The sequence below is a fragment of the Chrysemys picta genome, chromosome 3 (genome assembly GCF_011386835.1).
Source record: "Chrysemys picta bellii isolate R12L10 chromosome 3, ASM1138683v2, whole genome shotgun sequence".
Taxonomy (NCBI): Eukaryota; Metazoa; Chordata; order Testudines; family Emydidae; genus Chrysemys; species Chrysemys picta.
Window position 1 is genome coordinate 6,982,857 of NC_088793.1, and position 72,089 is coordinate 7,054,945.

Here is a 72,089-nt window from a genome sequence, read left to right on the forward strand (position 1 = left end):
CGCCCCGAGAGCAGATTTGACCAATCGGGGGTGTTCTAGGGTGGGGTGACGCGCCCAGAAGAGGGTCATGTGACCCCTCTAAAAACTCCTCCCAGTGCCCTCTGCCAATCAGAGTGCAGCACCATCACCCCACAAGTCCCAGTGCTTGGGCAGAAGAGGCCATCTTTTACCAGGAACGCGTGCTTTAGAAATCGTGGAAACATGGACTCCTTCACCACCCCCGTGAGAACTTCGGACTTTGTTTTAGCCCCGAGGCCCTTTGACCATCCGTGGAGAAAGCACTACATCAGCGACAGTTCCAAGGAGGAGGAGGGAGCGACCGAGGAGGGCCCTTTGGCCCAGACCTTGATGGATACGCCGGAACCCGAAACCCAACTGTTTGTGAGACACCCCGATGAGCGTGGTGGCCTCTTGTCGTCCACCCCCCTGTAGGAGGAAGGCAAACACAGCTCTGGGGAGTCACCGGAGGACAAGATGAATGGAAAAGATGTCGCTCAGGTAAATGAATTATTAAGAAGTGATGGTTGATGATGGGGTATAATGGGGTTAGGAACCGGGGTGGGGGTGGGGGGTTTGTGTAAATTTAAAAACAAGCAGTGGGAATTTACACTGTTTCTTTTCTGAAAATCTCTCGACAGCTCGACGATGCCTTTCTAGAGGAGCAGGAGGCCCTGGACAGCGTTGCATCAAGCAGCGAAGATGAACTGGGCCCACCTTGGTTCTGCTCAACGCCGATACAAATTGTTGAAGAGGACTCCGAGGATGACGGCTATGAGGAGTTTAGGAGGAGGCTTGGCATGGAACTAACTGGGCCAGTGCCACGTCGTGAGCGTAAAAAAAGTCCTGCGGACTATTGTACGCGTTGCTGTTTATGCTGTCCTTAATCACTGCCTTAGGGAAAAGCTTTTTGAAGATTGTGAGGGCTGTGTCATAGATGCGCCAGCCCAACGGCACCATGACTGTGTGACTTGGACTTCAGTGAATATAAACTGCAAGCTCCGGGGCCTGTGTGCTGAGCTGTGTTTGGAAATCCTATTAAACACTGTTATTGCCATAGGTTATGCTATGCAATGTCTGTGCCTAACCCAAGAACATTTGGCGCCGCGGGGACCTTGATAAAAAACAAGTCCCAAGACATTCACTGAGATCTGCAAAGGGCCCCCACTTGGAATGGGCACTGTAAGAGGCCCTACAGAAAAATATATTTGAACTAAAGGAAAAGAAAAGCAGCCCAGTTGTGCAGACAACTTATTCCCCCAGCCCAGACCACAAAAGGGAATGCTAGGGAGGGGTGAGCCAATCAACCTGCTGACTATTTTGAAACAAAGAGTTAGGATGGTATAAAAACCTCACGGAGCTTGGAGCCTGTCTCTTCCAACAGAAACACTCTTGAATTGCTGCTGGACTGCAAGAGGAGGTATGCGCCCTGTTTTGAACTCTGAAAATAGACATTCTATAATGCCATTCAGGAACTTTAAGCTGCATTTCACCACCAGGCCAAGGTAAAAACCATTTTAACTATAGATGTGCTTAATACTGTTAAATTAAAAAAAAAAAACCTTCAGGTATTGCACAGGTTGTATAGGGATTTGGAGGTAATCCTAACTTAACGTGTTTGCTTGTTCTTTAACCTGAAGGCCCAAACACACATGGCAGGGGTGGGGGCGGGGTGGTGGTGGACAGAACAACCATGTGCCTTTTAAATGCATGTGGGTTTATTGAAAAGTATTTTCAATGGATTTTAAAAGCAGTTTGGTTTTTATTTTGCAAAATGAGATGTCTTTTTAAAAAATGTTTGTGGGTTTGTTTTTTTAAAGTGGTAGAAATAAACTCAAAACCTGTGTTTGTTGTACAGCCTGAAGTGGATGATTTTGTTTTAAAGCTGTGACTTTTCAAATAGAAAAACACCCTAACGAATATTTTATATTTTTAAGTTTACAAGACAGTTTCATGTGTTTTATTATAATGTTGTTTGCTTCACAGTACGGTCAAAACACGAGAGGGCAAACAAGCTCAGAAGAAAAAGGAAAGAGACAGCTGAAAAGGAAAATTCACCAGCATCAATGACTGATGGATGGACGAAGCCCAGTAAATATATTTTGCTTATTTGTTTGGTTGTTTCATGAGGTTTTGTATTTTAAGTAAATCCATAGGTGTGGGTGAGAAAGATGGTAAAGTTCAGTTTAGTAAAATGTCTTTTCTCCCCCCTCATAGGCACGGGCAGCTTTCCTGACAATGCTGAAGTCGAAGCTACGGGGACACGTCCACCAGAAGTGCCAAAAAACCAGGAATCTGCTTTGAGACCTTTAACAACGCTAACACAAAACAGCACAAGCAGGAGCGCCGCCAGCTTTTCTGCCGCCCTAGACGGCGGAAGGTCCCGCCCCGAAATGTCCCCCCCCCACAGAGGCGGCGGAAGGTCCCGCCGCTGAAATACCGCCGCGGTCGCCGGCCCCCAAATTGTAGCTCCCTAAGCGACCACCTAGGTCGCCTAATGGATTGCGCCGGCCCTGAGCACAAGGGTGCAGATGAAGCATCAGGGCAGCCCAAACCTCATATACGTCAAACCCAAGGACAAAACAAAAGACTCTGGTAAAGACCAACCACACAAACACAACTCCAGTTCCTCAGCGGCCACCACCACACCAAGCCCTGAGAAAACTGAGCAAAAACACACACATTCACAAACCCGGAATACGCGCTCTAGGGGTTGTGAATAAAAAGCCAAGGACTGACAAACCATTCTCCCAACACCATAAGCTCATCCCAGCTCCCCCATATTCTAGTATTTGGGAAAAGTATGATGCTTCATTCAGAAAACTGATGAAGATTTGGGGAAAATATGAGGCTCTGTTCAGAATACTGGTGGTTGCTATATCCTCAGGGGTCTAAAAGAAAGGAGGGCTGGAAACCACGTCAAAAATGCAAAAGCTCTGGTGGGTGACTTTTTGAAAAATGCTTCAATTTTTCCAAAAGGGGGCTCTGAGCAGGCGTGACTAGCCGTGGAAAGGGGCCTGGGTAAAAAAGGGCACACTCAAGGGTACACGTCAGCTCAGGTGTAAACAAAAGGTGGGACAGCTCTTGGTGGACAAACAAATGGCGGCCAAAAAGTTCCAGGCCAGGGTCTCAGTAAAAATTTTTAAAAAGGCTAAAGAGGTAATGAGGAAAAAAAACAAAAAGAGATGCCCCCTACTGGAGGCTCTCAAACTGGCTTGTCTGAAAATGGGGAGGTGGAACCCGACTCTCAGGCAGAGTCTGGTTTAGAAAATTCCCCAGAGGGCTCTCTAGAAGGTCCCCGTCTGCTCCTGATGACCCTCACGGAGGCCCCTCGGAGTCTGACTCTCAAATAGCATCTGATGTAGAAGATGCCGCTGACGGTCCCATAGAGGAACCCCCAAGTAACCCTGAAAATGCAGAGGTGTATATGGAGAGAGTGAGACGTTGGCAACGTGAATTACCTAGATTTGGGGGGGTCGGTGTATTGTGAGGAACTTCGTTTTGTCAATCCTGAGTGAATAAATTCTGCTGAGGATTTCTTAACTCAGGCCTCAAAGCTGCTATAAAGCAATAGAGAGTTTCATCTCGATGGGACGTTGCGCCTCGTTGTGACAGTTGTAAAAAATGGATGGGGGCGCTCGTAGAGTTTTAAATTCTATCCGCGGTAGTCAAATCCTCCATAAAAAGAGACAATGCTTAGTAGACCTGATTTACACCGGTACCAATCTGTGTTTTGTGGGTGGGCTCTTGGCCGTTATGTCCGACCGTAAACCTACGGATGCGGAATTGTTAGCGGGGGCGAGAAAGTTGCAGGAGAAACTGGGGTGGTCAGATCAAAAAAAGGTTCTGCTCAGTGACGTAGCAACGTTTGAACAGCATTTAGGAGTCAATATACGGGTGGTGCTGTATGCGGCGAAAGGTGGATGGGGCTTTTTTAAAACGGGGGGCCCAGTGTACCCCAAGACTTTTTTCATCCTGTTGCACGATGAGCATTACTATGGGGTTCTGGATGTGAAAAAGTTGTTTGCTGTGAAAAATTATTGTGAGTTTTGCCACATGGCGTACAGTCACGACCACTCTTGCAGGTATCGTTGCCGCCTCTGTTTGAGCGTAACATGCTTGGACAGCATGGGCGTGCAGCTGAGGTGTCCTAGCTGTAGACTGTATTGTCGAGCCAAAGAGTGTTTAGACGGACACGTCGACTGTGCATCGAAAAAACAAGTCGAATACCTGTCTAAAACTTTGTGTGATAAGTGTCAGTCTTATGTGGACAAGCGGCACAGGTGTAAAGGGAGGCGCTGTAAGCAGTGTCAGGGTTTGATGGCTGGTGATGTAGACAGTCACCTGTGTTTTATGGACAGCCTTAGAATGCCCGAATCATCAGAAAAGTACCTTTTTTTATGATTTTGAATGCACGCAGGAGACTGGGTTGCACATGCCCAATTACATTTTTGTTATGTCCCTAAAGCAGGGAAAATCCTGGGAATTTTAGGGCGACGAGTGTCTTTCTATGTTTGTTGAGACCTTTACTGGCAAAGAGTTCCGGGACTACACGTTCCTAGCGCACAGTTCCAAAGGCTACGATGCGTACTTCATCGTTAGACAGTTACTGAAGGAAAAGATGTGCCTAGAACTGATCACTCAGGGTACCTCTCGGGGCCAGATTCACCAAAGGGCTTAAGTGCCTAACTGATGGTTTAGGCACCTAACTGCCAGAATCAGGCCCCACTGGGATTCCCAACCCCCCGCCCAGCTGCTGCTCACCACTGCAGGGTCCTAAACTCACTTGAAAGTCGTTTACAACAAGAGGGTCCTAGAAGAAGGGTTTAAAACCCTGCCCTACGGCTTTTAAAAATGGATACGAGGTGGAAACACCCCTTTTCTGCAATTCTCGCGGGGCCTAGCAACTGCGGGAAAAGTTACTTTATAAAAAATGTGTTGGATAATGCCAAACAACCACTGTCTGTTATGCTTGAGAATGTTGTGTGGTGTTACAGTAGTTGGCAACCTCTGTATAAAGAACTGCTCTGTAAATATCCCTTTATCAATTTTGTGGAGGGGCTGCCTGATGCTTTTGACGATGACCGTTTGTTTCCTACCAGTCAAGTAAATATGATTATCAGAGACGATCTGATGAACTCTGCTTGTGAAATCGAGAAAGCTTTTACCAAGTATGTGCATCACAGAAACCTGAGCATTATGTTTATAGTTCAAAACGTATTTTGTCAGGGGGAAAAGAGTCACACGATTAACCTAAACGCAAAAACCCCAGGGATAAATTACAAATCGCTACGCTCGCTCGGCAAATGTACCCCTGCAAAGCTGAATTCTTTCCAGAAGCTTTTGAGGATGCTACCAAAAGACCTTATGGCCACCTGGTGGTGGATTTAAATGCTTCCACACCAGAAGCTTATAGACTAAGAACTGGTGTTTTCCCTCCAGACTGGCTGGTGGTTTATACTTTGAAAAGAACAACAGCCGGGTATAAAAAGAGATGAACTATTGGCAGGCCTCTTTGTAACAGCTGGGGTTGCTGACCGAAAACATGTCTAGCTGTGTAAAGAGAAACCTGGTCCTTTTAAAATTACTTAGCAAATCGTCCCCGCAGCAAAGGAGGGCTAGACTATGTTCGGCCTCTGACGATTTAGTAGCGGCCATCTCAGAAATAGCGCTCAAGCTCCCAACTTCCCTGGGGGTGTAATAGATTTTCTTTAACAGAGCTGCCTAGACATGACTTTTACTGGTACCGTCTTTTACTAACACAAATATGAAAGGGGACACATTCATATTGACACATTTAAATAAATACGTTTTATTAATCGCCTGGTTTAACACGACCTTTTACAGCCGCCTGTAAAAATGGACTCCATAAGGAAGTCTGAGCGGGTTCATTCTTCCATTTTGTCCTTTTCCAGATTTTCGTCTTGATATCTGTGTCTCATATCGTGCATCAGCTGTTTTTGTTTATGTCTGTTTACTCCCACGGGGCTACCGATGTGTAAGTTCTCAAAGGCCTCTAGAAAGGCATCGTCGAGCTGTTGAGAGATTTTCAGAAAAGAAAGTAAGCACCCCACTGCTTGTTTTTAGATTTACACAACCCGCTGGTTCCTAACCCCATTACACCCCATCATCAACTGTCACTTCTTAATCATTCATTTACCTGAGCGACGTCTTTTCCATTCACCTTGTCCTCCGGTGACTCCCCCGAGCTGTGTTCGCCTTCCTCCTCCATGGGGGTGGACGACAAGAGGCCACCACGCTCATCGGGGTATCTCACAAGCAGTTGGGTTTCGGGTTCCGGCGTATCCATCAACGGCTGGGCCAAAGGGCCCTCCTCGGACGCTCCCTCCTCCTCCTCGGAACTATCGCTGATGTAGCGCTTTCTCCGCGGATGGTCAAAGGCCCTCGGGGCTAAAACAAAGTCCGAAGTTCTCACGAGGGTGGTGAAGGACTCCATGTTTCCACGATTTCTAAAGCACGCGTTCTTGGTAAAAGATGGCCTCTTCTGCCCCGGCGCTGGGACTTATGGGGTGATGGTGCTGCACTCTGATTGGCAGAGGGCGCTGGGAGGAGTTTTTAAAGGGGTCACACGACCCTCTTTTGGGCGGGTCACCCCGCCCTGGAACACCCCCGATTGGTCAAATCTGCTCTCGGGGCGGTCCTATGCGACCGAAGCCCATCACGATTGGTAGAGGGTGGTGGGAGGAGTTCTTAGAGAGGTCACATTATCCACTTCCGGATGGGTCACCCCGCCCCGGGACACCCCCGATTGGTCAAATCTGCTCTCGGGGCAGTCCTATGTGGCTGAAACCCCTCCTGATTGGTAGAGGGAAGTGGGAGGAGTTCTTAGAGGGGTCACATGACACAATTTGCTTCCGGTCATGTGTCCGCCATGAACCCAGAAGTAATACCCCCCCATAGGTGGGACTTCAGGTGACAGTTGGTCGCGGCTTAAGGGGTCAAGGGATGGGGTTTAAGGGGCCAAGGGGAGGTGTTACGGTTTGATTGACGGTAGGGTCCTTATACTACTTCCGTTTTCCATACTACTGAATCCCACCCTGCCAGCATGCCCACTAACAGAAGGGGCCCACAAATTCCACCATCTCCCTAGCATCCAGCGGGCACCATCAACACAGCTCTGTGTCAAGGCATCACCCATCCTCCGTGGCCTGGCACGCCCCTGCTAGTCCAGTCCAAACAATGCACCTGGAGGGTGATGGGCTTGAACACACAATTCTCAATTCTGACGTGCAACTGCCCTCTGCTCTGCCCCTCTCCGCTGAGCTCTGCTGCTGCATCCCGCTCTGCTCTGCTCTGCAGCACCCTTGGCGACTCTAGACCTGCGCAGGGGACAGATCATCTTGCCGAACTGCCTGGTATTTTTTATGATGAGAACAAACCTCAGGACCGTTGCCCTCAAACCCAAGTCACACATACGCCTGCTCAGGCTATAATCAATCCAGTCTCAGTTCCACCCGCGTCATTCGCCTTTCTCTCTTGAGTGGAAGAGTTTGTTCCTGTAATTGAAGATTTGTGGTCCACGGATTAACTATGGAGTTAAATTAACTGCAGATAATTTAAATCACCCACTTACATTTTCTCGTCCTCTGAATATCCCGACAGAAACCCGGAGCGGATAGGAATGGCTTTTGCTCCATTTCATCCCAGGGTTTATCAGTTTTATTGGTTTTAGACTGTTTGGCATTTTCCTGCCATTAATCAAGTTCCTCTCGAACCCACTGCTCTGCAGATCCATTCATAATGCTCCATGGATGGATACACAGGCGGCATCACACTCGTTAGCCACCCACTTACCTGTGGCAGTTGGAAATGGGGCCCATGACCCTGAGCTCCAGAAATGCAGCCCTGGAGGAGGGAAAGGAGCAACTCCTCCGCTATTCAGAGGAAAACAATAGAATCTAATAGATACTTAATCTGGTCTGATGTGCTTTGTTCAACAGAGGACAGCAGTGCATGTCCATACACAGTCCCCTGGAGATGTAGGGCTGGGGATCATTGCTTGACATGGCTGACTATGAATGGATTGCAATTAGGACTTGCTGGATTGGGTCTTGTTACCAGATTTGCCCATTACTTTGGGGTATGCTCATTTATTCGGGTTACTCTTCTGGGGAAGGGGATTCTGTAATTCTATCAGTGTACTGTTTGTGTCATTTGTGTTTTTATATGGAGCTCTACTTCTCCCTTCTGCAAGTCCCCTCCCAATGGAGCTATCCTGCAGGACCTAGGTTCCCCAGGGCTGGGTTTCTCCAGCCCCAGAACCGGATGAACACACCCACACCCCACATACATTAACAAAGCAAGTCTGAGCCGACGGGTCAATCAGCACTGTCAAGCTGACCCCTTATATGTCTCTGGACTCACTGGGATGGAGGAAGCAGCACTTTCAAGCTGTCCCCACTTATATGCCCCTGGGCTCCATGGACTGGGTCAAGCAGCACTTTCCAGCTGTTACCCTTATGTGTCCCAGATTCAGCACGTCCCTATCCCCAATCTCACAACACAATTGCACTGGCAGTAACCTACTTGATGAGCAAACCCCACAGTATTTTGGGCGTTGCAGGGTGTGACGGGTTGGATCACAGAAACCCCCTTGGGAGCTGCCACCTAATATACCAAGACTACCCCTGCTCCTGTTTTCCCTGCCAGCTCAGGACTCCAGCACCCAGTCTTGCTGAGCCAGACACTCCCGTCTGCTCCAACACAGACCCAGGGTCTGAATCACTTGTCCCAGAGCTGCAAGTTTACCTGAAAACAGCTCACAGAAGTGTGCTTGTCTTTAGCACTCAGATGCCCAACTCCCAATGGGGTCTAAACCCAGATAAATCCCTTTTACCCTGCATAAGGCTTATGCAGGGCAAACTCATAAATTGTTCGCCCTCTATAACACTGATAGAGAGATCTGCACAGTTGTTTGCTCCCCCAGGTATTAATGTATACTCTGAGTTAATTACTAAATAAAAAGTGATTTTATTAAATACAGACAGTAGGATTTAAGTGGTTCAAAGTAGTAACAGACAGAACAAAGTAAGTCACCAAGCAAAATAAAATAAAATGTGCAAATCTATGTCTAATCAAACTGAAAACAGATAATCTCACCCTCAGAGATGCTTCAGTAAGCTTTTTCTCAGACTGGACTTCTTCCAGGCCTGGGCACAATTCTTTCTCCTGGTACAGCTCTTGTTGCAGCTCAGGTGATAGCTAGGGGATTCTTCATGATGGCTCCTCTCCCCTCTGTTCTCTTCCACCCCTTTATATATCTTTTGCATAAGGCGGGAACCCTTTGTCCCTCTGGGTTTCCACCCCCCCTCACTGGAAAAGCACCAGGTTAAAGATGGATTCCAGTTCAGGTGACATGATCACATGTCACTGCAAGACTTCATTGCCCACTTGCCAGCACACACATATATACAGGAAGACTAACAGGTAAACACAGCCATTTGCAGACAATGGACCTTGTTAATGGGAGTCCTCAAGATTCCAAACTATCCTTAATGGCCCATACTTTACATAATTACAATAGGCCCTCAGAGTTACGTTTTATATTTCTAGTTTTAGATACAAGAGTGGTACATTTCTACAAATAGGATGATCACACTCAGTAGATTATGAACTTTGTAATGATACCTTACAAGAGACCTTTTGCACGAAGCATATCCCAGTTACATTATATTCACTTATTATCATGTTTTTATAAAACCATATAGACTGCACAACGTCACACAGGGATCTTTAGATTAGGTAAAAGAAGCATTGCTGTACAGTGAATGAGGGAAGCTAAAAACACAAAAGAGTAAAGTTCAGCAAGAGAGAGGGAAGCAACCAACTTAACCATAAAAGTTATTTATTGAATAATAGTGATAACTACACAAGGAGAGCTAAACCAACATAACATACATGATTAAAGGTTAATGCCTAAGGTAGAAAGGAAAACCGAGAGAGAGAAAGAGCGGGGATCTCACCCACTCCATGAGGCTTGAACTGGTCAGGGTTCCCAGATGATGGTGGTAGCTGAGGGTCCTGAATGCTGCAGGCAGGCAGAGCCCCCAGCACGATCAGTCAGGAGAAGATGGAGTTCCAGTGGAACTGATGCATAGTTTGGATCTAAGCATCAGAACCCTGACTGGAGGGTGAGTAGGGATTTTTGTAGAGAAAATACAATTGTTCAAGGGAGAACACTAGATTTGTTTATAGGTAAGCTGATGACTCAAGGGTTTTGTTTAGGCTAGACAATAGGAGCTGATGACTCTTGGCTATGGGTGGTGTTTTCTTCCAGGGAGCTCACAATGCAACTAGGCTGCTTCAGTATTTGGATATCAATTAAGGATTCATTACTAGAATTGGTCTGATAATTGCTGAGCTGGGTGTGTGCAGACATAGGTTCATTAGCATCTGGAGCAGAGATTCCCAGGATGCAGTGCTTCCCTGCTTTTTCTGCTCCCAGAATTCAGTGTGGTTCTCTGTTCTCCATTCTGTACGTAAACTGAGATGTCTTCCTGTCCCATCTTCCATGCAGATGAGGCTAGGGGCGTTGTCTCTGGTCTCCATTCTGTATGCAATGGAGATGTCTTCATCTTGTCACCCTTGTCAGGAGGGGTCTAGGTGTGTCTCCCAACGCCCTTCACTGCTCTCTGCAAGTTTTGTCATCTGATGGGTTTTGGTTTATGCAGAGGATGGGTCGGGGAGGGGAGACGGGGGGTGTCTTTCATGAGTCAGGCTGGATACTGCACCCTGGTTCCCCAAGAACACAGAGATGTCTGGTATCAGTCTAGGACTGTGGTGGGCAACCTGCAGCCCGCGGGCCGCACACAGCTCGTCAGGGTAATCCAGTGGTGGGTCGCGAGACAATTTTACATTGACCGTTCACAGGCACGGCCGCCCGCAGCGCCCAGTGGTCATGGTTCACCATTCCTGGCCAATGGGAGCTGCGGGAAGTGGCGGCCAGCACATCCCTGCGGCCTGCGCTGCTTCCCGCGGCTCCCATTGGCCGGAAATGCAGAACTGAAGCCACTGGAAGCTGCGGGTGGCTGTGCCTGTGGATGGTCAATGCCAACACTGTCTCGCGGCCTGCCAGCGGGTTACCCTGATGGGCCACAGGTTGCCCACCATTGGTCTAGGAGAAGGACATGCCTGTGGTTAGTGCCCTGGGTAGGGACTCAGGAGATCTAGGGTCAGTTCACAAATCTGCTCCAAACCCGCTGCGTGACCTTGAGCAGCTCATATTGTCTTTCTGTGCTTCCATTCCCCAACTGTAAAATGGGGATAATGATCCTTCCTTTATGTCCCATTTAGACTGTAAACTCTTCAGACCTGGGATTGTCTCTTGCTATGTGTTTGTACAGCTCCTTGCATGGTGGGGCCCAATCTCTGTCACGGCCTCTAGGTGCTACTGTAATATTAATAATAGGCAGCCACCCCAAACTTTACTGAAGGGTTAAAATCCATGTGCATGTTATATAACAACCTGGTATATATGGATTGTGCCAGCTCTTTTTCAGACCCGAAGTCCAGAGTTTGGTCTGGAGACCAGAGGCCTAACTAATAGTGATCAGCTAAGAGAAAGCTGGGGTAAACAAAATAACATTGCCTTTACTAAGATCTGCTTGGTCAGTAGAAATGCCAGATGTTGAAGCAATAACTGAATAATTATGTTTCATCCAATGTTTCAAATTGAACAAAGGATCCCTGTTCCTATTGTGTTTCTCCTGAAGGGAAAACAGTCTTCCCACAGATCCAACCTTGAGTTTATGAAATATTGGCACATGTCACTATAATGATATGGCACCCTTCCACCTCCCTTCCAAGGGACCAATGCCCTGCCTTAAGACATAAAGGAGACAATCTCTATTTTCATATGCTTTCACTGTTTCTTTGCTTTATCCCCTAGACATGTACCTGTCGGACAATCAAAGGAGTTACTCCATTCCTATGGACCCCAAATCAGAATTCAACATATATATTTTATACTAATAACATTTTATCAAAGTATTAATCAAATGTTAATTTGCTAACTTGAGACCATGGGCGGAGACATTGTGTAACCTTTTAACCATTGGCTATTGTGCTATCTTGTCTTGCTGCAAAACCTATCCCGGGGTGTGGAACTGCCTACCCCGTCACTTTCCCCCGCCCATGGAAAATCTATATATTTCATTGTAATCAATTAATTGACAGTGTCTCTGAGCCTAATAAGCCAGGTGACACTCCGCCAGCGCTGTGTGTAATAAACCCCTATGCTTTGACCTCTACACGGTGTGGATTTATGTCCTTCAGTTTGGGGGCTCGTCCGGGATACAAGTTTGTGAACTGGCTGAGGATCTGAGACTGAAATCCAAAAGAGGTGAGTATGTTTACTTTACCACCTCATTAGGCCAGGGATAGAAGTCTCTCATCCCCTTTCAGACACATCTTGTTTCCTTTTTAATTTGTGTGAAGGACCTTAGACACATGTGGTCAAAGCAGTGGGGTTAAATAAGGGTACCACTTGGGAGGGAAGACTTGTGCAAGAGGGTCATGTACTGTTTGAACAACTAAGGGGTGTGTTACGGAGGACTTGAATAACCCGCCAGCAAGCGATTGGCCGTGAGTTAAGCCCAGGATTGGCTGGGTACGCAAGCGGTAGGCAGTGCAAACTGGTGGTCCATTTCCTCATTGCACGTAACATTGCAAGTCCTAGGGGAGTGCCCCCCCCAAGGCATATGACGTACATGCTTTCGAATAGCACAAAGTCTCCAACCAATAAGTCCGGCATGTGTGTGTAATTGAAGACACGCTTGGTATTAAGGGTGGGGAGACGTCCTCATGAAATTCAAGGCTGTGGGGAGTTGGAACCATAGCATAAAAAGGGGGAAAAGTAACTCCTCATAAAGGCTGACAAGCATTTAGGGGGGGAAGACGCAAGTTCCCTTCAAGGTCAGCAGCCAGGGTGACGAAAAACCCATGGCGTCAAAAGGAGAGGCAATAATTAGTCCTCGAGAGTACTTGGAATATAAACATGTTAAAACTCGGCAGGCAGCAGCTAAAAAAGCAAACTACTCTGCAGCCGGACCAGAGGCAGATCTAGTTACTTGGTGGAACCATCAGAGAAGTGACAAAACAGACAAAGCAGTAATAGTTTTATTGGATATTCTTAACATAAAGGAGAAAGAAATTGCAACGTTAAGATCTCAAAACCAGGCTCTGAGAGATAAGAGCCTATGTTCTAAAATATGTAACTGTCTGGAAATTGGAAAAGATCCCGGAGAAAAAGAATCATCATGTCTGGGACACACCTCCAGATTGGGAGGGGGAGAGCAAACTCCTGGCATATGCCAGCCCACCGCTCCGCCGATTAACTATCTGTGGGAAAACTCAGCAGCACAAAGCAGAGGGGAGGAATCAGAACCCCCTCCATACATTTCTTCAAATGACAGGCCAAATTTAAGCACCCACAGAGATAATAAAGGAGCACCACAAGCATTAATTGCCCCAGGGGAGCAAGTACAGCATATGGCTCCAATCAAAACACAGTTAAGGAGGTTCAGAAACGTTAACGCGGAGGGTGAGCCAGTAAGGGGACTTAGAACAGAAACAACTGAAATTTACCGTCCCTTCACCCCCCAGGAAAAACAGGCATTACTGTCTGATTTACCTGAACTCAAGCGTAATAACAAGAATACTGAGTTCTGGGACAAGCTGGATGGCCTCACAGAAATACATGGCCTCCATAGGAAGGATGTTCACATCCTGGTCAAGTGCAAGTGCCCCAGGGATGTGTGGGAGAATCTAGATAATAAATGGAAGACAGGGCGCTGGGCTGAAGATCGTAACCCCAACCCAGCAGGAGGGGATCAGGCTGAAGAACCAGCAGGAATCCCAAACCCAGACGCAGGCACTGTAACAGAATTTAGGAATGCACTATCTGTTGTTCTAGGAGCCCAGACCACTAACTGGGGGGCTCTGCAGTCTGTGGTTCAGCAGAAGGGGGAGTCTGCCATGTCCTATGCTGAAAAGAAATGGAATGCATTCCGAGCTTATTCAGGTCTGGAAAATATAACATCCCGAGACCATGATGTATTCCTTCAAATCCTAAAGGAGGGGCTGTCTGCAGATCACCAAGCAGTCCTGGCATTAGGCATCTCAGTGGGAGAAACATACTCAGCAGTAATGAAATGGGCCACAGAAGTAGAAAACAGAAAAAAGAGGAAGGTAGCAGCAACCGCCCCCTCTGAAGAAGTGGTAGCTGTGCATGCAGTCAAAACCACTACCTGCTTCACGTGCAATAAGCCTGGACATCTGGCACGTGACTGTAAAAGTAAAAATAAAATCAAAACATGCAATAATTGTAAAAGGAGCGGCCACTTACAGGACAACTGCTTCTACCCCGGAGGGGGTAAGGAAGGGCAGTGGCCATACAAGCAAAATAAAACTGATACAATTAGTACCCAAGAACAAGATAAGGATAAACAAATCCAGGAGTTGCTCAAACTCCTGGCTAGCAAATAGGTATCAGCGGCCTCTGTGGCTGGAACCGAAGGCGACCCCAGGATGTTTCTTAACACACGAGTGGGGGGCCGACCGTGCAGTATGTTAATAGACACAGGAGCCTCGGTATCGATAACCAGCCAAGATCTCCCCCTCACCCGTAGAACAATATGGATTGAAGGGGTGGGAGGGGGAAGATTAAAAGCAACCCTTAGCCAGCCAGTAGAAATAGAATTCGAGGATATGGTCACAGTCAGTCAAATCTGGGTTTGCCCCGAGCAAGGAGACACAATTTGCGGCATAGATCTCCTTAAGGAGCTCGGGGGAGTAATCAACCCCAGAGCTAGCTGCATTGAATGGGCCAAAGGGTCCAAACAGGAAAGATCATCTCAAAATATAGCCATAATTGCCAGTAATAAAGTAATAATACCAGAGTGGGGGGAGAGCCCAGTAGAAACCCTGTGTTCCCTTCACCCTGAAGTGTGGGCAACAGATAAACAAGATTGTGGGCTAGTAAACATGAAGCCTATATCTGTAGAAGGACCAACTCACAAAGCCCACAGGCAGTACCCAATTAAACCGGAAGCCTTAGAGGCAGTTAAAGGTATAGTCACTAATTTGGAATCCAGAGGGGTGATTAGAAAAACCACCTCCACAACTAATTCCCCAATTTGGCCCGTCAGGAAGCCAGACGGGACCTGGAGGTTAACTATAGACTACACCCACCTTAACCGGGTGACTCCAAAGGCACATCCTATTGTGGCAAGCCCTGCCACGATTCTTAATTTGCTAACACCAGGACATTTAATATTCTCAGTCCTGGACGTAGCTAATGGATTTTGGAGTATTCCCCTTGCAAAGGAAAGTCAGGAGAAATTTGCATTTACAGTAGGAGACCAGCAGTACACTTGGACCCGAGTACCTCAGGGGTTCCATAATTCTCCCTCCATATTCCACAGGACAATGGCAGAAGTAATAGCACAAGTGCCTTTGGAAGGGGATACTGTGATACTGCAGTATGTGGATGATTTGCTAATTGCCAGTTCAAATGAAAAGGACCATTTAAAAACCCTAAACAGACTGTTCATGTATCTTCGCGAGGCAGGATTTAAATTAAGCCCAAAGAAAGCCCAATTGCAACAGCAGCAAGTTTTATATCTAGGGCATAACATATCACAGGAAGAAAAGGCACTCACAATAGACAGAAAGCAAGCAATTCGAGGGTTAAAAGAACCACGGACAGTTAAGGAAGTCCGAAAAGTCCTGGGACTCCTTAATTTCTGTAGAACCTATATACCGGAGTACTCAGAGATGGTGGAACCAATTCAAAACCTCACTAGGGGGGGAAAGCCTGCAAATGAGTTAGTAATATGGGGCACAGAGCAAGAGGAGGCATTTATAAAAATAAAACAGGCTTTAGCCTCCGCCCCCAGCCTGGGCTTACCCGATATGGGAAAGCCGTTCCACCTTTACTGTAGCCATAGCGGGACCCAGTATTCTGCAGTACTAACTCAGCTTCACGGAGATAGACAGCGTCCGGTAGCATACCTATCTACCATAAGACCCCTGTATCCCAGGGATTACCGGAGTGCGTAGCAGCTCTAGATTGTGCTACGTGGGCTGTGAAAGCTTGTGAATCATACACTCTCACAGGGAAATTAGTGCTTCATACACCCCATACACTTATCGATCTCCTCAACACCGGGCGACTAAGATCTGTAACAGATGCCCGCAGGAGTCAGTGGGAATCAACATTGTGCTTGCAAAACCCTAACTTCTCCATAGTAAGAGACAAGGGAATGAATGTAGCCAAATGTCTGAACATAGAGGGAGAGGTACACGAATGTCTTATAGATAGAGAAGAGGAAGTGTTAGGAAGAATTAAAGAAGAGCCATTAGAGAATCCAGATATAGTTTTGTATGTAGATGGATCAAGAAAGTATGAAAATGGAGTGCCACACACCGGATGGGCAGTGGTACTCAGCAATGGGACGGTGATAGCGTCAGGTCAGATGGAAGGATCAAAGTCAGCACAAGAAGCGGAGCTAACAGCCCTCACAGAAGCTTTAAAAGTGGGGGAAAGCAAGAAGCTCACTGTATATACAGACAGCAGATATGCATTTGGAGTCGTGCATGACTACATGGACGTGTGGTCACGCAGAGGTTTTATAACAACAACTGGCAAGCCGATTAATAATATGGAAGCAGTTCAAAGACTAACAAAAGCTGCCAAACTACCATCAGAACTAGCAGTAGTAAAGATAAAAGCCCACAGTAATATCTCAAGTGAGGAACAAAAAGGAAATTATTGGGCAAATAAACGTGCCAAAGAAATTGCACAAGCAAGTCCTATTAAGATTTGTGCAGCTAGAGTGCCAGAAGAGGAAGTGAATTTAAGAAAACTATATGCAACCATAAGCCCAGAAGAAAAAAGTAAATTGAAAAAACAAGGCTGTGTATATAAAAATCACCTCTGGTATGGGCCGGGGGGAAGGAGCTGGTAGCCCCGGAGTGCATACGGGCTCTACTGCTCCATGCCATTCATTCTCCAGCTCATCTGGGGTGGAGACAAATGAGGGCCGCCTTGGAATACTAGTGGTGGCCAGCCATGAAAAAAGATGCTTTGCAATTTCTCAAAAGATGTGTAACATGTGCACAAGTGAATGTGGGTGGAAGGAAAAAGGTGCCTCTAAATCACCAACCACGACCAGAGGGACCATGGCAAAATTTGCAAATTGATTTTACTGGACCCTTGCCACAAAGCAGAGGGTACACTTACATTTTGGTAATTATTGACACTTTTACCCGATGGATAGAGGCATTCCCAACCAAGAATTGTACTGCTACAACAGTAGCTCGAATCCTAGCAGAAGAAATAATACCCAGATGGGGTTTACCACTGTCAATAGACTCTGACCAAGGAACTCACTTTACAGGGCGAGTAATGAAGGAGGCATGCAAGGCACTGGGAATAAAGCAAAGATTCCATATACCATACCACCCTGAAAGCTCGGGAATGGTGGAAAGAATGAATAGAACAATGAAAACAGCCTTAACAAAAGCAGTACTGGATACAGGAGAAGGGTGGGCTCGTATGCTTCCTGCTGTATTGTACCGAATTAGAGGCAGCCCAAATAGGCTGACTCAATTGACACCCTTTGAGCTAATGACAGGAAGAGCAATGAGAATGCCTAGCACTGTGATCCTCCCTGCGGGGGAGTCAGGGCTTTTTGCAGACAGGCTGCAAAACTACATCAAGGCATTGGACAGAGAGTTGAAGGATTTATACAATCAGGTGAAGGAAAATCAAACCCAGCTGGATGATAATAGCAGTCTGGACAAACCTGCATTTAAAGTTGGGGATTTGGTAATGTGTCGCATTTACCCAGAGGTTAAAGGAATTTTAAAGCCAAGATGGCAAGGCCCTATGAGGGTCCTTCTGACTACTAATACATGTGCAAAGATTGGGGGAAAATTGGGAACATTTTGGCGTCACCAAAATCAGTTAAAATTGTTTGAATCAGTATCTGTCAATACTAACGACATTTCCACAGGTGTCTCTACAGGAAAACAACAAGAGGAAGGACTGAAGGGTGACCAGGACAACCAGAACGACCATGGGGAGGCTTCTGCTGTGGCTCCTGCTGTCCATGTGGTGCATGAGGAAGGACGCAAGTAGTATGCCATGTGAAAAGGAGGACTGGGAATGGGTCACTAACCCCCCTCCTCCGGGTTTGCTTCGTTTTAATTGCCGCACTAAGGAAACACTTAGCTTTTGCAAGACACGTGCAGTGGCCAATAAACAAGTTTGGCCAGAAGTAAAGGTGGCACTGTGGTTAGGACATGAGCACACAGTAGAACGCAAGAAGGTCCAAATAAAATCATACACTGATGCTCATAACAACAGGGAGGCTAGTAACATTACAATTTTGATAACAGCTGACTGCCCTGTTATCCGCTGGTGTCAAGTACCAGAGATTATGGAGTTTCATGGAGGCATTTGGAAGGAATCATGGAAGTGTATGAGCTACCCCTTTGAACAGGGTGACGCTCTTAGACGATGTTGTGGCCCTCTTAGAGGGACAGTGTCTATACTTAATGCAACCAGTGTCCGAGTTACCTTTAAAGGGGGACAGCTGCGTACTACTAGTGAAGGTGACTACAAAGTCTTGGGCTATCCCTCATTTGAACACAATTACATGGCATATTGCCACGATGGTTTGGGAGGAAACACACAGACCTCGATACTGGAATTTGTGTGGGATTTTGTGGGAAAGAAACCAAACACTCATGAACAATTATGTGCCAATTGTACTGACATGGTACCAGTGAAGGTTGGGCCTGTTGAATCAGGATGGGGCTTACCACTTAAAGCCCGAACGGAGGTAACCCCAAAGGCATGGCATACATTTGTTAAACGATGGCCCAAATTAGAATGTCCACGACTGGTAACAATTAACCGGGTTATCAGAGACAGAGTGGAACCACCCAATTGTGTGTCATGCCCTGAACAAATCCCTGTTCCAAAACCAGGACTGATAATGATAGGACCAGCTCTACCGGTCCTCACCTCGGTGGTATTCCACACTTACAGGGTCGAGGTGCGTATTCCTTTAGAGGAAGTGAACAGACAATGTGCAAAGGTCAGGCCTCGAATGAGTAGAAACATTACTAGCCTAACAAACCAAATTGGTGAGCGCTTAACTAGACAGAAGAGGGGATTACTAGATACCCTTGCAGGATGGTTTGGTGCAGGTAATTCTGTTGGCAACTCCTATACCATAGCACGCCAAGCTGAGAGGAGGGACCGGCTGGAATCAAGGTTGGCTGACGCTGTAATTTCTAATGCCCGGGGAGGACTGGATACTACTAAGGCCAGTCGATTGATCCTAGATAGCTTAAAGGATCTGTCAAACTCTGTATCCACCTCATTAGATATAACAAAATACCTGGGTCAAGAAGTCACCAGCCTGCTAATAAATGGGACTAAAATAAAGGCACTGAAGGAAAGTTGTTGGAGAGCAGGACAAACTTTGGCTATCACCACACAAGGAATTGTAACCGATCTCCTTGATGGCCGGGTCCATCCAGCCCTTATGGAAGTGGTGGGACCCTATCTCCCCAGTACCCCTCCGTGGGCATGGGGAAACAGAGAATCAATGAGAGTCCAAAGACCAGTTTGGACAGGTAACAGTATACTCTTTAGCCTTCTGGTACCTTTAGGCATCCCTCATTTACAACAAGCTAGGATGGTGACCTCCCTGCCAGTATGGAGAAGGGGTCATGTTATTAAAATAGAAGGCGTTGCATACGCTGAGGTCGCAGGGAGAGCATTGTATCCTAGTGAATGTTGCACCCATTCTGATAAGGAAATTCTGTGTACATGCCCATATAATGTTCTAACGAATCTGTCTAGGTTCGAAGTGGCCATTACTGAGAAACTGGCGCACACGGAGCTGGTCCAGATGAACGGTACCTACTGGTGTGTGACTGCCCAGAACCACTCCATCGAGCTAAATGGAAAGCCCTGCCCCTCGAAACATCCATCCGTGTGCATGACGGTCCCCCGAAGGTCAACCCTGACTGTTGACGGGACGCGGCTCCACCGTACTCCGCCAATGATGGGTAACCTAACATGGGATCCGGAATGGCACTACGGCAGTAAGTATCTAGAGGAGGGTCTACAGGCCCTGCAGGCGAAGATCGAGGAGTTGGTGGCCGAGGCCCAGAGGCATATTGGGGAAGGCCGTCTGAGGTACACTCAGATAGGAGAAACCGTGGACCAGGCCGATGTAAAGTACTCAAAGGCAAGGAACCAGGCAGTGGAGGTTAAAGCAATGATTATGGGCGATGCCATCTCAGGTGACAAGGTCCCCTGGGGATGGATCTGGGTGTTATTTTGTCAAGTTATGTGGGGATTGTCTATCCTAACATTCCTGATGGTACTGGTGCTTTATCGGCGACTCCGCAGTAGGCTGAGTACATTAAAATTGGTATATTTGACCTGGCGGGTTAGGGAACCCTAGGGTCAAGAGGAGGGACTGAAGGGTTAAAATCCATGTGCATGTTATATAACAACCTGGTATATATGGATTGTGCCAGCTCTTTTTCAGACCCGAAGTCCAGAGTTTGGTCTGGAGACCAGAGGCCTAACTAATAGTGATCAGCTAAGAGAAAGCTGGGGTAAACAAAATAACATTGCCTTTACTAAGATCTGCTTGGTCAGTAGAAATGCCAGATGTTGAAGCAATAACTGAATAATTATGTTTCATCCAATGTTTCAAATTGAACAAAGGATCCCTGTTCCTATTGTGTTTCTCCTGAAGGGAAAACAGTCTTCCCACAGATCCAACCTTGAGTTTATGAAATATTGGCACATGTCACTATAATGATATGGCACCCTTCCACCTCCCTTCCAAGGGACCAATGCCCTGCCTTAAGACATAAAGGAGACAATCTCTATTTTCATATGCTTTCACTGTTTCTTTGCTTTATCCCCTAGACATGTACCTGTCGGACAATCAAAGGAGTTACTCCATTCCTATGGACCCCAAATCAGAATTCAACATATATATTTTATACTAATAACATTTTATCAAAGTATTAATCAAATGTTAATTTGCTAACTTGAGACCATGGGCGGAGACATTGTGTAACCTTTTAACCATTGGCTATTGTGCTATCTTGTCTTGCTGCAAAACCTATCCCGGGGTGTGGAACTGCCTACCCCGTCACTTTCCCCCGCCCATGGAAAATCTATATATTTCATTGTAATCAATTAATTGACAGTGTCTCTGAGCCTAATAAGCCAGGTGACACTCCGCCAGCGCTGTGTGTAATAAACCCCTATGCTTTGACCTCTACACGGTGTGGATTTATGTCCTTCATTTACCTAGAACTGTAAGAAAACCAGCAGCATCTGACTCTGGAGTGCTTAACAGCATGACCGGCAGGGTCCCTTCATGTGGTTATTAGTGACATTTCTGAGGGTTATTTAAAATAAATGCCAGGATTTGGAGCTATTTGGCTGGGCCATGGGGAATAGGTGTTAGCTCAGCAAGGCCAGGGCAGTTTGGGAGCTCTGGCCTCATTTAGTCTGCACTGGCTTGGCCTAGTAAAAACTTTATGCGCTGTCTAGCCTTGGTCATTTCAGTGCTGAGATTGGTCAAAAAGGATCATGAAGTTTCCTGTCCAGCTTTGTGAACTGGGAGGAGGAATGTCTCACAGACACAGAGACTGAGAGCGAACCAGGCAGGCCTTAGCTAAGCAAATGACCCAGGGCCAGGGTTTCACAGGCCGTCGGCATGTTGGGTGCTGAGCACCTTTGAATATCTGGCCCTGGTGGTGGAGACTGAACCCTTTAAAATCTGCACCGTGTCTCTCTGCGTTGGAGGGACAGTGAAGGAACCTAAGGGGTTCTAAATACGTGTGGCCCCTCCCTCTTGGGAGGAGCTCCCCATAAACACCTGCAAAACGAACTCATTATCCACCCTCAGAACTCTCCCGTGCCATGATGCCTGCAGAAAACAAGTGAGAACCGTGCACTGCTGGTGCACTGAAACCACGGCCTGCCACGCCGACCAGTATTGTCATTTCCCTGTACTCCCCAGCTGCCCATCTCCATCTGTCTGTGGTCCCTTGCCTTATAGTGAGATGATAAACGCTGTGGGGAATAACCGTCTTTTTGTTCTGTGTTTGTACAGCACCTAGCGCAGTGGGGCAGGCTCCTAGTGCTGCAGGAATACAAACAACAATAATGATTTAGGATGGAGCGTGGAGGGTATAACTAGGAGGACTGGGGTGAAATTCAGAAAAGGACGATTTACCCTGAGCAGCAAGAAAAATGCCTGGGGAGATGCGGTGGGGGCTATAGGATAGCGGGGAAGTCTCGTTATTTCAGACTTTTAAAACTAGCCTGGACATAAGAACGGCCAGTCTGGATCAGATCAAAGGTCCAGCTAGCCCAGTATCCTGTCTTGTGACAGTGGCCAATGCCAAGTGTCCCAGAGGAAATGAACAGAACAGGGAATCATCAAGTGATCCTCTCCCTGTCGCTCATTCCCAGCTTCTGGCAAACAGAGGCTAGGGACACCATCCCTGTCCATTCTGGCTAATAGCCATTGATGGACCTATCCTCCATGAATATATCTAGTTCTTGTTTGAACCCTGTTCTAGTCTTGGACTTCACAACATCCTCTGGCAAAGAGTTTGACAGGTTGACTGTGCATTGTGTGAAAAAATACTTCCTTTTGTTTGTTTTCACCCTGCTGCCTCTTCATTTCATTTCATAACCACTAGTTCTTGTGTTATGAGAAGGAGTAAATAACACTTCCTTATTTACTTTTTCCACATCAATCCTGATTTTATAGACCTCTATCATATCCCCTGTAGTTGTCTCTTTCCAAGCTGAAAAGTCCCAGTCCTATTAATGTCTCCTCATATGGAAGCTGTTCCATACCCTGAATCATTTTTTTCCCCCTTTTCTGTACCTTTTCCAATTCCAATAGATCTTTTTTGAGGTAGAGCGACCACATCTACATGCAGTATTCAAGATGGGGTTGTATCATGGATTTATATAGGGGAATATGATATTTTCTGTCATTATCTATCCTTTTCCTAATGATTCCCAACATTGTTAGCTTTTTTGACTGCCGCTGCACATTGAGTGGATGTTTTCAGAGAACTATCCACTATGACTCCAAGATCTCTTTTTTGAGTGGTAACAGCTAATTCAGACCCCATCATTTATATGGATAGTTGGGATTAGTCTTTTCCATCTTGTATGGGTCGCGTTCCCTGCAGGCCTCACTCCCCTGAAGGCAAGGGAATCTGACCCCGCTGTTGGGTGTGTCACGGATTGAGTGAGACGTGGCTGATTTTTCACCCTCTGTCTCTTTGTTTAATGGTGGCTCAGGTCCCCTTTGCAGAGGGAGCAGGAGCTGGACATTGGAGTCTCTCCAGGGCAGGGACCGTGTCCCCCTGTAGATGCGAGTTCAGCACGTGGCACAATGGGAGTGTGACCGGGTGTGCCACTCATGGGGTGTTCGTTTGACACCTCCTGCTGGTCACTGCGTGGATTAGCTCCAAGGTCAACACCCTTTCCATGGTTGCATGTCGTCACACAGTCTGTTCTCTTCAGGCTGCAGCTCCTCTCTTGTTCCGGGAACCACATCCTCCTCTTTGTGACTCAGCCCCCTGGTCAGGTCACTCAGGATTTCCCCCCCTGCTGGAGTACAGTCCTTCAATTTTCTGTCACTCCTGCAGTGACCCTGGCAGTCTTTCTGTTCACTGCCCCACTGGTCTATGCCTCACCCTCGGTGGCTGGTAGGGGAACCGGGGCCTGCCCTCTACTCCAGGTTCAGTCCAGGGATCCTCAGCTAGGGTGACCAGATCGCAAGGGTGAAATATCAGGACACATTGGGAGAGCGGGGCAGGGGGAGGGGAGAGGACGACAATGACAGACACAGATGCACAGAGTCATGAGAGGGGGCCCTAGGAAGCTGCGAGAGGGGTTGTACGGCCCCTGCTGCAGCCCGCACCACAAGCCACAGGGCAAGGACACCTATTGAATTCAATGAGAATTTTGCATGTGAATTGATGTACCTAGTTCTGAGATTATAAAGCCAGAAGGGATCCGGTGATCACCTGGTCTCACCGCCTGTATAACACAGACATAGAACTAGAGGATAGCTTTTAGAAAAACACCATAACCCTTAGTATATTGTTAATTATTAATTACTCTCACCATTGAAAAGGTATGCCTTCTATCCAGTCTGAATTTGTCTAGCTGCAACTTCCAACCGTTGGCTCACGCTCTACCTTTCTCTGCTAGACTGAAGTGCCCATTAACAACTCTTTGTTCCCCAGGTAGATACTTATAACCAAGTCACTTCTTAACCTTCTTTTTGTTAAGCTAAATAGATTGAGGTCCTTGAGTCTATCACTATAAGGCATGTTTTATAATCCTTTAAATCAGTCTTGTGACTCTTCTCTGAACACTCTCCAATTTATCAATATCCTGCTTAAATTGTGCACACCAGAACTGGACACAGGATTCCAGCAGTGGTTGCACCAGTGCCAAATACAGAGATAAAATAACCTCTCTACTCCTACTTGAGATTCCCCTGTTTAGGCATCTGGTCACCCTATTTCTGTCTGCATTTCCCCAGGTTTTTTTGTAAAAATCAAAACTGAACTTCCCCAGAAATTCTGGCATGTGGAATCATTGTGAAACTCGCATGGCTCCAACCCTGCCGATGAACCTTTAGATCCACTGCACAGACTTCTGCCACTTGAGCTAATGGAGTAAGTGATGGCAGAGGCAGTAGGTTGTCATCCTATATGTGATAGATCAGCTCTATAGGGGGATGAGACACTTTTTGCCAGTCGGTTTCACAGATACCTGCTGACAGAAGAGGAACTGTGAAACTCAGGAATCCTGGGTCTATTCCAGGCTCCTGAATGGAGTGGTCTCTAGTAGTCAAAGACCCTTCTTCCCCGTCCCCTCCAGTCTATGTCTATCCTATTGCTGTCAAACCCGCCCCAGCTCCTCATCTGATTTCAACTGCCCCCCACTACCGCTCTGGATTCCTTGTCCCAGTTTCCTGATCCTGTCTCACTCTCCTCTCTCCCCGCCCCCATCCCTCAGATGGGATGTTCGTTCCAGACTGGCAAAATTATAAGGCTTCCCAACATTTCAACACTTCCCATTCTAAATTTTCGGTTGCTTAACTATAGGCTAGCTCTGCCTACAACAAAGCCTATTCAGAACCTCTGATTAAAGGGATTATAAGTGTAGCAACCTCCATCATAGCTAGTCACCAAAGATTGAACCCGAGCCATCCAGACTTAAAAGCATGAGCTTCTACTACTTGAGTTCAAGATATAACTCCCTTAGCTGGTAGCTATACAGTTATCCTCTAAAAATCCACCAGAGGAGGGCACAAAACACAGGTTGGACAGTGAATTACAAAAGTGCCAAATATTATTATTAGACCTGGAATACTTTTCACAATGAACATCAGCCGGAAGTAAACTGGGGTTTAAGAAAATTTGGAACAAATTTTTAGAATAACATTCAGTGCTGTGGTTTAAAAGAAAAAAAAATTAAAACTCATAACTTAGCAGTATTCAGTGTTTGAAAAACAAACAAAAAAACCCCCAACTTTTAGGAGCTCTGGGATACAAGTTAAGAATGTTGAAACAGGAAGATGTTCTGCTTAGTTACCACTTGGGCGAGGCGGCGTGCTATGGAATACACGTGGGCAAGGCGGCGTGCTATGGAATACACGCGGGCAAGGCGGCGTGCTATGGAATACACGTGGGCGAGGCGGCGCGCTATGGAATACACGTGGGCAAGGCGGCGCGCTATGGAATACACGCGGGCAAGGCGGCGTGCTATGGAATACACGTGGGCGAGGCGGCGCGCTATGGAATACACGTGGGCAAGGCGGCGCGCTATGGAATACACGTGGGCGAGGCGGCGCGCTATGGAATACACGTGGGCAAGGCGGCGTGCTATGGAATACACGTGGGCGAGGCGGCGTGCTATGGAATACACGTGGGCAAGGCGGCGTGCTATGGAATACACGTGGGCAAGGCGGCGTGCTATGGAATACACGCGGGCAAGGCGGCGCGCTATGGAATACACGTGGGCGAGGCGGCGCTATGGAATACACGTGGGCAAGGCGGCGCGCTATGGAATACACGTGGGCGAGGCGGCGCGCTATGGAATACACGTGGGCAAGGCGGCGTGCTATGGAATACACGTGGGCGAGGCGGCGTGCTATGGAATACACGTGGGCGAGGCGGCGTGCTATGGAATACACGTGGGCAAGGCGGCGTGCTATGGAATACACGTGGGCGAGGCGGCGCGCTATGGAATACACGTGGGCAAGGCGGCGTGCTATGGAATACACGCGGGCAAGGCGGCGTGCTATGGAATACACGTGGGCGAGGCGGCGCGCTATGGAATACACGTGGGCAAGGCGGCGCGCTATGGAATACACGTGGGCGAGGCGGCGTGCTATGGAATACACGTGGGCGAGGCGGCGTGCTATGGAATACACGTGGGCGAGGCGGCGTGCTATGGAATACACGTGGGCGAGGCGGCGTGCTATGGAATACACGTGGGCGAGGCGGCGTGCTATGGAATACACGTGGGCGAGGCGGCGTGCTATGGAATACTTGCAAGATTTCACTGGAATGTTTTACAATATAGAGCAGCGCAATGCTGATTCCATTGGTATTGTTGAGCAATTCAGGCTGATTTTATTTCAGCCACATCTGAATAGTTTTGAATACTATAGATCACAATTTTCAGCTCAGTTGGTCTGAACAGGCAGAGCTTTAAAATTGCTATGCTCTAAAGTGTATATTAACTCCAATGTTATAAACCTGCATGTCAGAGAACTGTGTGCCACTACTACTAGACAGTGGCACAAGGCAATTCAGTGTGAATCACAGAAATGTAGGACTGGAAGGGACATCAACAGGTCATCTAGTCAAACCCCTGCACTGAGGCAGGACTGAGTAATAACAACACTAGACCATCCTTGACAGGTGTTTGTCTAACCTCTTAAAAAACTCCAATGATTGCTATTCCATAACCTCTCTAGGTAATTTGTCCAGTGCTTAACTACCTCTACAGTTAGGAAGTTTTTCCTAATGTCTAACCTAAATCTCCCTTGCTACAATTTAAGCCCATTGCTTCTTTTTCCTGCATGTCCTGAGTGGCACGGGGGTGAGTCCAGGCAGTGGGATTGGGGGGAGGGAGGTCGAGGAAGTCGGTGGGTGTGTGGGGATGGACCAGGGGAAGCAGGGTGGAGGAACTGAGGGGGACAGGACTGGGAGAGTCAGGGGGGCTGAGGGGGATGGGTCAGGACTGGGATGGGGGGAGCAGGGTAGGGGCTGAGGGGAGCATGAATGGGACAGGATAGAGAGCTGTGTAGAGTGGGACGGGGTGGGGAGAGGGACAGGGTCTGGAGGGGATGAGACGGAGGGGAGCAGGACTGGAATGGGGGGGAAGTTGAGGGGGTGGGACAGCAGGGGGAGCGATGGGGGTGGGATGACAGGAGAGGCTGAAGAAGAGATTTGGGGTAGGGCAGGGACTGAGGGCAGTGGGTTTGGGGTGGGAGATACAGGGGGGACTGCGCGGGAGGCGGAGGGAACAGGGTCAGGGCGGGGCTGAGGGCAGTGGGTTTGAGGTGGGAGGTACAGGGGGCACTGCAGGGGAGGCTGAGGGAACAGGGTCAGGGCGGGGGCTGAGGGCAGTGGGTTTGGGGTAGGAGGTACAGGGGGGACTGCAGGGGAGGTTGAGGGAACAGGGTCAGGGCGGGGGCTGAGGGCAGTGCGTTGGGTCTACACTGGCACCTCTCAGCATTGCTGTGCCGGGCGGCAGACCTGCGCCAGCGCTCCCCTGGCGATGGAAGAGTCCTCAGTGGAAATGCAGACTTCATGACACAGACCCTCCTCGACACGTCAAACCTGATGCTGCTCTGGGCAGTCGCTAGGCGCTTGTCACTTTCAAACCCATGCAGGGGATCTGGCTCTTTTTCAGTTCTCAGGTTCAGAAAAGCCTCTGCATTTTGTGAGGGCTTCAGCATTCACATTCCTACTTCACAAATTGTCTGCTTGACACATTGCTCCCAGGGCATTCATTTTCATTCATTATCGGCAGGTCCATCAGATTAACGAGCAACACAGGGGGAAGGAACACAATGGTGCCAAGGATTTTTAATTTTTCAAACCACTTTGGCCTCAACAGGGATAACAGCAAATCTGGAAAGAGCAGATGGGTGCCAGGATGGGTTTGGGTATTTATTTATTTATTTATAAGTGAAAATGTTTGGGTCTAAGCAAAGGCTGCAAACTTCCCTTTGGAAACCTCTGCTGATCTTTTGCCCCAGGGGCTAATGACAGCCTGGAATCCGGGACAGATTTCCACATCCATGCAGGGTGACATAATCGGGGGGAGGGGAGGGAGAGACTGTGGGGTAGGCAGAGGGAACAGGGTCAGGAGGACTGAGGGCAGTGGATTGAGGGTGGGGGCACAGGGGGGACTGCAGGGGAGGCTGAGGGAACAGGGTCAGGGTGAGGACTGAAGGCAGTGGATTGAGGGTGGGGGGCACAGGGGGGACTGTGGGGAAGGCTGAGGGAACAGGGTCAGGGCAATGGGTCTGAGGGGAGCCCCCCCAGAGGGACCTCCCAGGGGGCCAGGTGAGCCCAGCAGTGCTTTCCTGGAGCAGCTCCCAGAAGCATCCAGCAGGCAGGTCCCTCCCAGTCTCTCTGGCCCCTTCCTAGGGTTGGGTCGGGGGAGGGGGGCTGGGGATTTAGAACACCTAACCTGGAGTGAACTAGTGGCAAAAATCAAACAGGCAGGAGATTTGCTGCGAGAAACTGGTATCTTGAAAAGACATGTCAGCAAAAAGACTACCTCAGAGCCCGTGCAGGCTATCACATTTACAAATAATGGTCCTCACTCCGCCAGGCACCCTCCCAAACTTAATTCCCCTACCTCCCACAACCCTGGCCAGCGCTGACCCAAGCAGACCCTTAGCAACATGATTTGGAAGGAGCTGGTGAATTTAGGGGAGGATATGGGAAAATATGATCACCAGCCCCTCAGCATCCTGATTAATGCTTTGTCTCAGATCATGCGGAAAACTGAGTAAATGCAGGGAGCTCCCCCACAACCCACTGCCCCGGTACGGAGTCCATCCCGTCTATTGTGAATCGGGCCAGCCCCAGTGTTTATCAGATAGAAATCCTGAATGGGAGAAATGGAAAACCCTGGCGGAAATGTTTTCATTCTTCACAGCTCAAAGAATGGAAGGACAAACCACCTGACCCTCAAAACTGTCTTCTCCATCCTGTCGGCCACCCTTCTTGGCCAGCAAGAAGGAAGGGCTTTGAGCCGTTGAAAAATACGCATCGAGTAGGCTGGTCAGTGCCTACCCCGATGTTAAGACAGGAAAAGGCCAGAAAAGTCCTTAACTTATTATGGCCACCCTCACATAGGTCACTGCTTCATGTTCACACTGTAATATTGGTCCCAGTCTCTCCCAGTATATACAGGGGGAGTGTGGGATGTTTTTCTCTCTTCTCTGCCCCCTCATAGGTCCCGTACACAAGCCATGACATCCCACCGGTGCACCAGCACCCTGCTGTTCGTAAGTGTCTGAAGTCTGATGTTGTCCAGGCTCTATGCTGTATCTGTGATCCCTCTGAACCTCGGGAGGGGCTTGCCAGCTGGAACCCAGGAAGGCAACCTGCTGTGCCACATGCATGGATTCTATGGGAATGTGAGCAAGCCCCTGGTCCTGCAGCGTCGCTACCAGTTCTACGCTGTTGGCAACTCCTCGGGTTGCCCCTGGGAAAGCGTTGCCAATTGCACGCAGAGTGCCACCGGAGAGTCACTCAAGTTTTGTTATGAAACTAAGACCACCCCAGACTCCATCCCATCCTTCTGTAAGCCGTTGTGGTCTCGAACGGGACGTACACCATCAAACACACCCAGTGACAGCCTCCGGGGTGGCGGAACGTGCAGGGTAAACCTGGTTTCCTCCGCTGATTGGGGAACAACCATGCCCCTACCTGTCATCATTGTCATTGGAACTCAGACACCTCCGTTACCTGGAGAGGAACTGCAGCTGTCTCTGATCACGCCAGCAGGCAAGAATATCACACAATTCGTTGTGAACTGGGAACTGCTGAACTGGACTTTAGCTGGATATGACTTGATTCAGCAAGGTCCCCCAGACTGGGTAATTCCATTAAAGGGCACACATGGTGACGAGCTCATGCCAGCAATTTGGTTTAAATTCACATTGCACCTGCATGTGCTCCCCTGATTGGAACTAGCCATAAGGGTTGGGATGAGTGGGTAACCTGGGAATAAGTCTCAACGTTCCTTAGATTTATCCAGGAAGAAGGGTCTGTTATTGTCTATATTGGTAAAGCATGTGTGTGTGTAAGGACAAGATGTAATATTGTATTAAATAATGGACATGGGGTCCACCTATGGTGCCTTACGTTAATCATGGTTTCTATAATGTAACCACCATTGTTAGTTGTGATATTAAGTTTTCTGTGCCTATATGGACTGTACAACATTTAAATGCCTATCCTGAGGTCAACAAGGAGGTTTCCCCCATTTCACTGGGAATGGGTCTCATTGCCATTAAGGTAAAAACACAGGCCATCACTCTTGGTGGGAGACTTTGCTTGGGTGGAGCCCCAGAGCAACAGGTTTTTTAAATTTCATGCTTCACCCCATTGTGGTGATCATCGGTTTCCAAATTATACCAGCAATTGGTCTGGTTCTGCTGGTTTGTTGGATACAAGGACTGATGCGGCGGCTGCAATGGATGGAGGATCAGACCCGGTACCACGGAGGAAGGATGTGATGGGGATACTCGCTCAGCGCAAGCACCCCATCAACGGGGGGACTTGATACCAGACACCTCTGTGTTCTTGGGGAACCAGGGTGCAGTATCCAGCCTGACTCATGAAAGACCCCCGCCTCCCCATCCCCTGCATAAGCCAAAACATATCAGAGGACAAAACTTGCAGAGAGCAGTGAAGGGCGTTGGGAGACACACCTAGACCCCTCCTGACAAGGGTGACAAGATGAAGACATCTCCATTGCATACAGAATGGAGAGCAGAGGCAACTCCCCTCGCCTCATCTGCATGGAAGATGGGACAGGAAGACATCTCAGTTTACGTACAGAATGGAGAACAGAGAACCACACTGAATTCTAGGACCAGAAAAAGCAGGGAAGCACTGCATCCTGGGAATCTCTGCTCCAGATGCTAATGAACCTATGTCTGCACACACCCAGCTCAGCAATTATCAGACCAATTCTAGTAATGAGTCCTTAATTGATATCCAAATACTGAAGCAGCCTAGTTGCACTGTGAGCTCCCTGGAAGAAAACACCATCCATAGCCAAGAGTGATCAGCTCCTATCATCTAACAACATTATCAATCTTTCCAACCACACAGTTAGCTCAGCAGAAGAGTCTTTCCTATCTCGGGGACTCTCTTTCTGTCCCACCATCCCCACAAACATGATACAGTTCTGCGGTGATCTGGAAGCCTACTTTCGTCGTCTCCGACTCAAGGAATATTTTCAACGCACCACTGAACAGTGCACTGACCCACAGGAACCCTCCTACCAACACTACAAGAAGAAGAACTCTGCGTGGACTCCTCCTGACGGTCGAAATGACAGACTGGACCTCTACATAGAGTGCTTCTGCAGACCTGCACAGGCTGAAATTGTGGACAAACAACATCACTTGTCCCATAACCTCAGCCGTACAGAACGCAATGCCATCCACAGCCTCAGAAACAACTCTGACATTACCATCAAAGGGGCTGACAAAGGAGGTGCTGTAGTCATAATGAACAGGTCAGATTATGAACAGGAGGCTGCCAGGCAACTCTCCAAGACCACATTCTGCAGGCCACTATCCTCTGATCCCACTGAGGAATACCAAAAGAAACTACACCATCTGCTCAAGAAATTCCCAGCTACAGTATGGGAACAAATCTACATGGACACACCCCCAGAACCCCGACCAGGGGTATTCTATCTGCTACCCAAGATCCATAAACCCGGAAACCCTGGACGCCCCATCATCTCAGGCATTGGCACTCTGACAGCAGGATTATCTGGCTATTTGGACTCTCTCCTCAGACCCTATGCTACCAGCACTCCCAGCTATCTTCGAGACACCACCGACTTCCTGAGGAAACTACAATACATTGGTGTTCTTCCTGAAAACGCCATCCTGGCCACCATGGATGTAGAAGCACTTTATACCACTATTCCACATGAGGATGGACTACAAGCTGTCAGGAACAGTATCCCTGATGAGGCCACAGCACGCCTGGTGGCTGAGTTTTGTGACTTTGTCCTCACCCACAACCACTTCAGATTTGGGGACAACTTATACCTTCAAGTCAGTGGCACTGCTATGGGTACCCGCATGGCCCCACACTATGCCAACATTTTTATGGCTGACTTAGAACAACGCTTCCTCAGCTCTCGTCCCCTAGTGCCTCTCCTCTACTTGCGCTACATTGATGACATCTTCATCATATGGACCCACCGAAAGGAGTCCCTTGAAGAATTCCACCTGGACTTCAACAATTTCCACCCCACCATCAACCTCAGCCTGGACCAGTCCACACAAGAGATCCACTTCCTGGACACTACAGTACAAATAAGTGATGGTCACATAAACACCACCCTATACCGGAAACCTACTGACCGCTATACGTACCTACATGCCTCCAGCTTCCATCCAAGACACATCACACGATCCATTGTCTACAGCCAAGCCCTAAGATACAACCGAATTTGCTCCAACCCCTCAGACAGAGACAAACACCTACAAGATCTTTATCAAGCATTCGTAAAACTACAATACCCATCTGGGGAAGTGAGGAAACAGATTGACAGAGCAAGACGGGTACCCAGAAATCACCTACTACAGGACAGGCCCAACAAGGACAATAACAGAACACCACTGGCCATCACATACAGCCCCCAGCTAAAACCTCTCCCGCGCATTATCCACGATCTACAACCTATCCTGGAAAATGATCCCTCACTCTCACAGACCTTGGGAGGCAGGCCAGTCCTCGCTTACAGACAACCCCGCAACCTGAAGCAAATACTCACCAGCAACTACACATCACACCACAGAAACACCAACCCAGGAACCTATCCCTGTAGCAAACCTTGTTGCCTACTCTGTCCCCATATCTACTCTGGCAACAGCATCAGAGGACCCAACCACATCAGCCACACCATCAGGGGCTCATTCACCTGCACATCCACTAATGTCATATATGCCATCATGTGCCAGCAATGCCCATCTGCCATGTATAAATTGGCCAAACCGGACAGTCCCTCCACAAAAGAATAAATGGACACAAATCGGACATCAGGAATGGTAACATCCATAAGCCAGTAAGTGAACACTTCAATCTCCCTGGTCATTCTATTACAGATTTAAAAGTCACTATCATTGAACAAAAAAACTTCAGAAACAGACTTCAAAGAGAAACAGCAGAACTAAAATTCATTTGCAAATTCAACACCATTAATCTGGGCTTGAATAGGGACTGGGAGTGGCTGGATCATTACAGAAGTGGGTTTTCCTCTCCTGGAATTGACACCTCCTCATCTATTATTGGGAGTGGACTACATCCACCCTGATTGAAGTGGCCCTGTCAACACTGGTTCTCCACTTGTGAAGTAACTCCCTGCTCTCCATGTGTCAGTATATAATGCCTGCATCTGTAACTTTCACTCTATGCATCCGAAAAAGTGAGGTTTTTACTCATGAAAGCTTATGCCCAAATAAATCTGTTAGTCTTTAAGGTGCCACCAGACTCCTTGTTGTTTTTGTAGATACAGACTAACACGGCTACCCCCTGATACTTACTACCACCACGATGCTTCTGTCCCCAGAAGCCTTTACAGCTATTCTGAGAAAAAATGGGCCCTTTCCCCACAAAAATGGTCTATAGGGGACTGCTGCAGGCAGCAGGCGGAGAAATAATCTAATCAAATTATGTAACTATTGGGTAATGTGATCAAAATCACTAAAGGAATGTCAGGGGTTTCTATTGGAACTTAACTTGACTGCCCCTGGCTGTCTCTGGTTGTACAAGATGGGAGTGTAATCGGGGTACAGTTGTGTAAAAAAAAAAAAAAAAGTAATCAGTGCAAAAAATGTTAGGCAAAAATAGTTCTGTGCATGCATAGGAAAAGGAAAAGGGGAGCAATGATGGGAACACTGAGCCTTGGGGGGGCTCTGGGGGATTGGACTGTCGCTTTGGTAGGTTGCATGAAAACTCTGTGGGCATGGGAAGGCAGTTACACCTTGTGTAAAATTAATATGGCTAATATAATGTTATGGAAATTAAACTATTTCCCAGGACATGTGCAGTGTATATTGGAAAAGAGGTAAAAGAAATGCAAACAAAATGTGGTACTTAATTAAAATCCTATTAGGGCTCCAAAAGAAGCCACAATAAATTGTGCTTTCTTTTTCAAATCTCTGTGTGTTTTAAAGCAGGAGATGAAAGTGAAAAGTAATCAGAACTCTGGTGGAAGTGAAATGTGTCCCTTTTAAGACAAACCAAGAAAGCCTCTGTGTAAATGCAAATTACCTAACTGATGGGGGAAGAAGAAAACTACCCATAAGTAGCAGCACAAAAAATTTGGAAATAATAAATCCATCTGGCCAGCAAACAAGCTACTAGAAGACTCAGATTATGGCCCTCCAGAAGAGGGAGGTGAAAAAACAAGTCAAGCCTGAAAATAAGAGGGGCAGGTTAACCCTAAGGGCTGTGTGTGGGTGGGTCGGGGGGGTGTACAAAGCCAAAATCTAAAGCTGTCTCTCAGCTATTACCTGAAAATAAACGTAAAGCTTGGTACAGCAAAAAAACTATTGCAAACCTGGTCTGTTGTACAAGAGGGGAAACTGAGGCACGCCACCTCATAAATTTCATAAATGACCAGTGAGTGGGGTAATTCACTAGCCTGACTATAAAACAAAATAAGAACAGCCTAAAGGTAATTCTTCTGTTTTTCCTGCAATTAGCAAGGAAATTTGTAAAAGGAATTGGTATTATTATTAAGCAATAATCTGTCCCCACCAAAGGGGGTAAAAATTGTTTCTTTTGTTTTTCAGACACTCTACAAGCATGCCGGCGCCAGCGAAAGAATAACCCAGAATACTATGAATCTGTGTTTTGCGTTGTTTGTCTGTGGTGTGTGTCTTGTTGCTAGCATGACGTGGGTGGGGGATGGCTTCAAAAGGCTGACAGGGGTGGAAAATGTGTACGAAAACGCAAAATGCTCAACGCGGAGGCCAGCACCTGTGTAACAGCTACCATGGTACCTGAAAATAGAACGGCAACTAAAATGATGCTCGCTAAAAGTTTACCCCAATAAACATCAAATTGTTTGCGCCTTTGAACTTGGGGTATTGTTGCTCTGTTGATGCGAGAAGAACCAGGAAAGTAAAAGGGTAAAAACATAAGCCCCCTAACACGGGGGAGGGGCTGGAGGAGCTGAGGGTCTTGCTCACCTCTGATGCGTGCAGTCCCTTTGTGATGTCAGGACCCGCCTGGTCCTGGCCCTTTATGATGCGTCACTGGAACAAACAGCCTCTCGGGAGAGATCCAGTGGCAGCACCAGCAGGGAGCCCAGTGTCCAGACCGTCCTCCCCAGCACAAGGATGGGGATCACACAGAGCTGGTTCCGTGCCTGCTGGGACAGCCCCTGGGTGCTGTTCACCAGCGTCCTTCTGGTCCTGGTCATCTGGATGGACATGGCGACCCAGCACAGTTTCTCCAGGAGAAGCAGGATGGTAGGAGGACACCCCCCCCCCACCCCCGCTGCAGCCATCCTACACTGTCAGCAGAGCTTGCCTGGACACAGCCCCTTGGAAGGAAGGGAGGGAGGGTGGCCAGAGGCCCCCTGTTCTGACCAGGCCCCATTGGGCTGGCAGGACACATCCACAGAGAGAGACAGGGCCACAGACCGAGCTCGTGGCTCCATTCATTGGTTGTTCCTTACTGCCCCGACCACCCCAGCTAGTGATGATAGAACATTTGCTGCTACCTAATATAAGACACACCTGTGGCATTTTGTCCCTGCTGGGATCACTCCATATATAGTGATCCAGTAAGAAGAGGCTCTGTTCTTGAATCCTCCAGTTTTCATGAACACTTTAAATTCAGCAAAATCACAAAGAACAAAATGTCTGAAAAGAGCATGCAAATACAGACTTGTTTTGCTCCGATTAAAATGCAGAGCAGCCTCTTATTGGCATTTACAGGTACCGTATTTTCCGGCGTATAAGACGACTGGGCGTATAAGACGACCCCCAACTTTTCCAGTTAAAATATAGAGTTTGGGATATACTCGCCGTATAAGACTACCCCTCTTCCAACGCACACCAAAAAAAAATTAAAAAAACATCAGATTTGATTTCAATATGGTAATTTTAATTCAAATGCTTATGACATGCAGGTACTTAGCAGGAAAACTGTCACTTATAAACATAAGGCTGTTTGTCATCAAACATGTAAACATAAAACAGTGCAAGTGGATTAAACTTTTCCTAATTCACTCTAAAGCTGAAAGGAAGGATAAGACAATAAACCCATGGGAGCTGCCATGCTGTTTGTTTTCTAAGCTGTCAACCAAACTGGAACTGATGATGATAGGTGGAAGATAACAAACAAGAGAGAGAGAGCAAGTGCCGGGCAAGTCCCTGGCGAGTTAGCAACGCCCATCATAACTGCAAGCTACGGTATTTTTACAGGGTTTGCTGGCGTGACAGTTTCCCTTTAAAAGCCTTCAAAATCCTCCTGTTCGTCATCTGATATCATAAGTACATCAATGACATCTTGTGATACATTTGTAAGGCAGTCATCGTATGGATCAAATTCCGTATCAGATGGTGTGGTCTCAGCTTCGGCTTCCTCTTCATCTTGCCACAAGTAGTCGTCCTCCATACCATCTAATGAATTTGATATGCCACACTTCTTGAAAGACTTGATTACTGTTTCTGCATCAATATCATTCCAGGCTTTTATGACAAACTTGCACAAAACATCCAACTGTGGAGCATGCATGTTTCCTCCTTTTGTGAATGACTTTTCGCCGCTAACCATCCATTCATTCCACTGTTCTTGAATGTGATCTTTAAATGGCTTGTTTAGGCACACATCCAGTGGCTGTACCAACGATGTCAATCCTGCAGGAATTACTGCCGCATCTGTGTTTAGTCTTGCAAGCATTTGCTTGGTGCTGGGAGTTAAATGAGCCCTGAACATATCCCACACCAGTAGACTACATTTTTGAATAAGTCCACCTGGTCGCCTGCTCCATACATTATCAAGCCATAGCTTTACCCCTTCTTCATCCAGCCAGCCTTTTTCATTCACATGTACAAAACAACCAACAGGGAACTTGAATTTCGGCATTGTTTTTCTTTTAAAAATAATCATTGGTCTCAGTTTGGCGCCATCAGCTGTGCATCCTAGTACCACTGTAAAACTGGACTTCTCATGTCCTGTTGTTTTAATTAAAATTGTTTTTTCACCTTTTTGATGGACAGTTTTATTTCCAACCATATCAAAATTCATTGGAGTTTCATCCATATTTCCAATACTACTTAACGCATAGCCATGTTTAGTGCGCTGTTGTATTACGTATCGATGGAAACTATTTACTTTGCTATCAAGATCTGCAGGTAATTTTGGGGCAATTTTCATCTTTTGCCTCAGTACCATATTATGCCTTCCCATGAATCTAGTACACCAGGATACAGTGGCCTTAAATCTGTTGCTGTGATCTGGGTTAGATTTGGCCCACTGAAGTGCAAACAAATGTATTTTATTTCGTGTCACTACATAACCGTTTTGGCGATGCTCATTCACCATGTCTGCTACATGTTTTTCGAGTTCTGGCCAATGTGGAGTGCCTCTTCTTAATGCACACTTACCCCTTGGCATACTCTTTAATGCTTTTTCATTTGCTTTCCAGTCCCGAACCATCTTTTCTGTTACTCCATATTGGCTTGCAGCAGCGCAGTTATTATGTTCCATGGCAAAGTTTACAACTTTAAGTTTGAAACTGGCTTCATATTTCCTTCTTCTTGCTGGTGGAGCCATGATGGGGTTTTGACTGTTGGACATTTGTATACTGTACTGTATGTACTGGTGCTATACTGTATGAACAGGTACAGATACTGGTGCTGTACTGTATGTGGTACCCAGTATACAACAACCAGCCAATCACGGCAAGCGATGTACCTTACCGGCGATTGGCTGGTTGTTGTATACAAAGCCTGCTTGGATTGGTCAGCTCTCCCTGCCTGCCCAGCCCTCCCTATCTCCAAGACTATCAGAGCAGTAGCGCAAACACGCCTCTTTCACCCGTCTGGCCTGCCCTTGTATCCTATTACCTCCTTCTCTGCCTCTCAGATCTCGCACATGCGTGCCTGCGCCGCTTCACTGCAGTCCTCAGGAGCGAGATCTGAGAGGCAGAGAAGGAGGTACGGTAATAGGATACAAGGGCAGGCCAGACGGGTGAAAGAGGCGTGTTTTTCTGGGCACAGCGCCGCTCTCTCTCTTTTTTCCATACCCCGGGCGTCCCGGACGCCTGCAGCTTGCTCCGCCCTTCACTTACACCTTCCCGGTGAGGCGCCCCCTCATCTTGTCATTGGGCGGGGATGCGGCCGCGGCCGTTTTTGAGCTCCCCCCACCATATGCGGCGACCGCAGATTCTCCAGTCCGGCTCGGAAGTTTCAGCACCCGCCCTATAAGACGACACCCGGCGTATAAGACGACCCCCGACTTTTGAGAAGATTTTCCTGGGTTAAAAAGTAGTCTTATACGCCAGAAAATACAGTATATTACAAGTTAAAATATTTATTATAAGATCAAATGAATAATTCATTACCTCCAAGCAACAAGTAGGATAGAAAAACCAGGAGTACTTGTGGCACCTTAGAGACTAACAAATTTATTTGAGCATAAGCTTTCGTGGGCTACAGCCCACTTCTTCGGATGCATAGAATGGAACATAATATTGAGGAGATATATATACACATACAGAGACAGGAGGGAGTTGTCTTACCAACTCTGAGAGTCCAATTAAGTAAGAGAAAAAACTGGGCTATCTTGATTATCACTTCAAAAGGTTTTTTTTCTCTTACACCACTATTTACCTCTCTCCATTCTGAGAAATGGATTATTTATTCCTACCCTTTGTTTTCTATCTTTTAACCCGTTACTGATCCATGAGAGGACCCTCCCTCTTAGCCCATGACAGCTTACTTTGCTTAAGAGCCTTTGGGGAGGGACCTTGTCAAAGGCTTTCTGAAAATCCCAGTATGTCAGTGCACTGCAAGGCCTTCAGTGGCTTTTAAACTTTCCCAATGGGACATCGGAGACATGGTCCAGTTAACTTGTGTTCAGGCCTAACAAGAACCTGCTGTGAGAAACTCGTTTTAACAATGATGCCCCTGTGCCAGCACAGGTCACAGGTCAAAATGTGTCACTTCAACAACTATGGCATTGGGAGAGCCAAAATAACCACCACACACCACAGGAATGTACTGACTCTGAGCCCTTACTTCAAATGCACTGTGGCCTAGTGGCTAGAGCACTAGCCGGAACTCAGGAGACTTAAATGCTAGTCCTGTCTCTGCTACTGTCTTGCTGGGTGACCTTGGGTAAGTCACTGTTGTTCTCTGTGCCTCAGATTCCCATCTCTAAAACGGGGCTAATGCTACAGACCTCCTTTGTAAAGTGCTTTGAGATCCACTGACTGAAAGTGTTAGATAAGAGGTAGGGCTCTTTATTATCTCATGATATAGGGTGCTTTTCTTAAAGCTCCCACTGCTGGAGTCAAGTGATTTATCTGAGAATCTCGGCTTTTTATTTGATTTGATTTCATTTCATTTAATTTGTTAGCACATTTTAAGCCCTCATGGTTGCAAAGAGAAGCTGGAAAATGTAAATTGAGTGCACCCTAGCGGCTCAGACGCCAGAAGGCAAATGAAGAGTTCCCCAGAGGAATTTTTTTTAAGATATCGTTATTTTGAAGTCAATCTCATGATTTTGGTGGGGCCCAGCTCATGGTTTTGGAATGCTTGGGCAGGCGATACCATGAAAGTTTTTCTGCACTTGTAACACTAGATTATCACTTCAGGCTGGGAGATTCTGCTTCACAAGTAGGGAAAAAATGTCCCTTGCTTAGGGGCTTGAGAGTCATAAAGCTTTGAAAAGACCCAGGGTTTTCCTGGGAAATCTGATGCCCTCTCTCCTGCCTAGTTCTGAGCTCAGCAGCTCAGCCCCCTTGGGCTGTTGCCACATCCTATCTCCTGATGTAAGCACAGCATTGACAGCTCACAGGCTAGCGGGAGATTGCAGGAGGGCAGCCCCATTCTGACCTAGAGACGACATCAGCGCCTGCCAGATGCCAGAGCAGCAACCTGCCCTCAGGTGTAGCCTGGAAGTAAATATAAAATTGCTGCTGATAAAAATGTGCTGATGACACAAAGATTGGCAGAATGGGAAATAACGATGAGGACAGGGCAGTCATACGGAGAGTTCTGGAGAGTTTGTTTGGCAAATGGGGCCCATTCAAACAAAATGTGATTTCATACAGCCCAACACAGAGTTCTACATCTAGGAACAAGGAGGGCATATTCAGCTTTGGACTGAACGATCTTTAGTTTTGTATCATCTGCAAATCTGGCCACTTCACTGTTTCTCCCCCTTTTCTAGATCATTTATGAATATGTTGAACAACTCTGGTCCCAGTACAGATCCTTGGGGGATGTTGCTATTTAGCTCTCTTCCAAAAACTCACCATTTATTCCTACCTTTTCTTTCCCATCTTTAAAACCAGTTACTGGTCCATGAGAAGACCTTCCCTCTTATCCCCTGACAACTTACTTTGCTTAAGAACTTTTGTGGAGGGATCTTCTTAAAGGCTTTCTGAAAGTTCAGGTACACAATATCCATTGGATCGCCCTTGTCCACATGCTTCTTCACCGCTGTGACATTACGCCCTATAATCTTCATAGAAATATTGTTCTATGAATATGGCATAACTAAGGTATGTTTTATGCAAGATGAGTCATGTGAGATATCATTGGAAAGGTTCTCATTTACTGAATGTGATTATCCTATTTGTATGGATGTATCATTTCTGTATCTGAAGTTAGGAATACGGGCTATGTATCAATTACAAAAGTGCTTGCACCAGGGGAATGCCAACCAAACAGTAGGCAATCAGCCTGGATGGGCCATTAGGACTTTGAAGATATTAAACTTCCTCCTTCCTGAGAAGTTTCCTGGGATGCTGCTTTGACACTGCAGGGTCATGTGATCATGTCACCTGGTACTGGACATCATTTTGGACTGGTGGTATTTTTCCACTAGGAGGGAGTTGGGGGTGGGGGTCAAACTGGGAGACAAAGGATTCCTGTCATATCCAAATCCTATTGAAGGCTTGGAAGTGAGTTAATCTAGGTTCTTCTCCACCACCTCCCTGCCCAAAAAGGAAGACTGCTGAAAACACCGGGAGGAACAAAGGAACTAAACTGAGGGGGAGGAGGGCGGGGGCTGAGCCCAGGGGGAAAGATCTAGCCTGTGAAAGGAATACCTGGATATTTAAGCTGCAATGAGTGCAGTTTACCTTCAAGAAACTTTGCAACCTGCACAAAACAACATTTAGGGTGAGAATGTGCTACTATTAACCAAGTATCAGAAGAAGTGAGGTTCTTACCCACGAAAGCTCATGCTCCCAATACTTCTGTTAGTCTTAAAGGTGCCACAGGACCCTCTGTTGCTTTCTACTATTAACCAGTTAATTTAGCGTATTAAGCTTAGGTCGCGTGTTTTGTTTGATTTGCTCAGTAATCTGCTTTGATCTGTTTGCTATCCCTTATAATCTCTTGACATTTACCTTTTGTAGTTAATACACTTGATTTTGGTTTATTCTAAAAACCAGTTTGTGCAATTCATAACTGGCGGGGGGGGGGGAGCTATGCATATCTTCCTCCACATTGAGGGAGGGAGAGAATGTCATGAGCTTACGTTGTATAGGGCTATTGGGGCTGGCAGGTGTGGTGGCAGAGTGGGATCTACAAGGCACCATATCCCAATGACTGCTGCTGGGCTGGGCAGAGAACCAGACCCAGCAACAGCACTTCTATTCCTTTGTCAAATGGCATCTCGGCAGCCTCGTGGGGGGGGGGGGGGCTGGATCAATGTTCACATTGGAAACACTGCTGTCCAGATGTCGGATTTCTCCCCCAAGCTCTGAATTCGGTGCATGGTATATGTGGTTAGTTGCATACCCTGCAGTCCTTAACCCTGCAGAGTTTTAGAAGCTCTCTCCTGCAATGCTTCTAAACTCTGCAGGCTCCTGGTATCAGAAATCCCTGTTTCTCCAACCCCTGGATTATCCCAGTGACCCCTGTTATGGGTTGTGCTCTGTGTTCTATATTGGCTGCATCATAGGAAAGCACAATGCCTATCCATGATGCCTCCTAGTTCAATATTCTCCCACAAGGAAAAATTGCCCCCTGGCCCCACATGGCAATCACCTCTGGCTCGTTGTTATCCCCGTTTTATTGGAGTTCTCTTATAACCCTGCTGCTTTCTCTGTGTGTGGCAGGCTTCTCTGAGAAAGATGAGGCACAGGGACAAAAGGAAGAAACCGAAAGGTAAGCAGCCCCTGACCCCACAGCTGCGGTGGCAGACTCGGGCCTCATGCAAAGCAGGGAAATAGGGTCTATTCCCCCTCCTGCCTCCCCTCTTCCTGCAAAGGCACAGTCATGCCCACAGTCGTGCAGAGGCACTGGCTGGGGCTCCGTTCACAGGCTGCCCCTGAAATCTGGGGCGCTAGGAAGCAGAGGGTGCCCAAGCAGCTCAACGTCTCCTTTATGTCTCACTTCTGGCAGGTTTTGGACGCTGTGAGGACGAGTTGGAGGAGGCTTGTGCATCCCTAGAGGCATGGTGAGCAATGCCCCCCTCCATAAATCTGCAGTGGGTCAGTCCCCTCCTCTCGTGTCATGCAGCTCAACCCCGCCCCCAGGGGCAGTAGCCCTAGTAATCCCTCCCCTGCCCCGACCTATAGACCAGGCAAGCAACTATTCTCCTTAGAATCATGCAATTCATTCCCACTCAGCAGAAGTTGCCATCTCTAATCCACCCCCATGCATCATACAATGGGTCATTCCCTCCTTGAGCATCATGTGGCTCATTTAACCTGGGAGGGGGGCGGTAGATTGTGTCGACTGGACTGGACCATCCTCCCCTCCCAAGAGGGCGAGAAAATGTTTGATGGGAGCAGCCCCGTGCACACCAGGGAGGTGAGGTGGAGAGTTCAGGAGGAAGGCTGGCTTTTCTGGTACGGTGAGTAGGATCCGGCAGCACCTGTGTAATGGTCCCACCCCCCACCTCCAGTCCCCCAGCATGGGTTCCTAGCAGGATTTGAACCCTGGACCTTCAGCTCTGCAGCACAAAGCACCCCTTAGAGCCTGCACTCAGCTACCTGCTCTCACTGTTCCACAGACTCGGCAAGCTCCTGGAGCAGCTCCCCTTGGCTCCCACCCTCAGGATCGCTGAGAGGAGGCTAGAGTACGTGGCCAGACACCTGGATAAAGTTCTGATACCGTAAGGCAACAGCACAGGGGGCACCAGACTGGGGGCTGGGTGGGAGGGGATAGTGCATGGAGAGAGGAGGGAGCAGGGAAAACCAGACACTCCAGGATCCTAAAATAACAGGGGAAAAGTCACTAAGAGGCTTCAGCTTCCAAGGTGAGATACCAGTGACAGTGAGGTGAGGGATTCTCAGAAATTAAATGCAGAGACCACAAGCTGGGTTGTGAGTAGGATCAAATCCTTCTGTCCGGCAAGATCTCCCAGCAGGCGACTGTCTAGAACCTGCCCCTGCTCCCTGCTGTGTTTGAAAGAAACAGCAATCAGATGACACCTGGGACGGGGTGTCCACCCCACACAGGACTGGAAGGGGCTAAGGTGGCCAGGCAGACCCATTAACTCCACAGGTGCCCCTGGAGGAAGAGCCAGGGAGCAGGGAATTGATGGCAAGCAGGCTCAGCTGGGCAGGAATAGGCGGGGCCCATAAAGCCAGGAAGCTGGCAACAGACAGGGGCTGCTGCTGGGAAAGGGCAGCCCCTCCCTGGGCAGAGGGGGACGTGTTTGGAGCTGGTGCACCCAGAGCAAGGAGGGGAACCAGGAGTGGCAGGAAGCAGTCCAGGGAAGTAGCAGGGAAGGCTGGGAGAGGAAAGCCCAGAACTGCTGGGTTGAGGGTCCCTGGCCTGGAATCTGCTGTAAAGTTCTTTTTTGACCCCTGTTTATGGTCTTGGCCTTCACAACATGCTCTGGCAAGGGTTACACACACGCTCACATCTTCCTCACCCAAACCAATTTTTGTGAGCTAATCTTTCTATTAAAATAGCACTAGGTCCCCAGTCATGCTCAAGGCCCCATTGTGCTAGGTGCTGCACATGTGCGTGTGACGAAGGGGTTATCGTTATAGATCAAATGAGTGCCAGCTCCCCCTCTCAGTCCTTCGTCAGCCAGTTGATGTCCTTGTGTCAGAGTGTGGTGTGCCATGCATGCCTAGGCACTGCCCCATTGCACTACAGTTGGAAGGCTGTGTCCAAGCCCCGCCTTTGCTCAGCAGGGCCATGTCCCATCTGTCCCTGTCTGCTCTCTCCCACAGGCCGAGTGTGACGACATCTGCGGCCAGCCAGTTCTCCTCTATGGAATCCATCCCCTCTTCCCTCTGGAGTCACAGCTCCTTTTCCCTGGGAGAAGCCTCCGTGACTCGGTCAGAGCCTCTGTGCCGCACAAGGGAGATCATGCCTGTCGCGGGCTGGGAAGGATCCACTCATCCCATCCAAGCCCAGCCTCTCCCCAGGCCTCCTGCCCACAGCAGACAAGACCGGCGAGAGCAGATCAGCCCCCAGAAACCCCACATGGCTCTTCTGCCTCCGGCTCCACAAACAAAACCCCTGAGATCCGACATCAGCCCTCAGCGTGCCCAGGAGATCCAGGAACCATGTGGTTCCTGCCCCTTGGGATCCCTGCCTCAAAAGGCCCACAGGATCATGGCATCCCCTGATGTCATCCTGGCCACGCTTGTGCCCACGGCAGTGGTCAAGCTGCAGGATCACTTGGCTCAGAAATGCTCGGAGATCCAAATGCAGGCGTATCCTAAGATGGTGAGAGAGTCTCACAGAAATGCTCCCCTCGTGAGAGAGACTGCCCTGCCTGGGCCACTCTGCCTCCCTAGGGAGCCAGGCAAGCCTAGCACAGTGGAATTGCCAACGATGGGACAACAGCCTGCCCACCCCATCGAACTCCAAATAAGGCGTGACCATCTCGTCATGCAGCGGGAGCTGCTCTCCCTGGACCCAGAGCCACCGGCAAAGCTGCCTCACGCCGTCCCAGCCAGGGGAGCTGGGGTGGAGTTCAGTGAGATGGAGACCGATTTCCTGCTCAATGAGGTCAGGGAGAAGTTGGACTGGCACACGCAGCGGAAGAAGCTGCAGCAGGAGTGGGGTTTGCCGGATGCCCTGTGGAAATCCCGGCGGGCTTTCCTACCCCCGGTTCCCAAGCTGTCTTCCCTGAAGGCAAAGCCCGAGGTTGAGGTGGTTCCCATCCTTGAGGAGCTGCTCTTCCTTGGGAGGGACGTTAAAAAGCAGCTGGAGGTCCACATTACAAAGATGCAAGTGCAGCAAAGATCGGAACTGCCCATGAGGATCCAGGATTCCCTGAGGAGGTTCATGTCTCCTTCCCCAGAGGAGAGAGGCCGACTCTCTCACCCTACGTGCGGGGGCATCGTGACTCCGCATCCTGGGGCAGCAGCATCGAAAGGGCAAGAAACGCCAGACCAACTATCTGCTGAGCTGCATGGTCTTCGAGACATCACGGCTCCACACGGGTTCGATGGAACTGTGAATTCAAAGATCTCCAGGGACCAGCCACCAATCAGAGTTTGCAAGAAGTGCGATAAGGTTCGACGGAAGAGACCAGCTGGCTCTGCAGGTGCTGACTTGCCCAGAATTCCACAGCAATGGACTCCAGGAGACTCCTCAGCGTCATCCAACCTCAACAAGATGCCAGTGGTGTGGCTCCTTCCAGCAGACGGGAGCAAGACGCAGGATGGAATGGGGAAAATGGCTCCCACCAAGCAACCAAAGATGGTGTCCATTGCTACGAGTACAACAGGGCTTTCGCAAGCCGGGGAGAAAGCAACTGGGAGTCCTGACAGTTCTCCTCCAAAGCCAGCAAAGGCCTCCAGAGCTAGGACACCATCCCCTTCAAGGAGCAAAGATCCAGTTCTCAAACGGATCTTAATGTGTCTCAAGAAAACCTTCGCCAGACTTCAAAACACAGTGAAGTCCCAAATGTCCAAGGACTCTCGTTCAAGAAGACCTGATACTAAATTTACAAAGCCACCCTTTTGGAAGGCAAGGGCCTCCAAGGGTGTGTTGTAGTAGTATAAAGCCCTACCATCAATCCTGCCCCTGGACCCCTTAAGCCCCGACCACCTGTCACCGGAAGTCCCACCCATGAGTGTATTACTTCCGGGGTCAAGGCGGACACATGACCAGAAGCAAAGTGTGTCATGTGACCTCTATAAGAACTCCTCCCACTGCCCTCTAACAATCAGGATGGGTTTCGCCCGCATAGGCCTGCCCCGAGAGGAGATTTGACCAATATGGGGGAGTTCCAGGGCAGGGTGACCCATCCGGAAAGGGTTCATGTGACCCCTCTAAGAACTACTCCCACCGCCCTCTACCAAGCAGGATGGGTTTCGCCCGCATAGGCCTGCCCGAAGAGGAGATTTGACCAATATGGGGGAGTTCCAGGGCGGGGTGACCCATCTGGAAAGGGTTCATGTTACCCCTCTAAGAAATCCTCCCACTGCCCCCTACCAATCAGGATGGCTTTCGCCCGCATAGGCCTGCCCCGAGAGGAGATTTGACCAATATGGGGGAGTTCCAGGGCCGGGTGACCCATCCGGAAAGGGTTCATGTGACCCCTCTAAGAACTCCTCCCACCGCCCTCTACCAATCACGATGGGTTTTGGTTGCATAGGACTGCTCCGAGAGCAGATTTGACCAATCGGGGATGTTCCAGGGTGGGGTGACCCGTCTGGAAGTGGATAATGTGACCTCTCTAAGAACTCCTCCCACCACCCTCTACCAATCGCGATGGGTTTTAGTCGCATAGGACCGCCCCGAGAGCAGATTTGACCAATCGGGGGTGTTCTAGGATGGGGTGACCCGCCCAGAAGAGGGTCATGTGACCCCTCTAAAAACTCCTCCCAGTGCCCTCTGCCAATCAGAGTGCAGCACCATCACCCCACAAGTCCCAGTGCTGGGGCAGAAGAGGCCATCTTTTACCAGGAACGCGTGCTTTAGAAATCGTGGAAACATGGACTCCTTCACCACCCCCGTGAGAACTTCGGACTTTGTTTTAGCCCCGAGGGCCTTTGACCATCCGCAGAGAAAGCGCTACATCAGCGACAGTTCCAAGGAGGAGGAGGGAGCGACCGAGGAGGGCCCTTTGGCCCAGACCTTGATGGATACACCGGAACCCGAAACCCAACTGCTTGCGAGACACCCCGATGAGTGTGGTGGCCTCTTGTCGTCCACCCCCATGGAGGAGGAAGGCGGACACAGCTCAGGGGAGTCACTGGAGGACAAGGTGAATGGACAAGACGTCGCTCAGGTAAATGAATTATTAAGAAGTGATGGTTGATGATGGGGTGTAATGGGGTTAGGAACCGGGGGGCGGGGGGGTTGTGTAAATTTAAAAACAAGCAGTGGGAATTTACACTGTTTCTTTTCTGAAAATCTCTCGACAGCTCGACAATGCCTTTCTAGAGGAGCAGGAGGCCCTGGGCAGCGTTGCATCAAGCAGCGAAGATGAACTGGGCCCACCTTGGTTCTGCTCAACGCCGATACAAATTGTTGAAGAGGACTCCGAGGATGATGGCTATGAGGAGTTTAGGAGGAGGCTTGGCATGGAACTAACTGAGCCAGTGCCACGTCGTGAGCATAAAAAAAGTCCTGCGGACTATTGTACGCGTTGCTGTTTATGCTGTCCTTAATCACTGCCTTAGGGAAAAGCTTTTTGAAGATTGTGAGGGCTGTGTCATAGCTGCGCCAGCCCAACGGCACCATGACTGTGTGACTTGGACTTCAGTGGATATAAACTGCAAGCTCCGGGGCCTGTGTGCTGAGCTGTGTTTGGAAATCCTATTAAACACTGTTATTGCCATAGGTTATGCTATGCAATGCCTGTGCCTAACCCAAGAACATTTAGCGCCGGGGGGACCTTGATAAAAAACAACCCCAAGACATTCATTGAGATCTGCAAAGGGCCCCCACTTGGAATGGGCACTGTAAGAGGCCCTACAGAAAAATGTATTTGAACTAAAAGAAAAGAAAAGCAGCCCAGTTGTGCAGACAACTTACTCCCCCAGCCCAGACCACAAAAGGGAATGCTAGGGAGGGGTGAGCCAATCAACCTGCTGACTATTTTGAAACAAAGAGTTAGGATGGTATAAAAACCTCAGGGAGCTTGGAGCCTGTCTCTTCCAACAGAAACACTCTTGAATTGCTGCTGGACTGCAAGAGGAGGTATGCGCCCTGTTTTCAACTCTGAAAATAGATATTCTATAATGCCATTCTTTGGCCATGCTGTCTTAGTAAATAACGATGCCTGGCTTTATTGCAGTGTGATCTGGTTAGCATGGAACCAGGAACTTTAAGCTGCATTTCACCACCAGGCCAAGGTAAAAACCATTTTAACTATAGATGTGCTTAATACTGTTAAATTAAAAAAAAAACAACCTTCAGGTATTGCACAGGTTGTATAGGGATTTGGGGGTAATCCTAACTTAACGTGTTTGCTTGTTCTTTAACCTGAAGGCCCAAACACACATGGCAGGGGTGGGGGCGGGGTGGTGGTGGACAGAACAACCATGTGCCTTTTAAATGCATGTGGGTTTATTGAAAAGTATTTTCAATGGATTTTAAAAGCAGTTTGGTTTTTATTTTGCAAAATGAGATGTCTTTTTAAAAAATGTTTGTGGGTTTGTTTTTTTAAAGTGGTAGAAATAAACTCAAAACCTCTGTTTCTTCTACAGCGTGAAATGGATGATTTTGTTTTAAAGCTGTGACTTTTCAAATAGAAAAACACCCTAACGAATATTTTATATTTTTAAGTTTACAAGACAGTTTCATGTGTTTTATAATGTTGTTTGCTTCACAGTACGGTCAAAACACGAGAGGGCAAACAAGCTCAAAAGAAAAAGGAAAGAGACAGCTGAAAAGGAAAATTCACCAGCATCAATGACTGATGGATGGACGAAGCCCAGTAAATATATTTTGCTTATTTGTTTGGTTGTTTCATGAGGTTTTGTATTTTAAGTAAATCCATAGGTGAGGGTGAGAAAGATGGTAAAGTTCAGTTTCGTAAAATGTCTTTTCTCCCCCCTCATAGGCACGGGCAGCTTTCCTGACAATGCTGTAGTCGAAGCTACAGGGACACCTCCACCAGAAGTGCCAAAGAACCAGGAATCTGCTTTGAGACCTTTAACAACGCTAACACAAAACAGCACAAGCAGGAGCGCCGCCAGCTTTTCTGCCGCCCTAGACGGCGGAAGGTCCCGCCCCGAAATGTCCCCCCCCCACAGAGGCGGCAGAAGGTCCTGCCGCTGAAATACCGCCGCGGTCGCCGCCCCCCAAATTGTAGCTCCCTAAGCGACCACCTAGGTCGCCTAATGGATTGCGCCGGCCCTGAGCACAAGGGTGCAGATGAAGCATCAGGGCAGTCCAAACCTCATATACGTCAAACCCAAGGACAAAACAAAAGACTCTGGTAAAGACCAACCACGCAAACACAACTCCAGTTCCTCAGCGGCCACCACCACACCAAGCCCTGAGAAAACTGAGCAAAAACACACACATTCAGAAACCCGGAATACGCGCTCTAGGGGTTGTGAATAAAAAGCCAAGGACTGACAAACCATTCTCCCAACACCGTAAGCTCATCCCAGCTCCCCCATATTCTAGTATTTGGGAAAAGTATGATGCTTCATTCAGAAAACTGATGAAGATTTGGGGAAAATATGAGGCTTTGTTCAGAATACTGGTGGTTGCTATATCCTCAGGGGTCTAAAAGAAAGGAGAGCTGGAAACCACGTCAAAAATGCAAAAGCTCTGGTGGGTGACTTTTTGAAAAATACTTCCATTTTTCCAAAAGGGGGCTCTGAGCAGGCGTGACTAGCCGTGGAAAGGGGCCTGGGTAAAAAGGGCACCCTCATGGGTACACGTCAGCTCAGGTGTAAACAAAAGGGGGGACAACTCTTGGTGGACAAACAAATGGCGGCCAAAAAGTTCCAGGCCAGGGTCTCAGTAAAAATTTTTAAAAAGGCTAAAGAGGTAATGAGGAAAAAAAACAAAAAGAGATGCCCCCTACTGGAGGCTCTCAAACTGGCTTGTCTGAAAATGGGGAGGTGGAACCCGACTCTCAGGCAGAGTCTGGTTTAGAAAATTCCCCAGAAGGCTCTCTAGAAGGTCCCCGTCTCCTTCTGATGACCCTCACGGAGGCCCCTCGGAGTCTGACTCTCAAATAGCATCTGCTGTAGAAGATGCCGCTGACGGTCCCATAGAGGAACCCCCAAGTAACCCTGAAAATGCAGAGGTGTATATGGAGAGAGTGAGAAGTTGGCAACGTGAATTACCTAGATTTGGGGGGTCGGTGTATTGTGAGGAATTTCGTTTTGTCAATCCTGAGTGAATAAATTCTGCTGAGGATTTCTTAACTCAGGCCTCAAAGCTGCTACAGAGCAATAGAGAGTTGCATCTCGATGGGACGTTGCGCCTCGTTGTGACAGTTGTAAAAAACAGGGGTGGGGGCGCTCGTAGAGTTTTAAATTCTATCCGCGGTAGTCAAATCCTCCATAAAAGGAGACAATGCTTAGTAGACCTGATTTACACCGGTACCAATCTGTGTTTTGTGGGTGGGCTCTTGGCCGTTATGTCCGACCATAAACCTACGGACACGGAATTGTTAGCGGGGGCGAGAAAGTTGCAGGAGAAACTGGGGTGGTCAGATCAAAAAAAGGTTCTGCTCAGTGACGTAGCAACGTTTGAACAGCATTTAGGAGTCAATATACAGGTGGTGCTGTATGCGGCGAAAGGTGGATGGGGCTTTTTTAAAACAGGGGGGCCCAGTGTACCCCAAGACTTTTTTCATCCTGTTGCACGATGAGCATTACTATGGGGTTCTGGATGTGAAAAAGTTGTTTGGTGTGAAAAATTATTGTGAGTTTTGCCACATGGCGTACAGTCACGACCACTCTTGCAGGTATCGTTGCCGCCTCTGTTTGAGCGTAACGTGCTTGGACAGCATGGGCGTGCAGCTGAGGTGTCCTAGCTGTAGACTGTATTATCGAGCCAAAGAGTGTTTAGACGGACACGTCGACTGTGCATCGAAAAAACAAGTCGAATGCCTGTCTAAAACTTTGTGTGATAAGTGTCAGTCTTATGTGGCCAAGCGGCACAGGTGTAAAGGGAGGCGCTGTAAGCAGTGTCAGGGTTTGATCGCTGGCGATGTAGACAGTCACCTGTGTTTTATGGACAGCCTTAGAAAGCCCGAATCATCAGAAAAGTACCTTTTTTTATGATTTTGAATGCACGCAGGAGACTGGGTTGCACACGTCCAATTACATTTTTGTTATGTCCCTAAAGCCGGGAAAATCCTGGGAATTTTAGGGCGACGAGTGTCTTTCTGTGTTTGTTGAGATCTTTATTGGCAAAGAGTTCCGGGACTACACGTTCCTAGCGCACAGTTCCAAAGGTTACGATGCCTACTTCATCGTTAGACAGTTACTGAAGGAAAAGATGTGCCTAGAACTGATCACTCAGGGTACCTCTTGGGGCCAGATTCACCGAAGGGCTTAAGTGCCTAACTGATGGTTTAGGCACCTAACTGCCAGAATCAGGCCCCACTGGGATTCCCAATCCCCCGCCCAGCTGATGCTCACCACTGCAGGGTCCTAAACTCACTTGAAAGTCATTTACAACAAGAGGGTCCTAGAAGAAGGGTTTAAAACTGCCCTACGGCTTTTAAAAATGGATACGAGGTGGAAACACCCCTTTTCTGCAATTCTCGCGGGGCCTAGCAACTGTGGGAAAAGTTACTTTATAAAAAATGTGTTGGATAATGCCAAACAACCACTGTCTGTTATGCTTGAGAATATTGTGTGGTGTTACAGTTGTTGGCAACCTCTGTATAAAGAACTGCTCTGTAAATATCCCTTTATCAATTTTGTGGAGGGGCTGCCTGATGCTTTTGACGATGACCGTTTGTTTCCTACCAATCAAGTAAATATGATTATCAGAGACGATCCGATGAACTCTGCTTGTGAAATCGAGAAAGCTTTTACCAAGTATGTGCATCACAGAAACCTGAGCATTATGTTTATAGTTCAAAACGTATTTTGTCAGGGGGAAAAGAGTCACACGATTAACCTAAACGCAAAAACCCCAGGGATAAATTACAAATCGCTACGCTCACTTGGCAAATGTACCCCTGCAAAGCTGAATTGTTTCTAGAAGCTTTTGAGGATGCTACCAAAAGACCTTATGGCCACCTGGTGGTGGATTTAAATGCTTCCACACCAGAAGCTTATAGACTAAGAACTGGTGTTTTCCCTCCAGACCGGCTGATGGTTTATACTTTGAAAAGAACAACAGCCGGGTATAAAAAGAGATGAACTTTGTAACAGCTGGGGTTGCTGACCGAAAACATGTCTAGCTGTGTAAAGAGAAACCTGGTCCTTTTAAAATTACTTATGAAGTCGTCCCCGCAGCAAAGGAGGGCTAGACTATGTTCGGCCTCTGACGATTTAGCAGCGGCCATCTCAGAAATAGCGCTCAAGCTCCCAACTTCCCTGGGGGTGTGATAGATTTTCTTTAACAGAGCTGCCTAGACATGACTTTTACTGGTACCGTCTTTTACTAACACAAATATGAAAGGGGACACATTCACATTGACACATTTAAATAAATACGTTTTATTAATCGCCTGGTTTAACACGACCTTTTACAGCCGCCTGTAAAAATGGACTCCATAAGGAAGTCTGAGCGGGTTCATTCTTCCATTTTGTCCTTTTCCAGATTTTCGTCTTGATATCTGTGTCTCATATCCTGCATCAGCTGTTTTTGCTTATGTCTATTTACTCCCACGGGGCTACCGATGTGTAAGTTCTCAAAGGCCTCTAGAAAGGCATCGTCGAGCTGTTGAGAGATTTTCAGAAAAGAAAGTAAGCACCCCACTGCTTGTTTTTAGATTTACACAACCTGCTGGTTCCTAACCCCATTACACCCCATCATCAACTGTCACTTCTTAATCATTCATTTACCTGAGCGACGTCTTTTCCATTCACCTTGTCATCCGGTGATTCCCCTGAGCTGTGTTCACCTTCCTCCTCCAGGGGGATGGACGACAAGAGGCCACCACGCTCATCGGAGTGTCTCACAAGCAGTTGGGTTTCGGGTTCCGGCGTATCCATCAACGGCTGGGCCAAAGGGCTCCCCTAGGTCGCTCCCTCCTCCTCCTCAGAACTGTCGCTGATGTAGCGCTTTCTCCGCGGATGGTCAAAGGCCCTCGGGGCTAAAATAAAGTCTGAAGTTCTCACGGGGGTGGTGAAGGACTCCATGTTTGCACGATTTCTAAAGCACGCGTTCTTGGTAAAAGATGGCCTCTTCTGCCCCGGCGCTGGGACTTATGGGGTGATGGTGCTGCACTCTGATTGGCGGAGGGCGCTGGGAGGAGTTTTTAAAGGGGTCACACGACCCTCTTCTGGGCGGGTCACCCCGCCCTGGAACACCCCCGATTGGTCAAATCTGCTCTCGGGGCGGTCCTATGCGACCGAAACCCATCACGATTGGTAGAGGGCGATGGGAGGACTTCTTAGAGAGGTCACATTATCCACTTCCGGATGGGTCACCCTGCCCCGGGACACCCCCGATTGGTCAAATCTGCTCTTGGGGCAGTCCTATGTGGCTGAAACCCCTCCTGATTGGTAGAGGGAAGTGGGAGGAGTTCTTAGAGGGGTCACATGACACACTTTGCTTCCGGTCATTTGTCCGCCATGAACCCAGAAGTAATACCCCCCCATGGGTGGGACTTCAGGTGACAGGTAGTCGCGGCTTAAGGGGTCAAGGGATGGGGTTTAAGGGGCCAAGGGGAGGTGTTACGGTTTGATTGACGGTAGGGTCCTTATACTACTTCCGTTTTCCATACTATCGAATCCCACCCTGCCAGCATGCCCACTAACAGAAGGGGCCCACAAATTCCACCATCTCCCTAGCATCCAGCGGGCACCATCAACATAGCTCTGTGTCAAGGCATCACCCATCCTCCGTGGCCTGCCACACCCCTGCTAATCCAGTCCAAACAATGCACCTGGAGGGTGATGGGCTTGAACACACAACTCTCAGTTCTGACGTGCAACTGCCCTCTGCTCTGCCCCTCTCCGCTGAGCTCTGCTGCTGCATCCCGCTCTGCTCTGCTCGGCTCTGCAGCACTCTTGGCGACTCTAGACCTGCGCAGGGGACAGATCATCTTGCCGAACTGCCTGGTAATTTTTTATGATGAGAACGAACCTCAGGACCGTTGCCCTCAAACCCAAGTCACACATACGCCTGCTCAGGCTATAATCAATCCAGTCTCAGTTCCACCCGCGTCATTCGCCTTTCTCTCTTGAGTGGAAGAGTTTGTTCCTGTAATTGAAGATTTGTGGTCCATGGATTTACTATGGAGTTAAATTAACTGCAGATCATTTAAATCACCCACTTACATTTTCTGGACCTCTGAATATCCCGACAGAAACCCGGAGCGGATAGGAATGGCTTTTGCTCCATTTCATCCCAGGGTTTATCAGTTTTATTGGTTTTAGACTGTTTGGCATTTTCCTGCCATTAATCAAGTTCCTCTCGAACCCACTGCTCTGCAGATCCATTCATAATGCTCCATGGATGGATACAAGGCGGCATCACACTCGTTAGCCACCCACTGACCTGTGGCAGTTGGAAATGGGAGCCATGACCCTGAGCTCCAGAAATGCAGCCCTTGAGGAGGGAAAGGAGCAGCTCCTCCGCTATTCAGAGGAAAACAATAAAATCTAATAGATACTTAATCTGGTCTGATGTGCTTTGTGCAACAGAGGACAGCAGTGCATGTCCATACACAGTCCCCTGGAGATGTAGGGCTGGGGATCATTGCTTGACATGGCTGACTATGAATGGATTGCAATTAGGACTGGGTGGATTGGGTCTTGTTACCAGATTTGCCCATTACTTTGGGGTATGCTCATTTATTCGGGTTACTCTTCTGGGGAAGGGGATTCTGTAATTCTATCAGTGTACTGTTTGTGTCATTTGTGTTTTTATGTGGAGCTCTACTTCTCCCTTCTGCAAGTCCCCTCCCAATGGAGCTATCCTGCAGGACCTAGGTTCCCCAGGGCTGGGTTTCTCCAGCCCCAGAACCGGATGAACACACCCACACCCACACATACATTAACAAAGCAAGTCTGAGCGGACCGGGTCAATCAGCACTGTCAAGCTGACCCCTTATATGTCTCTGGACTCACTGGGCTGGATGAAGCAGCACTTTCAAGCTGTCCCCCCTTATATGCCCCTGGACTCCATGGACTGGGTCAAGCAGCACTTTCAAGCTGTTACCCTTATGTGTCCCAGATTCAGCACGTCCCTATCTCTGCTCTCACAACACAATTGCACTGGCAGTAACCTACTTGATGAGCAAACCCCACAGTATTTTGGGCGTTGCAGGGTGTGACGGGTTGGATCACAGAAACTCCCTTGGGAGCTGCCACCTAATATACCAAGACTACCCCTGCTCCTCTTTTCCCTGCCAGCTCAGGACTCCAGCACCCTGTGTTGCTGAGCCAGACACTCCCGTCTGCTCCAACACAGACCCAGGGTCTGAATCACTTGTCCCAGAGCTGCAAGTTTACCTGAAAAGAGCTCACAGAAGTGTGCTTGTCTTTAGCACTCAGATGCCCAACTCCCAATGGGGTCTAAACCCAGATAAATCCCTTTTACCCTGCATAAGGGTTATGCAGGGCAAACTCATAAATTGTTCGCCCTCTATAACACTGATAGAGAGATATGCACAGTTGTTTGCTCCCCCAGGTATTAATACATACTCTGAGTAAATTACTAAATAAAAAGTGTTTTTATTAAATACAGAAAATAGGATTTAAGTGGTTCCAAGTAGTAACAGACAGAACCAAGTAAGTCACCAAGCAAAATAAAATAAAATGCGCAAATCTATGTCTAATCAAACTGAATACAGATAATCTCACCCTCAGAGATGCTTCAGTAAGCTTTTTCTCAGACTGGACTTCTTCCAGGCCTGGGCACAATTCTTTCTCCTGGTACAGCTCTTGTTGCAGCTCAGGTGATAGCTAGGGGATTCTTCATGATGGCTCCTCTCCCCTCTCTTCTCTTCCACCCCTTTATATATCTTTTGCATAAGGCGGGAACCCTTTGTCCCTCTGGGTTTCCACCCCCCCTCACTGGAAAAGCACCAGGTTAAAGATGGATTCCAGTTCAGGTGACTTGATCACATGTCACTGCAAGATTTCATTGCCCACTTGCCAGCACACACATATACAGGAAGACTAACAGGTAAACACAGCCATCTGCAGACAATGGTCCTTGTTAATGGGAGTCGTCAAGATTCCAAACCATCATTAATGGCCCATACTTTACATAATTACAATAGTCCCTCAGAGTTATGTTTTATATTTCTAGTTTTAGATACAAGAGTGGTACATTTCTACAAATAGGATGATCACACTCAGTAGATTATGAGCTTTGTAATGATACCTTACAAGAGACCTTTTGCACGAAGCATATCCCAGTTACATTATATTCACTTATTATCATGTTTTTATAAAACCATATAGACTGCACAACGTCACACAGGGATCTTTAGCTTAGGTAAAAGAAGCGTTGCTGTAGAGTGAATGGGGGAAGCTAAAAACACAAATGAGTAAAGTTCAGCAAGAGAGAGAGAAGCAACCAACTTAACCATAAAAGTTATTTATTGAATAATAGTGATAACTACACAAGGAGAGCTAAACCAACATAACCATACATGATTAAAGGTTAATACCTAAGGTAGAAAGGAAAACCGAGAGAGAGAAAGAGGGGGGATCTCACCCACTCCATGAGGCTTGAACTGGTCGGGGTTCCCAGATGGTGGTGGTAGCTGATTGTCCTGAATGCTGGAGACAGGCAGAGCCCCCAGCAGGATCAGTCAGGAGAAGATGGAGTTCCAGTGGAACTGATGCATAGTTTGGATCTAAGCATCAGAACCCTGACTAGAGGGTGAGTAGGGATTTTTGTAGAGAAATGACAATGGTTGAAGGGAGAACAGTAGATTTGTTTAGGTAAACTGGTGACTCAAGAGTTTTCTTTAGGCTAGACAATAGGAGCTGATCACTCTTGGCTATGGGTGGTGTTTTCTTCCAGGGAGCTCACAATGTAACTAGGCTGCTTCAGTATTTGGATATCAATTAAGGATTCATTACTAGAATTGGTCTGATAATTGCTGAGCTGGGTGTGTGCAGACATAGGTTCATTAGCATCTGGAGCAGAGATTCCCAGGATGCAGTGCTTCCCTGCTTTTTCTGCTCCCAGAATTCAGTGTGGTTCTCTGTTCTCCATTCTGTATGTAAACTGAGATGTCTTCCTGTCCCATCGTCCATGCAGATGAGGCGAGGGAAGTTGTCTCTGCTCTCCATTCTGAATGCAATGGAGATGTCTTCATCTTGTCACCCTTGTCAGGAGGGGTCTAGGTGTGTCTCCCAGCGCCCTTCACTGCTCTCTGCAACTTTTGTCCTCTGATGGGTTTTGGTGTATCCAGAGGATGGGGCGGGGAGGGGAGGCGGGGGGTGTCTTTCATGAGTCAGGCTGGATACTGCACCCTGGTTCCCCAAGAATACAGAGATGTCTGGTATCAGTCTAGGACTGTGGTGGGCAACCTGCAGCCCGCGGTGGTGGGTCCAGTGGTGTGTCACGAGACAATTTTACATTGACTGTTCACAGGCACGGCGGCCCGCAGCACCCAGTGGCCGTGGTTCACCATTCCTGGCCAATGGGAGCTGCGGGAAGTGGCGGCCAGCACATCCCTGCGGCCTGCGCTGCTTCCCACAGCCCCCATTGGCCGGGAATGCAGAACTGCAGCCACTGGAAGCTGCGGGTGGCTATGCCTGTGGATGGTCAATGCCAACACTGTCTCGCGGCCTGCCAGCGGGTTACCCTGATGGGCCACAGGTTGCCCACCATTGGTCTAGGAGAAGGACATGCCTGTGGTTAGTGCACTGGGTAGGGACTCAGGAGATCTAGGGTCAGTTCACAAATCTGCTCCAAACCCGCTGCGTGACCTTGAGCAGCTCATATTGTCTTTCTGTGCTTCCATTCCCCAGCTGTAAAATGGGGATAATGATCCTTCCTTTATGTCCCATTTAGACTGTAAACTCTTCAGACCTGGGATTGTCTCTTGCTATGTGTTTGTTCAGCTCCTTGCATGGTGGGGCCCAATCACTGTCACGGCCTCTAGGTGCTACTGTAAGATTAATAATAGGCAGCCACCCCAAACTTTACCTAGAACTGTAAGAAAACCAGCAGCATCTGACTCTGGAGTGCTTAACAGCATGACCGGCAGGGTCCCTTCATGTGGTTATTAGTGACATTTCTGAGGCTTATTTAAAATAAATGCCAGGATTTGGAGCTATTTGGCTGGGCCATGGGGAATAGGTGTTAGCTCAGCAAGGCCAGGGCAGTTTGGGAGCTCTGGCCTCATTTAGTCTGCACTGGCTTGGCCTAGTAAAAACTTTATGCGCTGTCTATCCTTGCTCGTTTCAGTGCTGGGATTGGTCAAAAAGGATCATGAAGTTTCCTGTCCAGCTTTGTGAACTGGGAGGAGGAATGTCTCACAGACGCAGAGACTGAGAGCGAACCAGGCAGGCCTTAGCTAAGCAAATGACCCAGGGCCAGGGTTTCACAGGCCGTCGGCATGTTGGGAGCTGAGCACCTTTGAATATCTGGCCCTGGTGGTGGAGGCTGAACCCTTTAAAATCTGCACCCTGTCTCTCTGCGTTGGAGGGACAGTGAAGGAACCTAAGGGGTTCTAAATACATGAGGCCCCTCCCTCTTGGGAGGAGCTCCCCATAAACGCCTGCAAAACGAACTCATTATCCACCCTCAGAACTCTCCCGTGCCACGATGCCTGCAGAAAACAAGTGAGAACCGTGCACTGCTGGTGCACTGAAACCACGGCCTGCCACGCCGACCAGTATTGTCTGATCATTTCCCTGTACTCCCCAGCTGCCGGCTCCATCTGTCTGTGGTCTCTTGCCTTATACTGAGATGATAAACGCTGTGGGGAATAACCGTCTTTTTGTTCTGTGTTTGTACAGCACCTAGCGCAGTGGGGCAGGCTCCTAGTGCTGCAGGAATACAAATAATAATAAGGATTTAGGATGGAACGTGGAGGGTATAACTAGGAGGACTGGGGTGAAATTCAGAAAAGGAAAATTTACCCTGAGCAGCAGGAAAAATGCCTGGGGAGATGCGGTGGGGGCTATAGGATAGCGTTATTTCAGACTTTTAAAACTAGCCTGGACATAAGAACGGCCAGACTGGGTCAGATCAAAGGTCCAGGTAGCCCAGTATTCTGTCTTGCGACAGTGGCCAATGCCAAGTGTCCCAGAGGAAATGAACAGAACAAGTAATCATCAAGTGATCCTCTCCCTGTCACTCATTCCCAGCTTCTGGCAAACAGAGGCTAGGGACAGGGCCGGCTTTAGTCCGATTCAGCCGATTCGGCTGAATTGGGCCCCGCGCCAAGAGGGCCCCGCGCTGCAGCTATCAACCCCGCCCCGCCCCCAGCTCACTTCCCCGGCCCCTCCTCCCCTCCCCTGAACGCCCCGCCCCCTCCCCTGCTTCCCACGAATCAGAGATTCGCGGGAAGTCTGAGACGAAGCAGGGGCGGGCCAGCAGCACGAGGTAAGCTGGGGTGGGGGCGGGAGAAGGGCTCCGGGGAGGCGCGCCCATCCCGCAGGCCCCAGAGGCTCTGGCCCGGCTTGGCTCCAGCCCGGCCCAGTCCCAGCGGCTCGGGGCCCCCCGTGCCCCCCGCGGCGCGGCTCGGCTCGGGTCCCCCCCCCCCAGCGCGGCTTCCGCGGCGCGGCTGGGATTCCCCCTGGCGCGGCTCGGGTCCCCCCGTCCCCGTCCCCCCGGTGGCGCGGCTCGGGTCCCCCCGGCCCCCCGGCGGTGCGGTGCGGCTCGGGTCCCCCCCCCGGCGCGGCTTCCGCAGCGCGGCGTGGCTCGGGTCCCCCCCCACCCCAGGCGCGGCTTCCGTGGCGCGGCTCGGATTCCCCCCACCGCGGCTCCTGGGGCGCGGCTCGGGTCCCCCCGGCCCCCCGGTGGCGCAGCGCGGCTGGGACCCCCCCCCCCGCCACCCTCGGCGCGGCTTCTGCGGCGCGGCTGGGACCCCCCACCCCCCACCCCCGGCGCGGCTTCTGCGGCGCGGCTGGGACCCCCCCCCACCCCCGGCGCGGCTTCTGCGGCGCGGCTGGGACCCCCCACCCCACCCCCGGCGCGGCTCGGGTCCCCCCGGCCCCGGCCCCCCCGGTGGTGCAGCAAGCCCCGCCCCCAGGAATCGGGCCCCGCTCTTGGTAAAGCCGGCCCTGGCTAGGGACACCATCCCTGTCCATTCTGGCTAATAGCCATTGATGGACCTATCCTCCATGAATATATCTAGTTCTTGTTTGAACCCTGTTCTAGTCTTGGACTTCACAACATCCTCTGGCAAAGAGTTTCACAGGTTGACTGTGCATTGTGTGGAAAAATACTTCCTTTTGTTTGTTTTCAACCTGCTGCCTCTTCATTTCATTTCATAACCACTAGTTCTTGTGTTATGAGAAGGAGTAAATAACACTTCCTTATTTACTTTCTCCACATCAATCGTGATTTTATAGATCTCTATCATATCCCCTGTAGTTGTTTCTTTTCCAAGCTGAAAAGCCCCAGTCCTATTAATGTCTCCTCATATGGAAGCTGTTCCATACCCTGAATCATTTTTTTCCCCCTTTTCTGTACCTTTTCCAATTCCAATAGATCTTTTTTGAGGTGGAGCTACCACATCTGCATGCAGTATTCAAGATGGGGTTGTATCATGGATTTAAATAGGGGAATATGATATTTTCTGTCGTTATCTATCCTTTTCCTAATGATTCCCAACATTGTTAGCTTTTTTGACTGCCGCTGCACATTGAGTGGATGTTTTCAGAGAACTATCCACTATGACTCCAAGATCTCTTTCTTGAGTGGTAACCCCATCATTTATATGGATAGTTTGGATTAGTCTTTTCCATCTTGTTCCATACCCTGAATCATTTTTCCCCCCCTTTTCTGTACCTTTTCCAATTCCAATAGATCTTTTTTGAGGTGGGGTGACCACATCTGCATGCAGTATTCCCAAGGTCTGTGAGAGTGAGGGATCATTTTCCAGGATAGGTTGTAGATCGTGGATAATGCGCTGGAGAGGTTTTAGCTGGGGGCTGTATGTGATGGCCAGTGGTGTTCTGTTATTGTTCTTGTTGGGCCTGTCCTGTAGTAGGTGATTTCTGGGTACCCGTCTTGCTCTGTCAATCTGTTTCCTCACTACCCCAGGTGGGTATTGTAGTTTTATGAATGCTTGATAAAGATCTTGTAGGTGTTTGTCTCTGTCTGAGGGGTTGGAGCAAATTCGGTTGTATCTTAGGGCTTGGCTGTAGACAATGGATCGTGTGATGTGTCTTGGATGGAAGCTGGAGGCATGTAGGTACGTATAGCGGTCAGTAGGTTTCCGGTATAGGGTGGTGTTTATGTGACCATCACTTATTTGTACTGTAGTGTCCAGGAAGTGGATCTCTTGTGTGGACTGGTCTAGGCTGAGGTTGATGGTGGGGTGGAAATTGTTGAAGTCCAGGTGGAATTCTTCAAGGGCCTCCTTTCCGTGGGTCCATATGATGAAGATGTCATCAATGTAGCGCAAGTAGAGGAGAGGCACTAGGGGACGAGAGCTGAGGAAGCGTTGTTCTAAGTCAGTCATAAAAATGTTGGCATAGTGTGGGGCCATGCGGGTACCCATAGCAGTGCCACTGATTTGAAGGTATAAGTTGTCCCCAAATCTGAAGTGGTTGTGGGTGAGGACAAAGTCACAAAACTCAGCCACCAGGCTTGCTGTGGCCTCATCAGGGATAGCGCATTATCCACGATCTACAACCTATCCTGGAAAATGATCCCTCACTCTCACAGACCTTGGGAGGCAGGCCAGTCCTCGCTTACAGACAACCCCCCAACCTGAAGCAAATACTCACCAGCAACTACACACCACACCACAGAAACACCAACCCAGGAACCTATCCCTGTAGCAGACCTCGTTGCCTACTCTGTCCCCATATCTACTCTGGCAACAGCATCAGAGGACCCAACCACATCAGCCACACCATCAGGGGCTCATTCACCTGCACATCCACTAATGTCATATATGCCATCATGTGCCAGCAATGCCCCTCTGCCATGTACATTGGCCAAACCGGACAGTCCCTCCGCAAAAGAATAAATGGACACAAATCGGACATCAGGAATGGTAACATACATAAGCCAGTAAGTGAACACTTCAATCTCCCTGGTCATTCTATTACAGATTTAAAAGTCACTATCATTGAACAAAAAAACTTCAGAAACAGACTTCAAAGAGAAACAGCAGAACTAAAATTCATTTGCAAATTCAACACCATTAATCTGGGCTTGAATAGGGACTGGGAGTGGCTGGCTCATTACAGAAGCAGCTTTTCCTCTCCTGGAATTGACACCTCCTCATCCATTATTGGGAGTGGACTACATCCACCCTGATTGAATTGGCCCTGTCAACACTGGTTCTCCACTTGTGAAAAGCAACAGAGGGTCCTGTGGCACCTTTGAGACTAACAGAAGTATTGGGAGCATAAGCTTTCGTGGGTAAGAACCTCACTTCTTCCACTTGTGAAGTAACTCCCTGCTCTCCATGTGTCAGTATATAATGCCTGCATCTGTAACTTTCACTCTATGCATCCGAAGAAGTGGGGTTTTTACTCACGAAAGCTTATGTCCAAATAAATCTGTTAGTCTTTAAGGTGCCACCAGACTCCTTGCTGTCTATGGAGGGTTTCTCCAAAAGTTTTTCTTTGGAAAGTAGCTGTTTGGCTGTGAATGAAATTTCTGAATGTCTATCTAATGTCTCAGAAGTAAATCTGGAATTAGATGAAGCGAAGGGAGAGGAGAACGAGAAGATTTTGGATGAGCCTAGGCAGTCTTGTGAGCTGATGGCTTTATCTAGTCAGCAGTTTGGGAAGGCAAGGAGAGTGGAAGATGAGTGTCCCTATACCTTACCTGTTTCCTGTGTGAAGAATAGTGACAGTGAAGGAAATGTGCCTGTGTGTGTCAGGGGTATTGACTTGCCTATGGAGGAAGCTACCCCAGTCTCCAAGCAGTTGTCTGTGAACAGCCCTGTGTGCTGGGACAAGGGAAATGAAATCCCAAACTGTGTGTCTAGTAAAGGAAAATGCGTCTCCAACTCTTCTTTGTCTGAGGAGCAGACAGAAGGTGTCTCTCAGCCTGTGATGGTTGAGAGTAATTCAGTTGTCTCAGAGTTGGTTCTGGATTCAACTAAAGCCCAGGAAGGGAATGGTCCTAAGTTTGTGTCTGCTGGGGAGAATGGCACTGTAACTAGGTTGCATCCAGTTAGTGTCTTAGCAAAATCCCAGAGACCAGACAATTCTGATGCTTGTATTTTGCCTGTTGCTCATGTGTGGTTGGAGAAGGGTGTAACAACTCTGTCTAATCAGGGTGATACCCTAGCCAGGGCACAAGGAGAGCAGAAAGGTAATTTGGTTGTGGTACCTACGGACAGTTTAACAACTTGTAGCAAAAAGGAAAAAATTCCTAAGCTTGTGTGCGGCAAAGGAAAGGAGAATGCTTTTGACCTTTCATCCAGTGAGTCTATGGGTTTGTCTGAAAGGGGATTGTGTAGAGATCTGCCTGATGGGCCAAAGGTGATCCTGAATGTAAGTAAGACCCAGACAGAGTCTGTTGTTGCTCAGGAAAGTGTTCCTTTAGAGCAAGCCCTAGGTGAAGAGGGTAAGGGCAGAATTTCTGTGAGGGGTGAATTGCTGCTTAGAAAAGCTCCTGGAGAAAGGAATCCTCATGGTAATCTGGGCAAGCAGTTCCCTGCAACTGAAGGGTGTGAGAGTGATTTAATCAAGGAAGTTTCAGTTCCTAGCAGCAAAAAATTGTCTGTTGTGAATGGATCCACTGACTTTCCTTTTAAAAGATCCAGTGTGGGTAGCTTTGAGAAGGTCTCAGAGGAAGTAAAAGTTGTTAAGGAATTAAGGCAGCCCTATAAACAAGTGGCTGTGTGGGGCCAACTTGTTGGGGAGACAATGGTGTTGGAACAGGAATGTCTCCATTCTGATTCTTTAAATGAGCAGTTTGTGCTTCAGGGTTTGAGGACAGATTTGGTTACTGGTGTGTCAGAGCAGAGCAGTTTTATGGCTAAATGCTTGAGGATGCAGGGGAGAGCAAGCAAACTCTCACCCGCAGACTCTTTAGATTTGTGTGGTATCGCTTTAAGACAGAGTCCAGCCTTGGAAATGATAGCAGTTACGAATATGAAAACTGGTGGACTGGCTCTGGTCTGGGGTAGTGCAAATTACTTGCCTGGCTGGGAAAGGGAGGACTTGCTAATAGCTGTTAGCACAGAGGGCCCACCCCATCAGCCAGTGAATTCTGTTAAGCAAGAGAAATAGGGTTTGATCCTGCAGGACAAGGAGGAAAGAGAAAACTGAATTTTCCAAAGAGAAGCCACAGGTTAACTCTAAAATGCCCAAACTCCAATGGTATTGAGCCAAAGGTGTGGCATGACAAACATGATTGTAGATGGACACTTGCAATGAACTTGTTGTTATTGCTAAATTTTGTAATGAATGTGTTGCTATTGCCACAAACTGTAAAAATGTACAATGTGCCTAATCTTTTGGAGAATCCCTTGAACATGTTACAAGGAATACATGAGAACACACGTTATGTTAAAAGGCCTTGTTACACTGGTGTTTCACAGTTCATGCCTATAAACAATATGGGAACTTTTCACAGGGGAAAAGACATTCCAGACCTAATGTGCTGTATGAAAAGGAAGACTGAGGCACACTACCATATTGCTTTCATAGCTAAATGCCAAGATTCCTGTACTATGAAGAACATTAATATCTGCATTTATTCGATGTTAATGGGGTTCCAAACATTTGCCCGAGCTTGTGTGGATAAAGTAGCGGTTTTCTTTAGCTCTTGGCAAGATCACACGAGACATACAGGAACCATGCTGCCAGAGCAGATCCAATCCACTATTGTTCTAACTAAGTTTTACCTTGAGTTTGTAAAGAGGTTCACTCATGTGGTTGAACATGATTTTGATAAACCATTTCTGTTATACACTGGTATGGCTTCTAACCCAATACTAGCTGTAGTGAGACAGACCCAAGGATGGGGAGCTCTTGGGATGCAGTCAGTGATGTTTGTGTCATCCCTTCCTGCATCAATTTTGCGTTGGGGGTGTGACGTTATTGACATAAACTGGGACCATATAGATCATTGTTGCAACCAAGGTCCTGTAGTGGCACCCAAATCTTGTATAAAGGGGGTCAAATGGGGTGTCTAAGACAAGGTTATGGTTTACTGGTTATGATTATGCTGTCTATATGTGTGTATCAGTTTTGTAGTTGAAGTTATGAATATTGGCTCTATACTGTCTGTATGGCAAACTTATGCTATGCTTCTGGGTGACATTCCAGACAAGCTGAGATTAGCTCTGCCTAGCCTGCTTGATGGCCCATTAAGGACCATCAGCTATACAATGGACCCATTGAGAGAAGGCAGATAAGCCTTGTAACTCAGCAAAGTATGCAGGGACTGGCCCATGTGACTCCAGACTCCATTTTGCTGTAATTTTCCACAGTAAGAACAAAGGTGTTCTTACACCTGGAAAAGACTATATAAGGCTGATGTCTCATCTCCATCTTGTCTTCAATCCTGCTTCTTATCTCTGGAGGGACTTTGCTACAAACTGAAGCTCTGAACAAAGGACTGAGGACCCATCCCAGCGGGGGATGTATTCCAGAGACTTGATTTGAACCTGCAGTTTATTCCATCACTGCTACAAGCCTGAACCAAGAACTTTGCCATTACTGTATGTAATTGATTCCATTTAACCAATTCTAACTCTCATCTCTATCTTTTTCCTTTTATGAATAAACCTTTGGATTTTAGATTCTAAAGGATTGGCAACAGCATGATTTGTGGGTAAGATCTGATTTGTATATTGATCTGGGTCTGGGGCTTGGTCCTTTGGGATCAGGAGAACCGTTTTTCTTTTATTTGGGTGTTGGTTTTCATTAGCATTTGTCCCCATAACTAGTGGTACTGGTGGTGATACTGGGAAACTGAAGTGTCTAAGGAAATGGCTTGTGAGACTTGCGGTTAGCCAGTGGGGTGAAACCAAAGTCCTCTTGGTCTGGCTGGTTTGGTTTGCCTTAGAGGTGGAGAAACCCCAGCCTTGGGCTGTAACTGCCCTGTTTGAGCAATTTGTCCTGAGTTGGCGCTCTCAGTTGGGTTCCGCCAGAACCGCATTGTCACAGGTGGATGTGGCGGTAACCTAAGATCTGGGTTCATTTCTGGCTCTGTTACAGCCTCCCTGGGTGCCCTTAGATGGATCAATGCGTCTTTCCATGCCTCAGTTTCCTAGCTGTAAAATGGGGGTGATGACCCTTCCCGTCTCCCATCCTGTCGCTGTCTCGTCTACGTGGACTGTCAGCTCTTTGAGGCAAGGGCTGGCTCTTGGTCTGCGGACGTGGTGGCTCGTACAACGGGGCCCTGCTCTCCATTCGGCTACGGGTGCTCATGTAACACAAAAAATCATGACGCTCCTGAGGAAGGCTGAGCAGAGACGGGGGAAGGGCAGCAGGGCTGGGGTACAGGGTCTCTGTGTCAATGGGTGCTGCCTCCTGAGACCCAGAGGTTACAGGGATGGACCCCTGGGCCAGGCCGGTGAGGAGAATTGCACTGACTTGCCGTTTCCCTGCCCCTGGCAAATGGTCTGCTCCCAGGCCTGCCAGTGGGACACACCCCTGTGCAGCGTCACTCCCCCCCGCCCCTCCCCCCCCCCCCCCCCCCCCCCCCGCTAGTGGCTGGTCCACCTGGAGGATAACAACCTACTCCCAGCGAATGGAGTTACTCCTCGGTTCAGGCGGTAGAGGTCTGCGCTATGGATCTGAAGGTAGCAGGTTCAAGTTCTGCTGAGAGCCCCGGCTAGCGTTTGTTACAGCAGCTGGGGGCCAGGTACCGGGGGGCCCTCAGCCAGCTCCTGGAGGAGTCCCCCGTCCCATGCCGTGTTCTGAGTGTGCTGTCTGCCTGGTGCTGCAGCGGGGACTCACGCTGGGATCCTCGTAGCCTGTCGGCAGTGACTCTGCCAGGTGAGCCTCCCATGGGAGCTGGGAGGAGCCAGAACGGCTCTGCTCATGGCCAGAAGTCGCTCTGTGCCGATCGCACAGGGACCCTGTAGCCGAAAGCAGCCGGCGTTGGCGTGTGCTGAGCACGGGCTTGTAGGAGGCCGGGGATGCGCTCAGGCATGGAGCAGGCAGGACCAAAGGCCAGCGTTTGGGAAGCTGGTATTTCAGCCGCCCTAGGAAAGGCAGGGTAGTGAGCAAAGGAGCGGGCTAATTATTCACTCCGAGGGGAAAACAGACCGGGGGAAACTGGACGAGTGGAATTAGGCAGAAACACTTCAGCAAAACCAAATCTGCTCCAGTCACATGTGACCGAGAGAAGGATATTTCAGAAGGAACGAGAAGACACTTTGCGGAGTAAATCACCACAACTTGGAGATACGGGCTAGTTAGCACAGCATGAACATAGGCTGCGATGTGGCCGATAAACACCACAACAGATCCCCCCCGTTCTCGGCCTGCACCGTGCTACCTGCCAGGACCGCTGGGGCCTTCACGAGATGACACCCCTCATCCTCCTAGCCAAGATCTTCAGCTGGGCCCAGTGATTTCAGATGCCTCCATTTTCTGAGGTCCAGCTTGGCTCTCCTTAAAGGGGTCTAATTTTTTGGATGGGGGGTGAGAATCAGGGTCTCAAGTTAGGCACCCAGTGTCCCTGATCACCTCTGACTGCTCCTAAACAGCCCCGTGGCCTGAACTCAAAGAAATAGGTCATCCTCCATCCTCTGGCCTCTTCTTCAAAGGGGAAACGAATCGGAATTCTGGGTGCTCAGAAGCAAGCTGATAATCCCTCAGCCCTGTATGTCCCCCAAGGGCCCCCGCTTTGTGGGCGTCCCAGTTTCTGGGTATCCAACCTGCTACACCTTGGAGCTCGCTGCAGAGGTACTGGGCCCTCACAACTCACAACGCCACTTGGCTCCTACAGCAGCCGCTGGCACTCAGCACCTCTGAAAAGCTGCCTGCAGGAATCTCAGAGAAGAGCTCCCCAAACCAGTGGCCACTTCGGAAGATTTGGGCCAAAACTCTCTTCACTGCCAGCCTAACGTGGATCAGAACCAGCGACGGCCCAGCCTGGTAACGACGGGCCAGATCCTCAGCTGGTGTAAATCAGCCCAGCGCCAGTGACACCAATGAAGTTCTCCTGCTTTATACCAACGGAGGGTCTGGCTCCATACACCCAGCCACGCTGCCCCGCCGCCTCTTTCCCTAGCGGGGTCCCGTGCTGCTCAGTCATGCCTAAGAACCTATTGCAAAGGGCCCGGAGGGGTGAGTGTCACCGTGTAAAGTGAGCTCCTCCGAGGAGCTGCTGTTCTGTAACATAACAGGAAGCCTCTGGCCACCCTGGAGCTAATGAAGCAGCTTCCCCATCATGCAAGAGAAAAGGCAGCGCTGGAGGGCAGCGCTCGGAATGGACGCTGATCCGCAGATGTGACGATTGGAACAGGCCGTGTTTCCAGCTGAGGCCTGTCTCGTCTGCCCGGCCCTTGGGCTGGGAGGACGTCTCCTTTGTCTGATTTTTCTCTACCCTCTTGTTCTCCTTCTTTGCGAGCTGTGTGTGTCGAACGCGCAGCGGAAGGAGACGCTGAGATCCGCAGGGGAATGGGGAAGGGTGGCGAGAAGGAAAGGTCGTTATGCTGGGCGGTGGCTGACGAGGTCACGGGAGCTTCACCGAGAGATGCGGACAATTACTGCGAGAGCGATGGCATCTCTGGGCTGGAGTCTCTGAAATCCCGGCACCTTGTGTAATTATTCAGACATGGTCAAACCGAGCACAACATGGGTTTCCCCTTTGTTTTCCGGTTTTCCCCTAAATCAGTGGGTTCTGGCCACCTCTCCCTGGTCTTTATAGGGCCCCCATCACAGCAAAACCCTCATGACCTTGAATGTATTTCTCCTCACTACACCCCTGTGAGGCAGGGCGGTGTGATAATCCCCATTGTACAGATGGGGAAACTGAGGCACGGAGCAACTAAGCACTAGATTCACAAAAGGAATGAGCATTGCACTGCCTAACTTTTAGGTGCCTAGAAAATCACAGGCACACCGTGATCCCCGAAGCCTGAGCTAGGAACCTAGGTGCCCTATAAAAGGCATGGGGAGAGAAAGGCAACTAAGAATGTGATCCACAAAGCCAGCAGGCGAGGTTCTGATAGGAGAGGGGGTGGCCGGCCCTGCCCCGCTCTCAGAGATATGCCTGTGGTTCACGAAGCAGGGAAAGACAGGCGCTTTCTGCCTGATTCGCCTGTGGGGCCCAAACCGGTAGGCTGCCTGGAACTACACAAACCAGCTAGGAGAAGAAGGCTCTCCTTCATAATGCAGAGCCTAGGGTCCTCACCAGGGACGTGACTTAGGTCTCCCCAACCCTGAGGAGGAGAAGGGGTTCAGGCCGGGATCTACCACCTCTCAGGTGAGTGCCCCGATCACTGGGCTACAGAGGGAGTCTTGCATTTTCCCTGGCCCGATCAATATTTCACTGACTCCTCACAGCTGAGCTCATTAGTTTACATTTGTAGGCCCCATTATTACATGTCCCCACTGATGTTTGAGAGAAAGTGGCACATTCTCACCTTTATACGGCCCCCATCACCATACCAGCTCGCGAGCCCTATGATGTACATTTCCTCATTTCCTAGCTGGGGAAACTGAGGCATGGGAAGGGTTTTGTTGTTGTTGTTGTTTTTTTAAGGGACAGATTTTCCGGTGTTCAGCACCCACAGATCCCAGCGGACGGGTGCCCACGTTCTGAAAAAGCCACCCGTCTAACAAACGTTGTTACTGGTGCGTTCAGCCGAGGGGCGGGCACAGAGCCCATGGATGTCAATGGAGTTGTGCTGACTGACACCAGCTGAGGACCCTCCCCTCCCACGCCTGGAGGCTGAGTTCCTTTTTCACTACTCGGGGCTGGTCCCTGTTGGGCAGGGCGTGGGCACATGGGCAGGGACTGGGGTGGGGGAAGCCAGCACTGTCACCAGCTGTGTCGAACTTATCCCCAGGGCTTCAGCCTCCAGGGCTGCTTTCACCAGCACTTCGAAAACCTCAAACTCCTGCCCTTCCTTTCCACAGCGAAAACCCCACAGCAGAAGAATCTCCGGGTGGCAAATGTCCGCATTTAATCAACCGGGCTGAACTGTGAAAGGGGAGGGGGCAGCCCGGCCCAGCTGCCCTCGGAGTCACTAAACCTAAACCCCTCATTCTGCTCTCACTGAGAGTGAAGGAAAAGACAATCCAGGCACAGACGCACTCAGCTCTGAGCTGCCGGCACTTCCAGCAGCACTGGGAATGGGCCTTTAAAACTCCCTGGAAAAGCCACCCACGGAAACCAGGCCCAGCTAAACACAGCTCTTGGAGTCATGGCGGATAGTTCCACAATGTGTTATTTACCCCTTCACAGAACACAAGAACCAGGGGTCACACAAGGAAATTAATAGGCAACAAGTTTAAAACTAACACAAGGAACTGGATGACAAGGGGATGGATCACTCAACAAATTGCCCTGTTCTGTTCATTCCCTCTGAAGCATCTGGCACTGGCCACTGTCAGAAGACAGGATACTGGATCTGTGTGAAATGGCTGGGTGGTCTCAGTCCTGTTTCAATCTGGCAAACCTCATGAATAGTCTTATCTCAGCTACCTAGGGCTGAGTGAGCATAGAACGCCAAACCACCATCTGTCTCCAGGAGGTGGCCCCTCCAGGTAATGGCTGAAGGACGTTGATAAGGGATGATGGTACGTATGGAAATATCCCACTGCTGATACCTGCGCTCTGTGAGCAGAGCATATTGGTCACCAGCCTTCACCTTGTTTAGCAACAGTAAGTCCACGTCTAAGAATCCCAAAGGACCCGCTGCAGAGCTGAGAATCTGCAGCAGCTGAGTCCGCGTGGAAAGTCTTTGGCAATGTGGGAAGATGACGAACGACGCAATAGTTAACTCGCCAATACATTGGAATGTACCAACCAGCCTCTGTTAACTGGCTAATTCACTAGGTCGCACTTTGCCCTCGGCCTGGTGAGGAAGCTGTGGAATAGGCCATGGGCACGTTGTGCAGTTTTTAATGACCTTTGGTACTGCCCAGCTGGCGCGTTGAATCAAAGTTGCTGAGATGTTGCAGAGGCCGATGTTCCAATGGTCGCCCCAGCCTTTCATTCCAGGGTCACAGACACGACTGTGTTTTACGGCGCTGGACCAAAGCCTGCTGTTCCAATGGGGTCTGATAATGGGAGCAGGAATTAACGGAGCCGCAGGAACTCGGCGTGAATGTGTCACTTGGACAGGTGCTGTACCCAGAATGATTCACTTCATTGCACCAAACGCGGCTAAGA

General features: G+C 48.7%; 1 long non-coding RNA gene across 1 annotated transcript; it reads left to right on the top strand.

Annotated features, from left to right (window-relative positions):
* Positions 1-11,874: 11,874 nt before the first annotated feature.
* Positions 11,875-21,344, top strand: LOC135982138 (uncharacterized). Its single transcript, XR_010599326.1, has 2 exons — positions 11,875-12,358; positions 18,036-21,344. It is a non-coding gene; the product is annotated as an uncharacterized LOC135982138 (long non-coding RNA).
* Positions 21,345-72,089: the final 50,745 nt, after the last annotated feature.